This window comes from Perca flavescens, chromosome 10 (assembly GCF_004354835.1).
Source record: "Perca flavescens isolate YP-PL-M2 chromosome 10, PFLA_1.0, whole genome shotgun sequence".
Classification (NCBI taxonomy): domain Eukaryota; kingdom Metazoa; phylum Chordata; class Actinopteri; order Perciformes; family Percidae; genus Perca; species Perca flavescens.
This window is the reverse complement of record NC_041340.1, coordinates 29225227-29297315: the sequence shown is the minus strand read 5'-3', so window position 1 is coordinate 29297315 and position 72089 is coordinate 29225227.

Genomic DNA, 72089 nt, shown 5'->3' with positions numbered 1-72089 from the left:
TTCATACAAGCAAAACGTTTTATGTTTAACTTGTTTAGCACCTGGTTGATAAGGGGATAAGGTTGGTCATTGTTTCCTCTAATATTGTTTGTATTTTGAGTCACTTTATGATATAATGTTTAAGAGTTTTACGGACTTGGAGATGAGTAAGTAAAGCTAGCATGTCAACATATTAGCCTGCAGTTAATATTACCACGCTAATGAGCCTGTTTACATAAAAGGGTGTAACTTCAGAGATAGAAATGCAATTACTACAGTATATTGGATGTATATTTTATATTTAATTGAATATTTTATTATAATTAAGGTTGATTTCTGAAAAACAAGTGAATAAGAATGGGAAGTAACACTCAATTTAAGCACTGAAAGGGTCATTAACAATAATATATGTGTAAAAGGGGTTAAAATAAAAAAGATGGATATTTAAACTAAAAGTATTTAGTTTTCTTTGTTTTCTCAGCTCTTACAGTGGTTAGATGCCGTATGTTCAAGGCATGTTTGAAACTACAAAGGAAAAATTAAGTCTTGGTGAACCATTAGTTAAAGAGAGCCAGACCATCTTTCAGCCGTGGAGGCTACATTATGATAATGATTATTTATGGTTCATAATATACTGTGATTTATATAAACAAACATGCGAATGCTGAGATTGCTGGCTGTCAGATGCATCAATGCATTAATATTCTGGACACAATCTAGATAATGGATAATCATGATCGTCAAGGTAGCTCACCACTCACTAGGTAGAGTGTGTACCATTAAGGCTGCCCTATCAAGTTTTGTTGTCATTTGAGTGTACAATATATGTAAAGATTTGACGGTAATATAGTTAAAAATCAATCCTTGCATACGTAGCTTTTGCATGCATTTAAAATAAATTGATATATCCCATCTGGTTTGTTAGGTTTCAAGAGAGGAAAACTATCCAGAAGACATGACAGTGAAGATGACGAGCGGGAAAATATCCAGTGTAATCTCCATACAGGACTCAAACTGTTATAGCACTGAGTCTTCAGTGGAAAGAATCATGAGAACTGACTGAGTCAAACTCAGAATTAAATGAAAACCTTGTTTACACTTTGAATATGTGTGCATAACAGAAGGTTGTCACGAAGATTTAATTTCACATTGACAATGTTTCACTAATGTTTAAAAGCTGTGTTAATGTTTAAGTCAAAGAGTACTAATAAACTGTGAATCATTGTTTAGTAATGTTTATTCAGCACTGTTATGCAATTATCAAGTGTAAGTTAAGATGCATATGTTCTTAACTTTACAATAAGTCTATCAAAGAGCATTCATAACTGTTTAATTATGGTTTAGTAAGGCTCATTCAGTATTGTTATACATTGATTAAGTGTTAGTTAAGGTGCATATGTTCTCAACTCTACAATAAGTCTACCAAAGAGCATGAATAACTGTTTAGTAATGGTTATTCAATATTGTTACACATTAATTAAGTGTTAGTTAAGGTGCATATGTTCTATACTTTACAATAAGTCTACCAAAGAGCATTAATAACTGATAAGTGATGGTTTAGTAAAGCTTATTCAGTATTGTTACACATTAATTGTTAGTTATGGTGCATATGTTCTCTACTTTACAATGTCTACCAAAGAGCATTAATAACTGTTTAGTTATGGTTTAGTAAGGCTTATTCAGTATTGTTACACATTAATTAAGTGACCATTTAAGGTTAAGTAATGCTTCTATAGCATGCACAATATATTTATTTAGGTTGGGCTTTAAGTTAATGTCTACATGAAGACAAAGGAAGAAGCAAACCTCTGCATAAAGACTATGGAGTCTTTTCCCTGATCTCACCCTCTACCAAAAGTAAGTCATATGTTGGAGGATGGGCAACTATAGTGGACAAAGGTATGTGGACAACCATAACCCATAAATAAACAATAAAAAAAGTTTTGTCATAATGACATGGCTTGGCCGTGAACCTCAAGGCATACATGCTATCAAACATCTTTATCAACCACTTAGTAATATATTAGGAAATACCTTCAACATTTAATTAAATTCAATTTTATTTATAGTATCAAATCATAACACGAGTTATCTCGAAACACTTTACAGATAGAGTAGGTCTAGACAACACTATAATTTACAAAGCCCCACCAATTACAGTAATTCCCTCAAGAGCAAGCAGTGGCGAGGAAAAACTCCCTCTTGGGAAGAAACCTCGGACAGACCCAGGAAGCATATATAAGGAGAATAGAATAGGTCCAAGCATTGAGCCTTGTGGAACGCCATGGCTAACTTTAGAGTACTTGGAGGATTTATCATTAACATTAACAAATTGAGATTGATCAGAGAAATAGGACTTAAACCAGCTTAGAGCGATTCCTTTAAAGGGGTGATAGAATGATTATATAGAGTATTTCACACTGTTCTTTATGGTCTCCTAATGGGCTATTTAACATTGGCTGGGCTGAAAATGGCCTGGTAGATATTTTATTGGCCCTATTTGTAACAAGAGCTTTTCTTCCAAATATGGTATGCTCGTGAATATTTAGATGAGCTGCACGCTGATTGGTTGAGCGAATTGCCATACGCAGACATTAGAGATGTGCGCTGATTGGTTGAGCAAATCGCCAATACACACACATTAGAGAAGTGACAGAATCTCATATTCCCATGGATGTATTAAGAGAACTGGATACAGTGATCGGCGGGAAGTCCCGTACATTCCAATGAGAGTGCTCAAAAGCGCATTAAGACAACATGGAGCTCGGCTCTTCCGCATTCTAGGCCCATGACGTCACGATGGACATGCGCACTAGCAACAATTTGTTTGTGTTGTCTTAGCAACCGGTAGCAACATGCTTGTTCATGAGCGTCTCTCTCGTCTCTCTTACAAGTGGCGAACTCAGGAACTCGCCGTTATGATTGTATAAAATATTCACTAACGTTAAACACTCTGTGTTTGTTGTTCCCGGTCGTTTACATGCTTAGCTAAATAAACGATAGATGTATTTAGACAACCAAGGACATTTAATATTTATATCGTGCTACTAGCTAGCTTGCAGTTAGCCTGCAGTTTCGTGAAAAGAGCTCATCCATGGCTTCATATCTCATCCACGTTACAAGCTTTACAGCACACAGCCCTCGGATGTATCATAAGAGAGAACCAGGGCGATGTAATCACTATGTCTGTAGTAACGTTATGTAGGCATGATCTTAATACAGCTATGCTAGCTAAACCTGATGTTAGCAGCTAGCTAGCTAGCTGATAGCCCCGCCAGTTTGGGAAACGCTAATGACGTTACATCCACATAACAGGCTTTACAACATACATACATCCCTCGGATGTATCATAACTTTATAAGATAATACCATGGACGTATTAATAGAACACATGATGAATTACAACCACTAGCTATATCCATTATTACAGCTAGCAACATGAGCTCGGCAGAACAGTCATGTGAGCGGGCATGCGCAGTCCCGTGGGTCTGCTCGCGTTCATCATTTCTGCATGGAGACTATAGAGTCTTTTCCCTGATCTCAACCTCTTCCAAAAGTAAGTCATATGTTGGAGGATGGATAAATATAGTGGACAAAGGTACATGGACAACCATAACCCATAAATAATCAATAAAAAAAGTTTTCTCATAATGACATGGCTTGGCCTTGAACCTTAAGACATACATGCTATGAAACATCTTTATCAACCACCTAGTAATATTAGGAAATACCTTCATCAACATCAACTAAGTGTAGTGAACCACAGTGAGGTGTTGTGAATGCAACACCAGTAGTCCAGTAAAACTCCTCCCTTAGCTCCTCCCCCTGCCCAGGGGCAGTATAAAAGCCCTCAGCTGGCTCAGTTTAGTCTTTTGCTGGTCCCTGTTGCTGGTTGCCTGCTGAAGGTGGTGAGTAGGGTGACCCATTTTTATTCTTTGGTGATTTTAAAGTTGTCCCTCCAACTAACATGTGCCTTTTGTGTTTTAGGTTCACCTGTTGCTGTTCTGTCTTGCTTTGTTTTTGTTAGGTTTGCCATTTCCTTTCTTTAGCGTCTTTATTAAGTTTGTTTACTTTGATTATATTTGTTTTGTTTTATATTTATAAGTTATTTTGTTTAAGTATATGTTTAAAGATTGTTTAGTTGCTAATTGGGGTTGTTGGTTTTTGTTAATTTTTGATTCTTTGTTTCAGGAGTGTTTTTCTTTTGTTCCCTTGCTTTTTGGCATGGCCTGGGTGTCTTCAGGTGGGTGGCTAGGCACCAGGTTGGAACCTGGCTCCCATTGCATGCAAGTAGGCACTGGGACTCTTTTTGTGCATGTTTTGTTGTAGTGTTTGTAGGGTTTCCTCCCAGACTAGGGAGACAGGGTATCCTTACCCGTAGTCTGCCCCCACTGAAGCCCCAGCCCACTGTTTTGAGTTTATTATATGTATTTCATTGGAGTTTTTTTAGTATTGTCACAGTTGTTGTCTTTCAAATCATTTTTGTTAATAAAAACATTTGTTCTGTTTTATCTACTGTCTCTGCCTCATCAGTTTTGAACCTGTGTCCTTATTAGAATTTGGTTTTCATATCCTGGGGTGCAAGTCCCCAGGTGGCGTTGTCAGTCCCTAATTTTCCCCCGCTTAGTTGTCTTTAGTTTTCCCTCCCAGTATATATTATGTTAAAATATCCCACTCCCCGCCACGTAAGGCGGTAAAGTTAGCTTTTATTTCCAGTTTAGGCTTTTTAGTACATTACCTAATGTTAAAATATACCCCTTAGTTAACTGTGATTAACAGTCAAGGCATCAACTAATGGTAAATAATGCATCAATTAATACCTTAGTTAACATGAGCATTGTTAAATGTTTATAAGACAATTTATTCAACCCTTAATGGTTAGTTAATGCTTATTAATGCATCAACTAATTCTAAATAATGTACCCTTATTGTAAAGTGTTACCCTTTTGTCTTCCACTAATGTCTAATGCATTTCAGACCATTTGCTGATTACACTTTATATATTATGATCGATTTTACTTATTTGGTGAAGCACTTTGAGATTTTATTGTATTTTAACATGTGCTATATAAATTAAGTTTATTTTTAAATTATCCCTATTTGAAACAATAGAAATAACAGGACTTTATAATTCTTAGTATGTAATTACTTAATTCTATTATGTTTTTAAGTTATGCTTACTTATACACAAAATACTTTCATTTAATCATAAATTATTAGTTAACAATACTCAAAAAGGAAGAACATGTTACACCAACTTGACAAAATTAAGTTAGAACTTTTATAAAACTTTGAGTATACACTATTTAATCTATTTAATTACTTTGAACGTGTGGGTTTACAGTGCACTTTGAGTGGATTCATCTGTGATGTGGGGCAGAAATATGATTTTTTGCCAATTATAGCATTTGCATCAACATTGGCATGCACTATGCTGTACAAAAGTGTAATTGAATGCACTTTGTGCATATACTTTAAATGAGATGAGTTGATTCAAAATTCATTTTTGGCCTCAAAGCTAGAAAATGTAAAAGCAGTACATTTTTGATATCCACTCATGCTAGCCTCATCACGCAACCCACAGTTACCCAGCAAGCATGTGTAGCAGGTATGGAAAAGTGTTTGTATTCTACCAAATATCCCTCGTTTTACTGTGCATTCATTTTTGTTTATTTGCTCCTTATTCAAAGAAGGGGCTGTGTATGTATTTTGCATGGGTAATGCGCCCCCTGCTGGTCGTTTTGTGGATGTACTGTTTGTTTTCCCAGCTCTCGTCAGACGATGTTGGATCTGGCCGAGAGCGGTAGGTACTTTGTGTAGCGCGAGATGGATGTATAAAATACAATGTTTAATGTGTGATTAGACAGGCTGATTGTGGTTAGTATAGATTTTTAGCAGTTAGACTGCTTCATTCTCTTTTATGTATTTTTGTTTATTATTCAGTTCTGAGTGTTTTAGTGAGCTAGCTTACATGCTATGTTTTCACATGATGAATACAATATTAATTTGTAGCCTGAACCATACAAAACAAGATCACAGTCAATTTAATGACACTTGGCCGCACCGACTCCAGCAACAGCTTTGAGAGGTGCCGTAAAAGCCGGGTGAGTGTGGCCATTCAGAACGACTGCTATGATGTATGTAATTTGCAGGCATCATGGCCAGCAAGTCTGATTAGATCAGAGAATGCTCCAATTATAAAGGGTTTTATCTGTGCCAGCCTTGGTGGATTAGTTTAAAGCTGAAGCAATTTGTGCCTGGCACACTGCGTGATGAAGGTGCTGTTTGCTGTGCAGAGCTCTGTTCAGTGGCATATTTTTGCAACAACTGAAAAACAACTTTTGAATAAATTTCATAGGGAATAAAACAAAAACACCATGTTCTTTTATGCAATCAAGGAGCACAAAATGTACCCTTTTAATACCACGCCTGTCCGGTTAAGAATTCTGTGGCTGTAGATTTAATGAGACTTTGGTGCACGGTGTGAGCACAGACAGCATGGCAGCTGACCTGTGGTAAGCTTAAACTGCATGAAAAGTGGGATTTTCGTCAGTATTCGGCACTGTAGATTGTCGTGGAACTTCAGGTTTACGACTGCACACGGCAATTTACAGGCAACACCGAAAACTGCCGTAAATTGTCGGAAATTGACGTGGGCCTTGCTTGGCAGTTGTTCCCCCATGACCCCCCCTCCCTCTAATTCTAAGGGAGGCTTTCACATGTAAATGAAAATTCTATGAGCTATACAAATGCAAATCATGGTAGCAGCAGGGGGAGTTTTACCCCAGGTGACATTTTTCTAACAGGTTTTAACTTAATTTTAAGAAAATCTCTTAAAATAGATCAGACTCAGTATAGCCTAATTGTAGACTCTTCAATTTTAGCTTGAATTGATTTATTTAATGAAAGTATGCTAGATTAATTACTTTGTATGTCATTAGCAATGACCAATGTTATGTAAAAAAGATACACAAAATAATGTATTTCAACAATTAGTTTTACAGGCTTTGCCACAAAGGTAAAATGTGCATTCCATGATTCATTCACAGTCTCCTCGAGCTCAACCACTGTGCATAGTGACATGACTACAGTCTTTGGTCTTGCTCTTCCAACATTGTCTGGTGGAATGGAGACAGAGGCTCCACTGTACAGTTTTATAAGAGAAGTCTTTCTGCTGACACCAAAACACTGTGCTTCACATAAAGCATATCAGGTTTGTCATTGCATGACAAGGTCCCAAACATTTATCTTCTTAAAATACTGGCACATACAGCACCATATTCACATGTCCATGGCATATGAAGCTGTTGGCTCTGCTGAAATGGCCTCATAATCCAGACTTCAACTGTCCTATTATTAAGCTTTCCCAGTAATCCATTATAACTCACTGGTTGGTTTGGATATTAAAAGGAGGTTAAAAGAACCACTGGAAAGGCAGGACAGCGGGAAAAAGGTCAACTCCACAACAACTCCGGTGTCTCTCCCAGAAGATTATTTAAAAAAACAAAAAATATAAAAAATATAAAATAAATTTATAAAAAAAATAAAAAACACAGTCGTGTGATAAATAAAATTATAAAAATATAAAAAGCCTGGTGTCCCAATATAAAATATAACTATTATAATCTTAAAACCATGTTATTTAAATTAAAAAATAAATACTGTCTGCGTTACTTGCTCTTGAGGTTAAAAATATCCATACACATACCATTCAGGGTTAATAAGTGCTATGTTAAAAGTAGAAGAAGTAAAACATAAATAAATAAAGTGCCACACAATAAATAACAAATAATTTAAAATACATCATATAAATAAAAGCAAACTGTTAGTAAAAAATGCATAAAACCAATGGCATGTGTATAATTATGCTAAAATCTTGAGGCAAGTAATTCAATTCGTAATAATAAAACTAAAATAATAACAATAAATATAAATTATATATTAGTGACAGACAAAACAATCCAATCAAATTCTTAAAATGTAAATAAGACAGAATAAAAGTTATAAAAGGACAAACAAGGCATAAATAAAATCAAGGAATTGGGTAGGACCTCCTCTGTAGGAATAGATTAAAACCCCTAAAAGGAAAGAATAGTAAAAATGGAAAAAGAAAACCATGCCATAAAGGAATTAAATTAAATATTAAATATATATAACCATAAAACAATGAAAAGTCATTTAAAATAGAAAAAGATGGAAAAAGCAAGGTTGGGTATAATGCGCTACAGAGGAGGTCCAGATAAAACCTGGGGAGAGAGGAGACCAGAGCAGTGGGAGGAAATATTTCTAAAAATATCCTGTAAAACTTGGGTTAAAAAGAGAAGTGGATCCATTTTAATATTTTTCATTTAGACCCGTAGGGTCTATGGTTTTTAAAAGATGGATACACTTCCTCTCCGCTGCCCGACGCTGAGCCGTGGTCCAGGCCTTGTTACTCTCCAGGCCCATGCTTTGAACATTTTCAGAACCATGGAGTTTAAAATGTGCATATAAAACAGTTGTGCCATCGCCCTTATTTAAAACATACTGGTGTTGTTTAATTCTTAGTGCATTTCTTGTCTCCCCTACATACAATTTGTGGCAGGTCCTGCCCCTAATTGCATAAACCACATTAATGGTTGTGTGCTGCAGGGCCTGCCCCGGGTTAAAACCAACTCTGCTGTAAGGGTTAAAAATGTGGGAGAGACTCATAAAACCAACATCCGAGCCTCGAAGCGCTTCCCTAGGGTCATTGTTCTTGTTTAGGTTTGTGTGAATTAAAATATCTTTTAGATTTTTATTCCTCCTGTAGGCGGAGATCATAAGGCAGTTCCTCAGGACTTCACAACCAACCCCCGCCCCCTGGAAATTAGCTCTGATAGTAGGTAAAAAATTCCTAAGATTTTCCGAGTATGTAATGACCAGGGGTACGAGGGCGGAATTGGGCGCCTGGATGATAGTTTTGGTTTTGTTTGTAAACTTGCCGATGACCTCCGCCTTTATACCTCTAAGGAAGCGCCTCGAGTAACGCCTCAACCTCATCGCACTAAAAAGTGTACTAGTGGCCTCCTCCACATGCGCCGGGAAGGGGCAAATCCTGTGGAAGCGTATCAGCTGGGACTTAATGAGGACTCTGTACGTGTGTTTGGGGTGATAGCTGGTCTTATGGAGAAGTGCATGGCGGTCGGTGTCCTTGAAATAAACTTTGGTGGCTAGTGTTTTGGTCCGGTTGTCAGAGGCACGGAAGAAGACCCGTGTGTCCAGGAACTCCACTGTAATGGGTTGTAGGTTATGTTTGAGTTTTATTTTAGGGTGATGCGAGTTGAGGATGTCCAGAAAAGTCAAAAAAGTCTGTTCGGTGTTATCCCAGAGGCCGAAGAGGTCGTCCAAGTACCGGAAGTAAAGCAGAGGTTTGGTGGTGAGTTTGTGGAAAGCTGTTTCCTCCCAATGGGCCAGGTAGATGTCTGCGTATGACGGGGAATACTTCCGGCCCATTGCACAACCACAAAGCTGGAGATAGTGTTTATTGTTATAGGTGAAGTCATTTCCGGTAAGTGTGAGATGGAGTAACTGTAAAATTTCAAATCAGGTCTGGATGGGTCTGGGTGTTTACCAAAAATGTGTTTTATTGCAGCGAGGCCAAGTGGTGTTTCTATGTTTGTGTATAATGAGTCTGTCTATTGAAAAAAGGAATGTGTGACCGGGTACCTGGAGGTTTTTTATTTTATTAACAAATTCATATGTATCTTGGATATAGCTAGAGTGAAGTTTAGAAAGTGGGTTAATGAAATGGTCTATGTATTCTGTGATATTGTACGATTCTGATCCGCAGTCACTTACTATTGGTCTGCCGACCGGAACAACAAAGGGGACCGTCCAAGTCCCAGGAGGCTTGTGGATCTTAGGGAGGAGGTAAAAGAGGCGAGGCCTGGGCTCATCCGGACCCTCCAGGTATTTCTTCTGTTTAAAGTTAATGTATTTGTTTTGATAAAGGTTGTCTGTAATGTCCTTGATAAGTGTTTGTGTTTCCAACTGTAATGAGTGAGTGAGTGGTCTGTAATATATGTTGTTATTTAATTGTCTGTTGGCTTCTAAAATGTAGTTGTTTTTATCCTGTATGACTATTTGGCCCCCTTTGTCTGCTGGTTTTATGACTATGTATTTGTTATTACCTAATGTTTTAATAATGTCTTTATGTTCCTGACTAATGTTGGGTGTTTTGTGTGGTAAGGGGCGCCAATGTGTGAGTGCTTGGTTGTTTTTATTGATTAATTGTGCAATTTGTGGTGTTAATGTGTCTATGTGTGGTTCCCAGTAGGACGGTCCGGTAAAGAGCACAGGCTCCCGCTTCTGCGTTCCCTGAAAATGGTCCAGAAGTTTCAGCCTCCTGTGAAAGGTGTGTAGGTCCCCCCTGAACTCCGGCCGGGTGGGAGGTTTTGGTGTTGGAATTAAGGTGAATCCCTTTTCCAGTACCTCCAGCTGTGTGGGCGTAAGGGAGAAAACAGTAGAAAGATTTGTTATGTTAGAGTGAATGGGGGTTGTATTATGACAGTTTGTCCCCCTTAGTAGTTTAATTGTTGTTTCCAGTACTTGAACAACATCTCGGCCATGTCTGCAGTCCAATGTATGTTGTCTCTGGCTGTTTGAAAAAGAAGTGGATTAATTTCTGCAAGAAAGGTGTATTTTGAAGTTATTGTTTCATTCAGAGTGGTTAGTAGTGCCTGTTGGCGTCTGTTCAACCTGGTAGAGAAGTTTATTACAGGGATGTAAATGGTGGCATTAGGAAAAGTAGTATGAGCAGTTTTTACCATCTGCTGTAACTGTTTAAGTATGGTGTCTGTTCGGGTTCTGATAGGCAGTTGTTGAGTCCAAAAGAGAGTATGACATGTGTGTCTGGTTGTGGCTGTAGTTTCTTTAAAATGGCTGTTATGTGATGAAGAGTTGCTCCGGGGTAACTGTCAACCTGTATGTCTGGATCTGTGAAAGATGGAATACGTGAGAGGTTGGAGTCCCCAAGAAAGAGGGTCGGCTTCCGCACCTCCAACAACCAGTCCTGTATTTTTCTGAAGGTGCGTGGATGTGTGTGTGGTTCCGGGCGCCCTGGGGAGCCAGGTGCTGCCGCAGAAACCCTGTTTGGGATACAGGTGGATAACTCCGATGTTTGGGTTGTAATCAGCTTAATGCTTTTCATTTTTTCTTTCATCATCATTGTTGTTTTGGTATCCACCTCAGTGATTGGGTTTCCCCCACAGGGTTCTGCAGCCAACAGCTCTGGCTCCCTCTGTTGTTTGTGAGATGTAATGGACTCTGTGGGTGAAAGAGAAATGGTGTTACTGCATGGTAGAGCAACGTTAGTAGTTATAGTGCTGCGTGCAATCTGGGGTGTGTTGGATAGTGAGTGGGTGGAGGGGTTAGAGGGGGCAGAGGGGCAGGCAAGGGACCCAGAACGAACCAATCCATGCCGCCGTAGCTTGATGTCTGACAATGGGTTCAGCTCCACCCTAACCGTGCGTCTTGGGTTTCGCTTTGGCAGGTTTGGGCGCTGGATCTCCTCGCCGGGCTCCCCGGGCACCTCCAACCCCAGCGTACAGAGGCCTGAAGGACCAGGTTGTGCATCAGGAAGAGGTGGTGTAGGGCAAGAGTGGGAAGTAGGGGGAGGGGGAGGAGGGTGGGAGGGCAGAGGGAGGTGGAGAGGCATGGGGAGAGGGAAGGGGAAAGTGATGAGAGGAGGAGGAAAGTATAGTTGGAAGAAGGGGGGTGGAAAGAAGGGTGAGTTTAGGATGAGAGGAGTGAGAAGGTGGGGAGGATTTGGAAAGAGATAGTTATAGAAGAAGTAGGATGAGAGAGGGTAGTAGGAGGAGGGAGGAGTAAAGAAGAGGAAGGTGGGGAGGAGGAAGATAAGAGTGGAGGCCCCTGCTGGGTGTGGAAGTGGTGGGAAGTTGTCAGGGGAGAGCTGAGATGGCGGAGGGACCTCCTTCGTCTGGGGACCCCTGGTTACGAGGTCCCTCAGTGTAGAGACAGAGGAGGCTGTGAGTTTCCTCCTATATCTAGCCCTACCCCATTGAAGTGCCTTGTTAAAAGATGCCTGTGCGAAAGGTGGAAGGTCCTGCAGCTGTGTGGCAATGAATGTGTCATAGTGATCTCTGAGTATATTCATGTTATTGTTCATCCATGTGTCTGTGTTAAGTTTGACCAGTTATTGTTTGGTGAGGAGGGTTTGATGAAGGATGTTAGTCTGTTGATTTGTCTCATCATTCCTTGTGGAAAGATGCCTATGTGTAATGTGTTATTTATGATTTCTGAGTGGTGTATGGCCTGTAGGAGTTTGAAATATGCTTTGGTGTGGTGAAAATTATAGTTAATTGTAATGTTTTGAGGTTGGCTGTTAGACACAGGAGGAGGGGCAGAAGGGGAGCGATGGTTTGCCATTCCCTCCACCCCTCCTCCCGTGTCCAATGTTAGTGGTGTGTACCTATTGTTAAGGGTTATGGGCATACTTGCCACAAAGCTGCAGGACAGTCCCAGCCGACACAAAAACTGCCAAAGAACATGAGAGAATGGTCAACCAGACCCAAAGACAGTTGGAGAAGACCACCTGTAGAAATAAAACTGTTTTTGTTAAAATAAATAAATCAATTAAAAAGCCTTATCAATAGGCCCGATGAACCTTCAGTAAGGAATAAAGTTGGATATAAAGAAAAGGGGGGTTTAAGAAAGTTAAGAGAAAGGTAAAAGAAAGTTAGGCAACTTGACACTGTATAATAAAAGGTTACAGTCAGGGTAAGAAGACTTAAAACTCACAGGTTAGGAGGCATCGTTTGTGGCTTGGGCCTTTGCCCGAGAGCATGGGGCCCTCCTTTGGTGTCCACACAGTTTTCAACAGACTTAAAACAGGATAAAAAGCCACACTAAAAGTTGATAAAAAGCCATCCTATGTAGGTGGTGAGTGGTAGGTCTTCAGTGTGCACACACGGTGATGTTAGAAAGAGACTGACCCCTTAGGTGTCCTGGCTGGTGGGCTTGTTGTAAAAGAAAATCCTTGTTTAATATAGGCTGTTGCAGGTTAAAATCCTCCTGTGAGTTCAAAAAGCAATCACTGCTTTAAAAAAAGTTTAAAATCCAAGTAAAAATGTTGCCATAAAAGTAGGGATGGCTGAAGTGAAACTGACGTTCCGAAGCTTTGTCGAGATCCTGAAACACTGATTCAAAGCGTGATTCAAAACACCCATGTCACGTGACTACGGCTAAATGAAACATCGGAGTGTTTCACAAGTGTTTCAACAGGTGGCATGAATCAGCGTTTGATTGACAGGGTCGGGAACACACAATTGCACATCAGTATAAAAGTGAAGTCAACGCATCTTGACCTCGTGGGTTTTTGTGAGAGGAGTTTGCATTTGAGATAGCGGATTTTTGGTGATATAGTGACATTCATAGTGCGAGTTGTTTAGTTATATTTAGGCTTACATTTAAATTTACACATTGACTGATAGGCTAGAGACAGACAGAGTATACATAGTGACACATTAACATATTGATAGGTAGATACATATATAGATACACAGATAGATATATAGATATAGATATATAGATATAGATAGATAATTAGGATTGAAATATAATAAACTGTTGGGACATTCATATTTTTGAATAAAAATCTATAAAGAATTGAGACATTGTGGCTTGATTTCTTTTGTTAATATTCTTTTGTCATGACCAAAATAACATTATGCACAGTGAGGAGCCTACAGGTTACAAGCTTCACATATTAGAAAAATACAATAATAAAAAATGGCTCATTGTCAAGGTTGTTTTAGATCAACACCTGCAAGTGACCACTAGGTGTCATCGTTGAGACGGGTGTCGGATTGTTTCGAAGCCTCGACACAATATGGCACATTTGCTTCAACGGTTTCATTGTTTCACGAAGCCTTGATCTGCCCACCACTACATAAAAGGTTTTCAAAGAAGTTTAAAAGCTGAGCTCTCTACGTTTCGCCATCAAAATGGCTTCCTCAGGAGAGAATTACTGACACCAGAAATGGTCTGAGTTTAAAAGGAAAAGTTTGGGGAGGAGCCAAATCCAAGTCGGCTTTCATTGGTCAACCAATCTCCTGTTGGGGCAAACCATCTCCAGTGTCAGGGTTAAAAACAGGAAAAAGAGAAAGGAAAGGGGGTGTATTTTAAAGAAAAGATTTGAAGCGGATAGATAAGATTGAAAAAAGAAAAAAGAAAACTCCAGGGTCCATGGGCCATAGGTAATGAATAAAAGATAATAAACGATGGACTAGTCACAACCCTGTATAATAAGATAAAAAAATATATACAATAAAGGGTTAAGTTTAGGAAAGGTATTCCTAGATAGATAGGTTATATAAAATATAGAAAAAAATAATAATAAAATAATGGATAGTTAGGGTTAGGAAAAGTAAAAAACATTTTTTGAAAATAAAGTGGGTTAGGGGGGTTAGGGTTAGGAAAGTGAACCTAGATAGGTTTATATAAAACACATAAGTAAAAATAAGATATGGTTAAGGTTAGGAAAGTAAAATGAGATAGGTTAAATAAAAGATGAAAATAAAAAAATAAGATAAGGGATGGTTAAGTTTAGGAAGATACACCTGGATAGGTTATATAAAACAAAGAAATAAAATAAAGAAATAAAAAAATAAAAAATAAGATAAGGGATGGTTAGGGTTAGGAAGTAAAATGGGATAGGTTATATGAAGGATGGAAATAAAAAATAGGATAAGGTATGGTTAAGTTTAGGAAAATAAACCTGGATAGGTTATATAAAACAAAGAAAAATAAGAAAAAAGATAAGGAATGGTTAATGTTAGGAAAGTAAACCTGAATAGGTTATATAAAATAAAGAAATAACAGTAAAATAAGGGATGGTTAAGATTAGGAAAGTAAAATGGGATAGGTTGTATAAAATAAAGAAATACAATTTTTTTATTTAAAATTAGAAAAATATAGAAATAAAAAAATGGAAGGGGGATAAGGGATGGGGTTAGGGAAGTAAACTGGGAAGGATTTATATAAGAAAATTTGAAATTAGGGTTAGGTTTAGAAAAGTAAAAATTAGGAAGGTTGTACAAGCTAAACTTAAAATACTAAGAGGTCGTGAATAGCATCAAATATGCCTTGTCCAATGTTTATAAAAAAACAAAGAAATATTAAAACAAAATAAGAAAAATTAAAAAGGTGGATGGAGGAGGGGCTCGGTTGGGGTCAGGCACCTAAAACTGGAATGCAAAATTCAAAGCCAAGGGTATAAAAGGGATAATAAAAGCTAATCATAATTAAAATTGTTAAAATCTAGAAGTCAAAATAGTAAGTTGGTCCCCAAGGCACTGGCAAGGGTTAGGTTTGGGTTAAAACGCAACACCCAGAATGTGTAGTATAACCCAAAGTTATACTACTCGCTGTCTGTTAGTTCTAAAAATCATTACAAATTAAAGTTTTTTAGGCCTATAGAGCAAACCTAAGTACTTCTAATTTGACATCTATTTATCCAATTTGTTACCTGATGTGGGAAACATATCCAATTATCAATTGTCCCTAATAGCAAAAACAAACAAACAGTGTATTAGTGCAACGCATTTCTTCATTGCATGAAGCGAGTGTGTGGTATGTGAAACCGCTATGTGTATGCTCAAAACTTCTTGGACTCCTCCTCTCTCGGTGAGAGGGTGTGTGTCTATGCGTGAAATTTGAGCTAGTTGCTCGCTGGCTGTCGTCCTGTCTACACCTCTAGTGCTCCATCTTCACAGGGGTGTGTGTGTGTGTATGTAGGGTTCTGTCAATAAAGTTTTCCCTACTTCTCCTTAGTGAAAAAAACTGTGTGTGTGTGTTGCAGCCGCCCAAAGCGTAATTTGATCCAGTCCGCAGCTGTGCGACCCACTTCACACTCTCCCTGCGTTTGGATTTCACTGTCAGCTTTCCTGACTATTTTTCCCAATAACTATTTACCCCCTTTAATATACCGAGGATTTTATATTATTATCTTTTCTAGATCCACTACTTAGCGTTTTTATCCCACCAAGTATGTTGATTATTATATTATTTCTATATAATTTATTAAAACTCCTACGCCTCTGTCTCCTAGGAGTACTCTCTCTATTTTGACTCCTTTCTCCGTGAAACTGTCACAATCTAATCGTCGCCGTTTATTATAACAATCCAACTATTTAATCCACACGGTTGCCACAGTCTCAACTAGGCCTACAGTCTCACTATAAAACCAAGTCAAGCCTTGCCACCATTAAACCAACACGCTAACAGTCTACTAACCCAAACTAGACCAACATTTGCCACACAAATGAATACACTGCTCATATCATCACGCAAACACATTAGTACACTGCACACATTAAAATCATCACAACAAATACATTAGTACACTGCTTTTCACCTGGGTTTTCAAGACTGGATCGTTATGGGCAAATCGCCCTGTGAGATCACTTTTGCATTTTTGTTTTTTAACTTTACTGCGTGTCCCCAATTTACTTTATGCACTTCTTTTTTTTTTACAATATATTTTATTAATTTTAAACAAACAACAAACCAACAAGCCCAGCTATTACCACCATACAAAACAGGGGGAAATCATTCACACACACAAATTGCACACTGCATGTCACATCACATAACCTACATTGTTTACAACACAAAAAAAAAAATGGGGGGAATTTCAAAAGAGTTTATGACTTATTGGTGAAGACAAAATGTGGTCTCCCATCCTGCAGCAAACCAGCAAGATCACCAGGAAGGTAATCAAGAAAAGGTTGCCAGATATTATAAAACCAGTTGGTATTGCCCCTTAGTGTGGCACTGAGGCGTTCCAGAGGAAAAACCTTAAGTATTTCTCTGTACCACTGTGTGACCGAGGGAGGTTTTTCCTCAATCCACTGGAACAGAACACAACGCCTTGCTAGAAGTAAAAGTTTACCCATTAACAATAGTTGCCCTGCAGATAGAGAGAGCTGCTCTAGATGTAGATTCAGAAGGAACAAGACTGGTTCTGATTTAACTGTTTTGTGAAAAATTGAACTTAGCTCCTGAGAAATATTCCTCCAATACCTGAGTATTAAGGGACATTGCCAAATACAATGATAGTAGGTCCCTACTTCTGTCTTACACTTCCTACAGAGGGGAGACACTTGGGGGTTAATCTTGTTTAGAAAATGAGGAGTGCGCTGCAATCTATGCAATATCCTATACTGACTCTCTCTAAGTCTATTACACGTAAACAGTTTCTTAACAGATTCAAATGCATCTGACCAGATATCAGTATCAAGATCAACCTCCAAATCCTTTTCCAATGACTCCCTGTTTTTGTTAACATTGGCACAATTAAGAGAGTACAGTTTTTCATAAAAAAGTGAAATAAATTTTCTGTTATTGGAAGCGATTGAATTAAAAGTAAGGAGGAGGCCATCAATTGGATTCTCTATTGATCGGTCTGTTGGAAGTACAAGATGTCTAACCTGAAGAAAGCCAAAGAAGTGGCTGTGTGGTATTTGGTATTTATTCTGAAGTTGTGAAAATGACATAAAATTACCGTTTTCAAATAAATTGCCCACAAATCTTAGTCCCTTTGAGTACCAAACATTGAAAATACTTTTCCCCACACCAGGAGGGAAAGCTTTATTTTGGGTTATAGGTTGTAATGCTAATGAAAAGCCTCTGTGACCAACATATCTAGCGATATCACGCCAAGTTTTTAGAGTGTTAAGCATAATGGGGTTATTTTTAACCTCTGCCATGAATTCACCTTTGTCAATTGAAATAAGACTGATGGGGGAAAAAGGGGCACAGCACCAGGCATCCACCAGGGTTCCCTCCTGGTGGAGAAAATAATTGAGCCAGCCTGATATTATGCGTGCATGACAGGCCCAGTTATAATACAAAAAATTGGGAAGGGCTTGACCCCCTCTGTTAACGGGTAATTGTAAAGTCTTCATCTTTAATCTAGGTCTCTTTCCGTGCCATATGAAATTTGAGAGAGCTCTTTCTATACTTAAAAATGCCCTTCTAGTGATCCTAAGTGGTAGCATTTGCATTGGATATAATATTCTGGGTAGCACGTTCATCTTTATCAGGCTGATCCTGCCCATCCATGACAGAGGGAGATCGAACCATCTTTCAAGATCACATTTAACTGCTGTCAGAGTTGGCTTAAAGTTCAACTTATACAATTCTTCAACCTTAGCTGATACTCTGACGCCCAGGTAAACAAAGCCAGCACTCGACCATCTAAATGGAAAATTGACAAGGGTTGCACGGTCTCCAAAGTCACCCAGTGGCAAGGCCTCTGACTTGTCATAATTAATTTTGTACCCTGAAATTTGACCAAATTGACATATAATTGCTACCAAAATGGGTATAGAATACTGGTGTGGTAATAAACAGTAATATGTCATCAGCATAAAGCGATATTTTGTATTCAATGTCTCCTAAAGTTACACCGGACAGCCCATTGTGATTCCTAATAGTCTCAGCAAGTGGTTCGAGAGCAAGTACAAATAAAAGCGGTGAGAGGGGACAGCCCTGACGTGTACATCTACTCAAGGGAAAAATATCAGACACCGAACCATTTACCATGACCCGGGCAGCAGGAGACCTGTATAGAAGCTTAACCCACTGAATAAAATCCAAGCCCAACCCAAATTTATCAAGAACATCGAAAAGGTACTCCCACTCTACCCGGTCAAATGCTTTTTCAGCGTCTAATGAGACCGCCAGGACCCTCTTCTTTGTACTATGTGCAAATTGTATTATGTTTAGGAGCCTTCGAACATTCAAACAGAATATCTATTTTTGACAAATCCAGTCTGGTCTGGTCTAATTAGGACAGGTAGCATCTCCTCTAGTCTTCTAGCCAGGGGTTTTGATAATATTTTGCAGTCAACACCAAGCAAACTTATTGGTCTATAAGACCTGCAACAATCAGATGGCTTGTCTTTTTTTAAAATCAGAGAGATGTGGGCCAGATTTAAAGTTGGTGGAAGCGTGCCTCTTTCAAACGATTCAGTAAACATGTTAGTCAGGGGTCCAACTCTGATCATCTTTTTATAAAATTCAGGCCCAAATCCATCCGGACCCGGGGCTTTCCCACTCTGTAGTGATTTAATGGTCTCTGTAACTTCTTGTGCTGTAATTGGTCTACATAAGTCATTTCTACAATCTTCAGTTAAGGTGGGGAGATGTAGTCCATCAAAAAATCTTTTTCTCTGCTCTGAGGTGTTTTGACATTCGGAGGAATATAGTTCTTGATAAAAATCCTTCAAAATTTTGCAAATGGTTTTGGTTTCGAAATGCTCTGTGCCTTTACTATCCCTAAGCGATGGTATTACATGAGGCCCTGTTTGGCCCCTGGCTAGTCGAGCCAGGAGCCTCCCAGGTTTATTGCCAGATTCGAATAATCTATGCTTAGCAAAAAAGATGGCCGATTCTGCTTTTTGAGACAAAAGTTGGTCTAGGGCAGAGCGGGTTGCTTCTAATTTCTTAAGTATAGATAATGAGGCGGTAGTCTTGAGGTCCCTATCCAGAGCTATAATTTGTTGCTCAAGTTCTATTTGTTTTGCCAGTGTACTTTTTCTCTTTGCAGCCGTATAGGAAATTATGGCTCCCCTCAGGAAGGCCTTGCCAGTTTCCCATAGAGTAGACGCAGAGATCTCGGGTGAGTCATTTGTTGAAATGAAAAGGTCCCATTGTGATTCCAAGTATGTTAAAAATGCGGGGTCACTTAGAAGGGAAGGATTTAAACGCCAGTGTCTAGATAGGGGGTTATAGTAAGGTGGCAAGAGCTCTATAGAGACCGATGAATGGTCTGAGAGGGCACAAGGATTAATGGAGCAGGCTGTAGTCTTGTCTAGGGTTAACCTCGAGACAAAAAAATAATCAATTCTCGAAAAAGAATGATGAGGACGAGAGAAAAATGTGAAGTCTTTATCTTGTGGGTTGATTACCCTCCATGCATCAAATAGAACCAAATCTGAGCAGAGCCCCTTTGTAGCTTGGGCCATTTTGGTGGGGGGTAGGGTTTTAGGTGGGCTGTGGTCCATTTCTGGGGCCAAAACGCAGTTGAAATCCCCTCCAAGTATGACATATGGAGGACAACTTGAGGAGATGTCAGCCAATAACTTAGAATAAAACGAGCTGTCAAATGTATTGGGGGCATAGACGCATCCTATAAGAACACGTTCTCCATACAGACACCCAACAACAGCAACATACCTTCCTTCAGTATCTTGTATGACTTTATCAAGTGTAAATGTAAGATTTTTATGGATAAGTATTGCTACTCCCCTACTCTTTGAGTTAAATGAAGAATAGTAAATTTGGCCGACCCAGTCCCGCTTTGGTTTCAAGTGTTCCCGATCAGTGAGGTGGGTCTCTTGTAATAGTGCCACTTGTACCTTATCCTTTTTGAGCATGGAGACAATTTTCCGCCGCTTCACCACATGATTGATACCCTTGACATTCAGTGTAATAATTTTTGTGTTACTCATGACGTGAACTACTTATCAGGTAGCAAGTGAAAGTGATCTGTTTAGGGTAGATAAAACATAATATATATATATATATATATATATATATATATATATATATATATATATAAAAAAGAAAAGAAAAGGGGGACAGTGCAATTCACACTTGTTGGGCAGATAAACTGTGCTGGGATAAACATTCCCATCTCCAACAGACGGGAGAACGTCAGAACTCTGAGAAAACCAAGTAAACAAAAGCAAAAACAAAAAGCTACCCAATGGGTAGTGTTGTAAGAGCACATGCTGCTGAAAGGAGTAATCGCTTCTGGAAAACAAAACAGTTTCCATATCTCACTCCCACAACATAAAATTAACAAGCACATTATTATTCTGGTCAGCTAGATCAGCAAAAAGCTCCTGTAGCTATAATATTATCAGTAATAGCAAATCCCTCATATCTTAATAGAGGAAGAAACACAGTTGATCCAACTCGACTCTGAACCCATTTAAATTCTCCTGCAGACTGTTTTAGCTCGTTGTAATAATAGTTTTAGAATATACAGTCTTCTGCATATATACAATAAAACTTACTCAGTCTTTAGTGAACCAGCAGATGAGAGTCACAGACCGGAGTCATCTTCTAACTCTATTCCAGCGTATTGAGAAAGTTTTCTGCACCTCTCCGTGTTTCAAATGTTTGCACCGTACCATTGTGGTTCACGGTGAGTGTAGCCGGGAATCGCATGCTGAAACGGATACCTAATGGCTTGACATACGCCGTTGAAGGCGCGACCGTCTCTCTCGAACCGCAGTAGACAGGTCCTGGTGAATAAAAATCTTCTTGCCTTCGTACTCCAGGTTCGGCTTCGCCCTCATCGCTGCCATTATCCTAGGTTTGTCTCTGGAGTTGTGAAGCTTAATAATCACCGGACGAGGACGCGCTCCCCGTGGTCCCAAGCTGCGGTGTGCCCGGTCGATCTTGATACGGCTTTTGGTACCGGGGCTACCCTCTAAGCCGAGTACGGTCGGAAGCCAAGATTCAAAGAACTGTATAGGACGTTTCCCCTCCATGCCCTCTTCCAGGTTGAGGATACGGATATTGTCCCGCCTGCTCCGGTTCTCCATATCCTCCATGCTATCTGCCATTATCTTAATTTTCTTCTCTGCTACGGCGACTCTTAGCGCCAACCCTGCCATTGTGTCTTCTTTAACTTTGGGTTACCTCGCGGATCAGAGTCTTGGTGTCCACGACAGGCGGAGGCCCATCGTCTTGTAATGGAGAGTCGCTAGCTAAGCTAGCGTTAGCAGCTGAAACATTTGTCAACTTCCGTGACTGAATTTTCGTCTGTTTCGACATAGTTATTCACTAGCAAAGTTCACTTGTTTGTTGCCACTTATGTAGTTGCTATTTTAGGCTAAGAGGGGTGTGGTAAAATGCAGGAAATCTAGCTAATGTTGTGTGGGAGCGGGAGCTCAGCGAGAACACGTCCTCAGCCAGTCATGGTCACGTGCCCTCCCCCACTTTATGCACTTCTGATTTTTTATTTTTATAGTGACACCAATTCTCCACCAGGTGTCACTCTTAGACCATATCTCGAAACCCAGTTCTCCAGTCAGCTTTAGACAGCTCTTTCTACGCGAGATGTCTTTACTTTGTAATCACAGGCAATACATTATTTTTAGACAACACTCCTCACTCGAGGTGTCTTTTTACTGGACGACACTCCTTACTGGAGGCGTCTCAGTTAAACTGGACAACACTCCTTGACTCGAGGCGTCTCAGTTTTTGCCAGGCGACACTCCTTGACTCGAGGCGTCTGTCTCTGCGTGCAATATCACTTACAGTACTGGTTAGCCCAACTTTTAATTAAAACCCAAGATATCTTACCCTCACAGATCCAACAAGAAATTTAGTTTTGAGGTTCGAATGTGAGAATTTTGTTCTTTCTTAAAGACAAAACAGGAATTCTCTTACCTTTAATTTTGGTGCACCATTTGGATCCGGAGAGAAGAGTCTGAGTGTGTGAAGTCCAGCCAAAAAGTTCTGGTTGGCTTCTGTTGGTTTCCTGGTCTTTACCTCATGTCGGGGGTCACCATGTAGGAAAAAATGCGACTGATTCTACTCTGGCTCAAAAAGCCAAAGTCTTTTAAGAACCACCGGTCACTTCTCAAAGTTTCCCCTTTACTTATCGTGTTCGTTGAAAGGCAGACCAAGAAATGAATACTCAGGATTCGTTCAGTTAAACTATAACAATCTTTAGTAAAATGATATTGCAAACAGATCTTTCATATGCATATGGATCAGCCGCTCCTTCGAGACTTTCTCTCCCTAACCACCAACAAAGTCTTTCCGGGTCTGACGCCGGACCTTCCTTTTCCCTATTCTTTTATTCATCTTCAGGTTCCTCCTTCCGCCATTGCGTGTGGGCCGCCAATCGGTTGGATATCACTCAGACTTTCTGTCTCCGAGAAGATAGAGAAGTTGCACGCTAGAGATTGTCTGTTCCTTTAAGAGATTTTATTAGGTGCATTCTGTTCCAATTGTTTATTAAACAAATCAGGAGCACTTTTGCTCCACTAAATTTGAACCCGTCTTATCTAACACATGCCAGACAGGAGGAGACAGCGAGGCCATCCCAGGCTACAGGACATTCTTATTCTAAACCCAATATATTTCTACAATACGTTAATAGATACCGATCTTAACTATAGTTGTTTTTTTGTTTTTTTACAGACTAACCTCGCCTCATAACGAGGCTGTGACCTATATTTGCTCGGAGCTGAATGCAAGTCCAGATTTACATGACGCTGATAATGACGCCATTGTGTGTAAGTAATTTTTACTTTTTCATCTTTCCTTGTTTAATTTTACTGTGACTTGTGTTTTTTATTCATACCACTCTCATTTAATTGTTTTCCAGCTGCCTGTAAGACATATTACCAGACAGCACGCAGGAGCTTCAGCTAGAAACAACCAGATGTGGCATCGCGGGCAGAAGCTGTGAAAAGTTCAGCTCGGAGTCGCTCGAGAAGAAAAGAGGGTAAGATTAGATCCGTTTGGTTAATGTGAATATTTTTCAGGTGCATTCATAGGTGTGTTGTGGCCATAAATAAATATCACGCAGTACTGATTGTCTTTATTGATTGATTTTACAGCTGCTGGAAGCGAGACAGTGCTTGGGCATTTGGAAGTGCGCCACATAGACATACAGGACAACGCACCACAGACGTCTGCAAAATGGACCGTATTCAGACCGAATGCTGCCGGTTACCAACAGCTCCGAGCCAGCCATCGGTTAGGTGTGGACGGTGCTGCTTCTCGTGAGCGTGGGATATTTATTGTGTGTGCTGTATGTCTCCGATGCTTTGTAAGTAGTTTTTTTTTCTGATTGCGTTTGTGTTTTGTGTCAATAAAGCTCTATCTTTGAATAAACAGCACGTTCCTGGCAAATCATTTTAACTATGATAATCATGACATGAATATAGAACATAGCATATATGAAATAAATATATATATTAGAGCCGGGACTTTAACGCTTTAATTAAGATTAATTAATTACAGACTTTAATGCGTTAATTAATTACACAAAAAATAACACGTTAAACATTTTTTACGCATTTTAATCACACTTATTTTTGCACCGCGGGACGTTTCTCACTGGATGAGTTTCGGCGGACCGATTATACTGGAGCACCAACTAGCGTTCAGACAACAACAAACCACAGTGAACATGAACAAAGAAGCTGACAAGACCGCTTTGGTTGGCTCCGTGGATGGGAAATTTTGTTACAAAAAACGAACGGATGGAAGCGTCGATTAGAGCATGGTTGTGTGCAAGCTATGCAACAAGGAATTTGCATGTCGCCGCAGCACATCGAGCCTCAAGTATCACCTTGACGCAAAACATTTAGCAGCTAGCGTGGACGTTAGCCCGACTCCGAGTACAAGGACCCACACCCAACCTACACTCCACCAGATGACTGGTTTAAGGACCAGGGTAACTAAGTCTGAATGTACTTGAAAGTATTGGGTTTACTTAAAAAAACATAGTTTACAGAAGGTCTACCTACCTATAGGCTACCTGAATTTCTGAAATGTACTATATTTCTAAATATGCTATTGCTACACTTAATGGCAAAAATTGCACTGGTCTGCTGGACTTGGTTGAACAAAAATAAACAATATTGTGTTGCTTAAGCTTATGTATTCAGTCATTATTCAATGGTATACTAAAAATCCATGTGAAAAAAATTACTTCTCACTGTTCTCAGGTCAAATATTTATGGAATTAAAATGCGATTCATTTCGATTAATGAATTACAAAGCCTGTAATTAATTAGATTAATTTTTTTAATCGAGTCCCGGCCCTAATATATATATATATAATTTTATTATTATAATAATGGCCCAGGTTGACCAATAGCCTAACCCGTGACAGACCTGTCAACCAATCACGAGAGATTTTTCTTGTTTAAAAGTAGTGGTTTCATCCAATAGTGAGTGAGGAACGTTCTCTGGCCAGGCGCTTATTCATATTCTAATTAGATCCATTAACACCTCCGCGGGGGCTCTCCACATTCGTCATGGTTCGTTTCTGACAACATGTGGCACAGACGAACGTGACGTTCGCAGCCTGTAAATTGTCGATAACTGCCGAAAATTAGGGGGATTTCTGGGCGTTTACAGGCATTTACGGGGACGGAAATCCCACTTTTCATGCAGTGTTATGGCCGCAAGCGTGTACCTGCAGAGCAGGTAGACAGGGTCAGGAGGAATACGTCATCAGTAGGTGGAGTAGGCCTTTAGTAATGACACATGGTTTCCCCTTTAAGCAGTGTGATCTGTGCTACTGAGCTCTGACACCTGGGTGGAAGAAGAGAACAATGTGGAGTGTATGTGACACGAACCTGTCCAAAGAAAAAACTGAATTGTGTGGAATCCATCAGGTAACTTAAACCAGCAAAGGCACATGCTACCATGATATGATGATTAAATCAGTCTTGAAGGAATCAAATCATCAATTAAATCATGTTGTTTTTTTCCAAGGAGAATACTATGTGCATATTGTGGGAAATATTTAACCCTTTGCTTAGGTTAATGGCATATTTAGTACATTGTCAATGAACAACACTGTCTCACGGCAGTTAATCAAATTGTCATGTTATTTTTAATCTATTGATTCGTGTTCACAGGGACGTTTTTCTCGCCTCTGGGGTAAAAGTCCTGAATTGTTTGACCCATCCACCACCCCAACCAACCTCCTTATGCGAATTTTCGGCATTTCATACCACTTGCTACCGTAGTTGTGCTGTGACAATGACATATGCTTCCCATTTAAATACATTAGTTTACATTTTCATGCTGGCTACCACGAAAAAAACAACAAAAACGTCCCTGTGAACACAAATCAATAGATTAAATAATGTGACCATTTCACGAACTGCCGTGAGCAGGGCATGAAATTAACACCCACCCACCCGCCGTCCTGCCCACCTTTATACATTGTAACATCTTCACTTAAAGTAGAGCATTTAAGACAGACAAGGGACAGGACAGACAACAGACAACAAAAGACAGGGCATAAGTAGACTTGTAACAGAGCACTGATTGTTATAAGTTAGGTTCACCGTGAGGTGAAGGTAGAATATAAGAACTTTCTTGTTATATTTTCTTCATATATGTGTAACGGAGTAGAATATACTTGGTTTAATTATGGCAAAAGCGGGGCAACAGTGCCACCTATTGTTATGGTAGTTATGACATTGTGGGTTGGTGTTTACAGAACTACACAGAGTGATGCGGGAAGCGCAGTGGTAGGTCACGTTCTCCTGCATGGTCTGGGATAATTAATAATTTTGTGAGATTTCAAATGTTCATACTTTGTATTTTACCATGTAATGTACATATTTTGACGTTAGCTAACTGTCTTGAGCCCATACTATAAGCTATCTAGTCTTTAAAATTATATTTTAGAGCCTTACTGAAAAATACATTGTCAGTGTTAGCCTAGCATAATTATTTGCATCTTTTCCTTGTTTTGTTCAGACTGTTATCCTGAGATCAATGCTGATTGACATACCACTGTACTGTGTTACAGGTAATATTCTATGCATTTCTGTGTTAGTTTTCATGATGTTCTATTGCATATTATTGTTTGTCTGTGTGAGCAGCTCTTTTAACTGTTCACTTAAGTAGCTCACGCTAGTTTGGCTAGCTCATAGTTTAGTGAAGCAGCCTGTTGATTAGGTGTGTATGACGCATACAGGTGCTGTGTTTATGCTCACCTCATACTAAATGGTGAATGGGGTTTTTCTACCTTTTCCTATATTATAAAATGGATTACTGGGTGGTGTTTTCACCAATATAATGTCAGTACATGTGGAGATATATTTGATTGTGCAAATGTGAATACAATGTAGCCTAAGGCATTGTAATGTATTAGAATATATTAGGTAATATCCACTATACGATCACATCCAGTTATGATAATTTCTTTTGTTATTATTATTATTTTTGTTATGAAACTACACAGTGATGCGGGAAGCGCAGTGACTGTTATCCTGAGACCAATGCTGATTGACATACCACTGCTGTACTGTGTTACAGAGCGATAAGGAAAATACGGTGCAATAAAGACCCCCTGTAATCCACCTGGCCGCCTGTGATGTGTAGAAGCGACAGTAGTGTGGAGCTGCATTTCATCACATACAGTTGTGACCTGTCACATATGCACAGCCCACCGCCACGAGTCTTACCTGACAGAGCAGCATCTCTATCTGCTCGGAAGGCTAGCAGGCCTGGAAGCTGGATAGCGGAGTCCGGTACACTGTTGTTCAGCCATGTTTCCACAAAAACAAAAACACAGCAGTCTCACATTGGGAGTTTTGTTGAAGTTGGATGTAGTCCAGTTTGTTGTCTAATGAGCGGACATTTGCAAGCAGGATGGATGGGACAGGTGGCTGGCTAGCGTTAGCTTTCCACCTAGCTCGAACTCTTGCCCTTGTTCCACGTTTCCGCTTTCTCGCACACCACATTTGATGTCCACAACTTCAGGCTGAGGTGCTGGTCTCCGTAGCAGGCGAAACTTGCATAGTGTGTTGAGTATTCCGTCTGTAATAAAGTTTCCTGCACACATGTGGTACACATGTGCAGTTGTTTTGAATGCCCATAATTGCAAGGTTGCTGCTGAAAAGAGAGAGCCTGTTAGCTTAGCTTCAAGATGGCTGATACTCGACTCGCATCGGGTGGTGACAGTCCACCCCCTATGGGTGGGTAGAAAACACGTGGAACGAGCTGGCTGTAGTCTATAGCATCTGGCAGAGAAAGCCTCCAATGACGCAAAATGACGATTTTTGCATCATCAGTTATTTTTTTCAGAGACAGAATACAGAGATCTTTCGTCTCAGGGGGACATGAGGGAGGGAAGCACGGCCATTCAAAAATACTACCGGGTTTCTACTGATACAAAGCTTAATGTTAATCAGTGAAGGATCCCTTTAATGGTGTAAAACAAAGAACACATTTTCATGGATTTTTTTACAGTTTTAACAGTAGCGTCTGGTAGCGCGGCAAGCCTTGCTACTTTTGGTGGCCACGTCTGTAGCTAACCATGGTCCAGTCCTCCTCATGTCCCTGTGTGGAGCTATGCTAACTAGCCTCAACTCAGCCTTAGTTGAACAGCTTGTAAAAACACACAGAGATTTACATTACCTTACATGTCATTTAGCTGACATTTTTATCCAAAGCGACTTACAATTGCTATATATCTTAGAGGCCTCTGGAGCAACTATGGGTTAAGTGTCTTGCACAGGGACACATTGGTTGATGTATCACAGTGGGAATTGAACCTAGATCTCCCACACCAAAGGCACGTGTCATATCCACTGCGCCTCCAATCACATAGAGGTATACCTGTCACTAGGCTAAATGTCTATGGGAACAAACCTTAATCACAATGTTTCAATCCTGAAAAGGACCTTATTCAGACAGCCATGCTAAAATCCTGGTAATTCCAATCTACAAAATTGTCCACCGCCTTCTGCTCCCTCTATTCATTACAGCAGAGCTCATTGTTAAGCCTAAATACTAAAATGAAGCAATTAGAGTTCATTAGTGAATAATAACTTTTTCTGGTTGTAAAAGATCCATCCAACCAGCAGAGTGGTGATGATGACATGACTGTTGTACTGATGGAATTAGTTCTGTGGAAATGACATTATTCTGAATTGGAGTATGTTTTAAGTTAGCAGTAACAGTAATCAGAAAATTTAAATGGAAGCCAATCAAAAAACTAAGAGGTATCTTACTCAAAGATATCCTAAAAACATGGAAGGTATAATTGAGGGTCTGATTTACTCTGAGGTAAATGATAACGTGCAGCTGTTTTGATGATATTTTGAATATATGTAGAAATGTCTGCCTCAAACACAGCTGACTGTTTAACCACAGCATAATAAATCAAGTGAATAAAACCATGCCTATCCAAACTGTCCTTAGATATACATTCACCTCTTTCTTTTCCCTCTTCTTCTCTCCAATACCCAATCTTACTGTCTCTCATCCTTTCAAAGTGATATCAATCACTGCCCTCTCTCTTTTCAATCAGTTTTTTTGTCATGCATCTCCTGGCTTTTAGCTTGTCTCTTACCAAATGTCAATCAATCATCAGCTCACATTCTCTTTCTCACTCTAACTTTTTCAATCTTCTTCACTCTCCTTTTTACTTTGGCTTATGTATTATCAATCACTCATCCCCCATCATTTCCGCCCCTCCTCCACAGTCTCCTGTTATTGATCAATCAATCAGCCTATAGTTCGGCCTCATTGACACCCAAAAGATGGAAAAGCACTTTATATACCTACCTCTCCTACTTCTTACACACATACACACAATACATACAGTATATTAAAGCTTCTTACATCATGTCAGGTCAGCATATTTTCAATGATGTGTTCTGGAGCAAAGAAGTTCAGTACAAAAAGGAGTATCTCCATTGGAAAACTGCATTCAGCACAGCGCAAACAAAGACATCCCATGTATAATAACATCACTAATAGCTCCACTAAATGCTCACCTTTCTTTCATTTAACTGCTCACAAGTCTGGAGGAGGATTATGAAGGATTTGTAGTACAATCTATACGGTTTTATGAAACAAGTGAACCAATATCCATTTAAAATGTAACAAAACTGAAAAGAGCTGTCTTCTGCAAAAAAAAAAAAAAAAAAAAAAGAGCAGACAGACACAGTTAGAGACCAAGTAGAAAACATATTGGAACATTTAGCAGGAGTTGGTGGAGATCAAAAGCTGAGCTAGAATAATTATTGGACTTAATAGGGTGACCGTAACATGTCTCCATATTAATGATAATGTTGCTTTGCTGGCTATTTAAATAGGCAGTGTTGGGAAGGATACTATTAAAAGGTATTCCGTTACAGAATACGTGCCCAAAATTTTTATTTGTAACGTATTACTCAATCTGAGTAACGTATTCTGAATACTTGGATTACTTCCACATTGAATTGCATTTTATAAGTGTAGGAATGCAGCCATCAAATCCTGCTTACTAAACAGGCCTATTCTGTTATGTTCTTCTGTTCCAACTGGCTGAATGTATACCTAAACAAGCAGATAGATTGTTGTATTTGTAGTTCCGAACTGCATACTACAAAAATCTAACCGCAGTCTAAGCTACCACAAGCTAATTTTAGCTAACGTTAGCTAGCATGTCAAACGGGGCTAGTCAGTCTTTCAACGGCTCTGGGGCTAGTAAATCAGCACATAGAAGAATGTAAAGTCGCACGTCGACTAAGCAGGTAGCTAGCTACCTGATACAACTATAAAAAAGCAAGGTGACCAGTAAAACTACAGCAGACCCCTGGCTAATTAAAAAAAATAAAATAAAAAAATAAAATTACTTTAAGATGCTTCTTCAGGTTAGAGGTGGAGTAATACCGACGCTGAAAGGAGGTTGGTTGCTGGCAAGCAGAGGTTGCACTGCACAGTTATATTTATAGTTACTCATTATTTGTATTCTGAATACGTAACGCCGGTACATGTATTCCGTTACTCCCCAACACTGTAAAAGGCAACTGTTTACTAACATGTTCACCATAACAACTTAACCCTCGTGTTATGTTAAGGGTCAATTTGACCCATTTGCGTTTTTGTGTTGACCAAAATACTGGTTAACCTATCTTTTTCTTCATGAAATTGTATGACATTTCCTCATTTAGGGTCATGAACTTGTTCATAAAGTCTGGACACACTGATGTGTAATGGAATGTCTGTTCAGAGTTTGTATACAAAGATGATGTTGCGGGTCATTTTGACCCAGAGACTTTTAACACCCATTTAGAACCAGGTTTGTGTTTGTGTGTGTGTGTGTGTGTTTGTGTAAAGGAGGAGGAGCTTTCTCGCGCTTGTCCTCTTCTCTGTTGTAATGTCATCTCTTTGACACGCACACTACAAAATGAGCTCCAAAAGGTTTGCAACTGAAGAAGTTTCAGCACAGATTTTTGATGGTAATAGTGATGTAGAGGAAGAGATTTCATAGTCAGAGGATCTTTCAGAGACCGAGAACATGTTATTGACAATCCGGATTGTGAATTTTCCTATGATGAAGAGGATTCAGGTGACTAGTCTGGTGTAGTATACATTAGCTGAAAACAATGGGCAGCAATCATCCTCAACATGGAAAGCTAAAGATGGTAACATAAAATGGTCAACATCACCACAGAGACTGACTGTCATCAAAATGACTCCAAGCCCCACAAGATTTTCTGCCACACTAGTTGATGATATTCAATCACCATTTCATCTCTTCATATCCCAACCAACAGATAGGATCATAGTGGACATGACCAACTTGTAGGGGAGGTGTGTATTTCAAGAGAAATGGAAGCCACTGGATCAGATTGACTTGCATGCATACATTGAAATCGTAGTCCTGCTGCGTCCGCAGCATCCACCCATGCTCCGCAGTGCCACATTACATCCCGCAACACCCTGCTGTGATGTTCATACGCACAGAGTAGTCAGGATCCGGTATTGGAGAATGCACTACTCAGTACGACACAATGTGCCCTGCTATGACATGAACTTCCATGACTACCTTGAAGTCACTGTTCCATTATCTCTAATGTGACTATTGTTTGCCACTGTTCATCACATCAGCAACCAGCCCCGTCAGACACCGCCTACCAAGAGTCTGGGTCTGCCAAGGTTTCTTCCTAAAAGGGAGTTTTTCCTCGCCACTGTCGCAACAGCCACTGATAATGCTTGCTCTTGGGGGAATTACTGTAATTGTTGGGGTTTTGGAATTTATAGAGTGTGGTCTAGACCTACTATATCTGTAAAGTGTCTCGAGATAACTCTTGTTATGATTTGATACTATAAATGAAATTGAATTGAATTAAATTGAATAGTATTAGCTGGAGTGTACAAGTCAAAGGGAGAAGCACCTGCCAGTCTGTGGAATGACTAGAGTGGAAGGCCAATATTTCTAACAACAATGTCTTTGGAGTCAATTCATACGAAAGCTTGGGTGTTCCACAACACTAGAGCTGGTCGACGTGAAAGAGACAAACTAGCTGAGATCAGAGATGTATGGGATAAATGGGTCAAAATTGTACCTGTCTTGTACAACCCTGGTCCCCATGTCACTGTAGATGAACACCTTGTTCCATTCAGGGGGCCCTGTCCCTTCTGACAGTACATGCCCAACAAGCCTGCCAAGTATGGCATCAAAATATGGGCATCCTAGGATGCCAAATCTAGCTATGCATGGAATATGCAAGTGTATACCGGAAAGTGTATACCGGAAATATTTTCACTAAACACAGTTTTGGGGGAAAAAATGTTTGTGATGAGGAAAAAAAGTTTGTTTTGAGTGTATTTACACTGTACGGGTCATTTTGACCCGTAACATCATCAATGTAATTTTTTTTCAACATAATACGAGGGTTAACACATTTATCAGATAACAGGTCAATGGTGAGTAGTTTACTAAGATTAGGCTTAGTTAATGACACATTAACTTTTCTGTTTTGTCTGTTTCTTAACTGCTGCTGTATAGTTATATCTAATCTTCAATAAATGATATTGATGACAATATTTACTTGAGTCATCAGTGTTCTATAAAGGGAATTAGAGAATGATATATCTATATCAATCTGTTCTTCAACTGCTACATATTTCATGCTAGAAGATCTGTGAGGCTGTACTTATGCACAGTGGTGCTTTGAGCTGATGCTAATTTTAGCATGCTAACATGCTTATAGTGATAATGTTAGCATGCTGATGTTTAGTAGGTATAGAGTTTACCATGTTCACCATCTTAAAGCAGTGTGTTAGTCATTGCAACTTTTCATCAACCATGAATGTTAGTGCCAATTTGTGTGTTAAACCTTTTGATAGTTGTCAAACCATTTTACTGGAAAACCAAATATATATATATATATATATATATATATATATATATATATATATATATATATATATATATTTATTAGGGCTGGGCAAGTTAACACGTTATTATCGCGTTAACTCATTAATTAATTAACGCAGATGATTATTTTATTGCGCATTAACACAGTTTTTATTATTTCTTTTATTATTGTAAAAGTCTGTTGCTGACTGCTGCTGCGCTTACAGGAACCGGAAAAGAAAAGAATTGGCGGATAAACAAAGGCAAGAGAAGCTAACAAATGCCATAGCGAAGTGGATAGCTACAGACTGCAGGCCGATTAGTGTTGTGTAGATTCTCACTGAAGGCATCAAAACTATGAATGAACACATGTGGAATTATGTACTTAACAAAAAAGTGTGAAATAACTGAAAACATGTCTTATATTCTAGTTTCTTCAAAGTAGCCACCCTTTGCTCTGATTACTGCTTTGCACACTCTTGGCATTCTCTTGATGAGCTTCAAGAGGTAGTCACCTAAAATGGTTTTCCAACAGTCTTGAAGGAGTTCCCAGAGATGCTTAGCACTTGTTAGCCCTTTTGCCTTCACTTTGTGGTCCAGCTCACCCCAAACCATCTTGATTGGGTTCAGGTCCGGTGACTGTGGAGGCTAGGTCTTCTGGCGCAGCACTCCATCACTCTCCTTCTTGGTCAAATAGCCCTTACACAGCCTGGAAGTGTGTTTGGGGTCATTGTCCTGTTGAAAAATAAATGATGGTCCAACTAAACGCAAACCGGATGGGATGGCATGTCGCTGCAGGATGCTGTGGTAGCCATGCTGGTTCAGTATGCTTTCAATTTTGAATAAATCCCCAACAGTGTCACCAGCAAAGCACCCCCACACCATCACACCTCCTCCTCCATGCTTCACGGTGGGAACCAGGCATGTAAAATCCATCTGTTCACCTTTTCTGTGTCGCACAAAGACACGGTGATTGGAACCAAAGATCTCAAATTTGGACTTATCAGACCAAAGCACAGATTTCCACTGGTCTAATGTCCATTCCTTGTGTTTCTTGGCCCAAACAAATCTCTTCTTCTTGTTGCCTCTCCTTAGCAGTGGTTTCCTAGCAGCTACTTGACCATGAAGGCCTGATTTGCGCAGTTTCCTCTTAACAGTTGTTCTAGAGATGTGTCTGCTGCTAGTACTCTGTGTGGCATTCATCTGGTCTCTAATCTGAGCTGCTGTTAACTTGCAATTTCTGAGGCTGGTGACTTGGATGAACTTATACTCAGCAGCAGAGGTGACTCTTGGTCTTCCTTTCCTGGGGCGGTCCTCATGTGAGCCAGTTTCATTGTAGCGCTTGATGGTTTTTGCGACTGCAATTGGGTACACATTCAAAGTTTTCGCAATTTTCTGGACTGACTGACCTTCATTTGTTAAAGTAATGATGGCCACTCGTTTCTCTTTACTTAGCTGATTGGTTCTTGCCATAATATGAATTCTAACAGTTGACCAATAGGGCTGTCTGCTGTCTATCAACCTGACTTCTGCACAACACAACTGATGGTCCCAACCCCATTAATAAGGGAAAAAATTCCACTAATTAACTAATTAAATATATATACCAGAGAGAGAGGCGATGAGCAAATGTGTTTTTGAGGGATGAGATATCCTTTCCTCTGAAGCGCCACATGAATTCGTCAGCTGTATGGGCGGAGTTAGCAACAGCTTTCAGCTACACAGCTTCCGGGAAGGCTGCTCTTGTGTATCCTCTACATACATACATACATACATACATACATACATATGTCATTGTTTGACATCCAGAAGACGTCCTCACAGGAGCCAGAATGAAAGTTTTTATACGTCTTTTCTGGACGTTGTATAGACATCAATTAAAGATGTGTTAAAGACGTAATTGTTAGACATCTAGAAGACGTCCTCACAGGAGCCAGAGTGAAAGTTTTTTATACGTCTTTTCTGGACGTTGTATAGACGTTATTAAAAGATGTGTTAAAGACGTAATTGTTAGACATCTAGAAGACGTTTTCACAGGAACCAGAATGAAAGGCTTGTTATACGCCTTGTCCAGACGGTGTATAGACGTCAATTCAAAAATTTTTAAAGACCTAATTGTTGGACCAGTGTGCATTTTTTTCTGGACGTTGTATAGACGTCACCCAAAAGACGTCCCAATGGCATACAGAACGAAAGTTGTTTTGAATGGCTTTTTTGGACGTAGTATAAATGTCAATTAAAGACGTGTTAAAGACGCCCAGACATTAAAATCCCAACTGTCCATATTTGCAAGGATTCATCTTTTAAAAAACTTTAACTTTAAAAGAATGGCAGTGAGTTAAAAACACAATTTAAGAGCACTGAGAAAAAGCCAGTAATTGTAAATGAGACCAGAGTTCCATGTCTTTACTTACTATTAGCTTTGTTGAATACCATGTGTTGGTCATCAAACCTGCATGTAGGTTATTGTTCCAATGTTGGAACACCACATGATATTTAATAAAACTGATTTTAGTAGGCAGTGTGCAGAAATACTTCTTTAAAACTGTCCTGTAAATGATATCCCTCAGATGCACCTGTCCAATACATTTTAGTAGCCATATTTACAATTGGAAATACCTGAAATCTTATCTATTAAAAATTAAATTGTTTGAAAACTTTAATCTTTAATGAGGTTCTCAGCAAAATATTAACAGCTAATAAATTAAACATGCAATTATTCTAACATTCTTATAGTCAAGGTTGAAGGGACAGTTTACCCCAAAATCAAAATAAATATTTTTCCTGTAGTGCTATTTATCATAAATTGTTTTGGTGTGAGTAGCCGAGTTTTGGAGATATCGGCCATAGAGATGCCTTTTTTGATTAATTACAGATTTGTTGTGAGCAGTTTCATGTACAGTATACTAATTTTTTTGTACTTCCAACATGAAACTGCAAAGAAGTCTGCATGTAATCCTGAGTAATTGAGTTATGATTTCTGGAAAAAAAACATGAAAAAAACATTGCGGTTACGTTTTTCCACAACGTTTTTTTTTTTTGTGTGCTTTCAACACAGCAAGCTGAGTTCCATATAGTGGCATTATATTAAAAAAAGTCAGGCAACTCTATTGCCGATATCTCTGACACCGGGCAACTCACACCAAAACAATGGACAGAAAACGGTTGTATTTTTGATTTGGGGGTGAAATGTAAAGTAGAGTTATAAATTTGAAGCTTTGTAAAAGTATAATTCATGGCAGAGCTGTTGCATTTGATTGCATTACATTGTCCATGTGTACCTAATGAAGTGGGTGGTTAGAGAGAGGTGTAAACAGTTTGTAAAACAGTAAGTAAAAAAAAAGGTCCCATGGCATGAAAATTTCACTTATGCAGTCCCCCAGCCTGCCTCTGGTCCCCTAGTGGCTAGAGATGGCGATAGGTGTAAACCGAGCCCTGGTTATCCTGCTCTGCCTTTGAGAAAATGAAAGCTCATATGGGCCGATCTGGAATCTTCTCCTTATGAGGTCATAAGGAGCAAGGTTACCTCCCCTTTCTCTGCTTTGCCCACCCAGAGAATTCGACCCATGAGAGAGAGACATCATGGCTTTCAAACAAGCAAAGTGGTAGTTGGTCAAGGCCACAGCCCCACCCTCCACCTTGCCCCCCCTCTCTCCTCCTCAATAGCTACAGACACAGAAACGGCACATACTAAGGAAAGCTCATTGTGGGACTGGCTCTACTGGCTGTAATTCTGCACCAAGGCTGAATTTTGGGAAAGAGACTTCAGATACAGTATTAGGGGACTACTAAGGCCTATATAAAAGAGACTTCAGATACAGTATTAGGAGACCATTAAGGTTCATCCAAAGAAAGCATCCAAAGAGCACCATGTCATGGGACCTTTAAAATATAAAGTGACATCATTATGGTAAAGTCTCCTGTGATGAGCTCAAGAGTTCAACATTCTTGCTTGGTCTTGGTCTGTGGGATGAAACAAGCTGAGACTGGCGGTGCAGGTCCAGATTCTGCGGTAGGCTACTGTCCCCCCCGGACGGCAGCAGGCAGAACAGTTTTTGACTGGGGTGATTTGGGTCTCTGATTATCCTGTTGGTTTTCTTCCTACACCACTGGATTTTGAGGTCCCCCATAGATGACAGCTCCATCCTGGTAATGTGCAGTTTTAACGAACTTCTGTAGAGCCTTCTAGGTGAGGGTGAAGCAACTGCCATACCAGGCAGTGAGGCAGCCGGTCAGGATATTCTCGATAATTGCCTGTAGAAGTTGCAGAGTATCCTGGAGTCGATGTTGAACCTCCTCAGCCTGTGGAGTAGGGCTGCACGATATTTTGTTTCATTGTCTACATCATGATGTGTGCATGCGCGATAGTCACATTGCAGGACATTGCGATTTTGACGCCAAAACTTTTTTGCTGCTTGATATAAAAGTAAAGTTTCAACGTTCTCCTTTTACATGTTACTGGCGACCCTTCCCCTTTAAAACAGGTAGCCATTTTGGCAACGTACGTATGTGACATATGAGCCTAAACAAGGCGTCTGTCCCAACTAACGTTACGGTTCGAAACGGCGACACTGGAGACGTAACACTTAACTACAACAGCAGTCTGTGTCTGATAATGTAATTTACACTGATTTAAGTGTTCTTGGATATACAGTTTGTTGCTAGTGTGTGACATGCAGGCTCTGCATGCACAACCAACCACCAATCACAATTAATGTTGAACAATTTATCAAACAACCAAAGCAGGCCCCGCTAGTCAACCATAACCTGAAATTTAGAGGAAGCAACATGCATGCATTGTTATTAATATCATTGACTTTAGCCTGGATTAATAGTAGTATATGAATACAATGGTGTCAAATCAGTAAACTAGTGTATTCTACCTGATTTCCCTCTCCATAATCTCTTCAAAAGAATAGTCACAGCGCATACTTGCTTTGGTTGTTTGTAAAGCATTAAAGTTCAACAAAGAATGGTTCACATTAGAAACTTTCCTTTTTTTATTTTCTACGTAGAATGCACTCCCGTATAAAATCAGTAATCAAGAATTATTTATTATTTCCAAATAGAGCTATTTCTGTATGTCATCTTGTAAATATGTGTCTTTTTTTTCTTATCGCAGAAAAAATATATATTGCAATGTCAGTTTTTTTCCAATATCATGCAGGCCTACTGTGGAGGGAGAAGAGGTGCTGTCTTGCAGTACAGGTGCATGTAAGGTGGTCTGCCTTGGCATGGGAAATATGTTCTGTGCCCTTGCTTTCCCACTTTAAGACAGCAGCTGCAATAACAAAGAAAAATGTTTTAATCAGCATTTGTTTAATCCTGATTATTATTACATACACACTTACATCATGGATGGAAACACATGGTGTATAAAAGTTATATACATTATTTTTTCAGTTTCTCAACAGTAATAAGTATCAAGGTTGTCACAGATAGACCAGGAGTCAGATTGAAGGTGAGTGAAGTTTGACTTTTATTGCAAAATCCAACAGGAGGAACACAGGCAGGAACAAACTGGCAGATCTTCAACAGGGAAGTACTTCGTAGGATAACAGGTAGTTTGGCAAGAGCAAGTCTGTGAGTCAGGCTACAAACGAAACCAGACAAGGAGTGAGTGTGTGTGTGCTGCTTATAAAGGTGGTGGACTAATGAGGTGCAGGCGGTGAACTGATAATGTGGTGTAATGAAGTGCAGGTGTGTGCAATCAGTACGGAGGAGATTGTGAGCGGATGAGGGGAGTGAGTGCTGGTGACGGTGGGACCCTGACAAAGGTCTGATTTAACCCAACCACTGCCTATTCTTAATGGTTTGTTAAATCCCTTTGATATATAAAACACATGAAGTTATATCAGTAATATTATGGTGTAACATTTCAGTGCCTGAGTACACCCTGGTACTGTTAACGTTAGCTACAATTACCCACACTAGAGAGAGTTTAGAACAAATTTTAATGTTGGATAAAAATCTTTGCTCACAGTAAAAGTGACAACTTAGCTACGTCATGGTTATAGGCCTATTGGTACACAGTAGTACACTATTGACGACTTTGACTTCTCAATTCAAAACATTTGATAAAATGTATTAACAAACTTCTTTAAAAGTCCTTTAAAAACGAGGCCACAAACACACCACCTGCCTATGGAGGAAATATTTGTTCATAATTCAAATTGAAAGTCCAAAGAGAAATTAAAAATATTATTATTTTTTTAATTTTCCATTTGGCTTTGGCTTTTGAATTTAATATTTGGCTTTTGAATTTCAATTTATCATTGGCTTTTAATTTTCATTTAATATTTGGCTTTTGAATTTCAATTTAACATTGGATTTTAATTTTCATTTGGCTTTTGAATTTCAATTTAACATTGGATTTTAATTTTCATTTAATATTTGGCTTTTGAATTTCAATTTAACATTGGATTTTAATTTTCATTTGGCTTTTGAATTTCAATTTAACATTGGATTTTAATTTTCATTTTCATTTGGCTTTTGAATTTCAATTTAACATTGGATTTTCATTTTCATTTTCATTTGGCTTTTGAATTTCAATTTAACATTGGATTTTAATTTTCATTCAATATTTGGCTTTTGAATTTCCATTTAACATTGCCTTTTCATTTGGACTTGACACATGTCAATGTAAATGAGGAGGCATGGCCCAAAGGCTGGTGGGAGGGTCTGAAACGAAAGGAGTGCAGAGGCACCTTATGAGCAGCAAATATTAAATGAAAATTAAAATCCAATGTTAAATTGAAATTCAAAAGCCAAATGAAAATTAAAATCCAATGTTAAATTGAAATTCAAAAGCCAAATATTAAATGAAAATTAAAATCCAATGTTAAATTGAAATTCAAAAGCCAAATGAAAATTAAAATCCAATGTTAAATTGAAATTCAAAAGCCAAATATTAAATGAAAATTAAAAGCCAATGATAAATTGAAATTCAAAAGCCAAATATTAAATTCAAAAGCCAAATGGAAAATTTTAAAAATAATATTTTTAATTTCATCTCACTTTGTTTTCCCTTTGGACTTTCAATTTCTCTTTGGACTTTCAATTAGAATTATGAATAAATGTTTCCTCCATACCTGCCAGGCTGTCTGCCTGTGCTTCATTCAAATGGACCAACTTCAAACTACAAACCCAGCTGAAGATTCCAGTTTAACTAGCTAGCTAGCTAGCTATAACAATAACGTTTAACTCAATGCTAACGTTACTTAAGATAACACTGACAAGCTAACGTTGGCTCTAGCATGAGCTGGTAACAAAGTCCAACTAAAGTAAACGTACTTTAGCTTATCTAGCACATACTATATGGTTAGCTACTGATTAGCTTGACTAAACTTTAGTCAAACCAGTACCCGTCTATTTATTATCTAGCTAAATAAATTATAAATACAAAACTTACCCAGTGTATCTGCTTCTCTGTCAACTGCTCCTCTGTCCCTCTGCAGTGCGCCTTTTTTCAATTTTGTTAACCCCTGCCCTTTTCCTTCTCCGCGCCCAATTTTGAATTTAAAATTTTTGAGTGACAAGCAACCAAACAAATGCTAAAAATGCATTGTGTGTGCGTGTGTGTAGTGTGTCATGATCATATACTGTATAATATTAACAGTCTATGGTTATTATGAAGCAGCTTGTATATTTTATCGAACATTTTACATTGAAGAGCAACATTACAAGTTATGTTAGTGGCATGTTTTAAACATATTTTAACTTGTTTTTAAACAGCAGTGAATATGTTTAAACATGTTAAGAAAGACTAGGTAAATAGCTGTGCTACACAACATCCATCCATACATACAATAAATAATAAATAAAATACAAGAAAACTCTATATTTGGGGTCTGCAAAATTTTTTAAGCCAAGGACCCCTTAAGTAAAAGAGACCGATCAGGGACCCAGTACTACTTATATTGTATAAAATTAAGTTGAATATTAAACTGGGCCTACAATAACGTGTAGGTCAGCCTAAAGCCTTTTTCATACCTATTTAGTGCATAGAATACTAAGCTATTAAAAAAATAATTTTTGGCATGATTTTATAAATCATATTTTAATGTAAAACACACATGGCACAGTGAATCCTTAGGATTAACTGTATCAGTGGAGCTATATTGACTACCTTACCTATGAGCCAGTTATCCTGTCTACAGAGGAGTTGATTCACAAATTGTGAAGCGGATTTATAGTTGCTAATAATATTGCAAATTATATGTTGGATTCATATTACGGTATTTTAATTTTTTTGGGAACTTTAAAACGACAATTTGGTGGCCCCCCTGTAGTAATTCTGAGGACCCTTGTTGAAGATCTCTGCTCTACATAAAAAAATATACGCAGGAAATGATGTACGTATATACAAATACAAATTTAACCTACTTAAATAGTGTAATATAAACATGTTTGTGCAAGTTGCGCTATAGTGTAGTATTGAGAGTGTTATCTCAGCGGTTGAACAGTTTTTTAACCCTAAACCTAGTAATGACACTTTTCAGATTCCGGTTACATTTATATAGCCATGGAAAGATGCGTACACAGACACACTGTCTCTTAGCCATGCTGTCTCTCCACCACAACTGGCATCTTTTTTCTTTGCTATTTTTCTCAGTGTTATTCATCAACTAATTCTGGTTGTCAGTGGACATCCAGATTATAGTAGGCGTCAATGTCTATTCTCAAGTAGTTCTGGCTGTTAGTGGACGTTTAGATTGTGGCCTGATTGGACATCTTTTCTCAAGTCATTTATCGACTAATTCTGGATGTTAACCAGTGTTGCCACAGTTACTTTGAAAAAGTAAATTAGTTACTTTACATTACTTGATTTTAAAAGTAACAAAGTTAGATTACAAGTTACTTTATTAGTTACATGCAGCAACTCCCGACAACACCCCTACAGCCTCAACATAAAAATGACAACCGGTTTACTGTGAGGCAGCTCAGCGTTGCCAGTAGTAGGGATCTGGTTTATTACGGCACAAAAGAGTGCGAGTCAGCCGTGTTTAAGGGCAGCATTTCCGCTACAACATAGGCCTACTGCCCGTCCAACATCTTCAACTCTCCCCCACTTACTGGTTTTGCACCGAAGTCCAGCTTTTGTTGTTTGGGTGGTGGGGGACCTCCTGCTCTCTGCTTTGCTCCACCTGCTGGGACTTGCTCTGTAAGTTTGACTGCAGTGCTGCGACTCCAAATGTTTCTTCAAATTTGACGTAGTCGCCACCAGCACAGAGTGTACAACGAACCTTAATATTGCTGTCTTTAGCTGACACAAACTCTAAATATTGACTGTATTTCCAGCTAGAAATCGCACATCTCTCTCCTCCCTCCATTGTTGTTTACGTTTGTGTCGCTGCTGGTACACGTGAACTGTCTACATGCTGAAAACGTGACTTGTCGCATATGTGACTTCACTCCCCGAGACGCAAGAAGAAAGCAAAAATATAAATTTTTACTAAGGAAAATGACAAATAGTAACACACAGTGACTTGGATAAGTAACTTTAATCTGATTACTGGTTTGGATATAGTAACTCGTTAGATTACTCGTTACTGAAAAAAGTGCTCAGATTAGAGTAATGCGTTACGTGGTATCACTGATCTGCCCTACAAAGCAAAAAGGCAGTAACTGCATTTTTGGTAAAAAATGAGTTATTATCATTTTCATGACATTCAAGGCATCCTTTGTTATGTGACAAAACATGTTATCTCAAATGTGTGTCGTTTTGGAGAAAAATGGTAGTCGTTTGTACAGTAACTGCAAAAAGCCCTAGTGAAACAAAGCGTACAGTAACATCCATTACTGTATTCTTGTTATGTTTTACCTAACAAAAAATAACCGTGTTGCTGCGCAGTGAAGTTACGGTTTCCATGGTGAACACACAGCTGATTTTCGCGGCATCCTCACGAGACGGTTTTAACATTTGCGCTTTCACCATTCTAACTTAACACAAATTTTGTTTGAGATGGCACAAAGCCGGGGAAAGAAGATGGTCGAACTGGCGTTGAAAAGAAAATACCCAGAGAATGGTAAGTAACAGTGACAGATTAAACATTTACAGGCTAGGCTATTACAATATAACAGCCTGTCAGCCGCTAGGGCGGGACTTCCTCTCAGAGGTCCATTCAGATAGCATTATGCTTTAAATAGCTTTGCTTACCTGCCCCTGATCCTCCCTGCTCCTAGCTGTAACTTTATCCTCTGTAACTTCACATCATCGTCGATGCCATGTCATCATTTTGTTGTTGATGTCACAAAGTTATAATCCAACCAGCGGTGGAAAAATATTCACTAGAAAAGCACTTTGAGAGCACTAACCTCTGTCAAGGTAGCCTAATAGGTCACTGAGGCAATACAAATTCCAAATGTCCCGTGTTCCTGATCACCACCAAAATGTAGTCATCTGTTCCTTGTCCTAATACCCATGTTGTCCGAAAATGTCATCCAAATCCGTACTTTTCGAGTAATCTTACTAACGAACAGACAGACAGAAACCGCACCAAAAGATAACTTTTGGGTGGAGGTAAAACTTCTAAAGGCATCAGGCTATCCCATAACATCCAAGCAGCCAGCGTGATCTTCTTCGCTCTTATTAGCCTACATGAACGGCGTCTTCTTTTTTCATAGGGTAATCATTCATGGCGTTGTTGTCCAGCAGGAGAATATAACTGTCCATAAAAACAGCTATCGGTGTAACAGTTATTCTTTAACGTGACAGGTGTCTGTTCAACTTAAAACACACTCTCTTCGCGGCCGCTGTTTGAAGACTATGTCCGCTGTTTAGAGAAGTTAGCGAGTTGTGAGCAAAACTGACATCTTCTCTTTACTGTAAGCATCCATGCTTTCAACAAAAACAAACTTCTGCAGAGCGAGTCGGCAGGTATTTACGCCCCCCTTAGCTCTCAGGCTCAAACACATTGGTTCCTGTTCCTAAGCATTTATTTATTGCACGGTTTCTTCTTCTGAATATAAAATTATATATTTAATTTGGATTCCCCTTAATTATATTAACCTATGAAAATGTTGTCCCTCTGCATGACTGCAAGCTTCTATGTTTTATCCTATTATTGTAGGCCTAATGTAACTTATAAAGCCAGGCTGCGTTTTTGTGTGTTGGCTTTTCTTTCTTCATTTTCATTAAGGGTGCAAAATTATTAATTTATTGTTAGCCTAATTCATGCATTATTTTGTCATGGACCTAATTGAAGTTATTCCCTGTACAATGAAATATTATGATATACAGACATCAATTTACATATTGATCCGAGTGAAGATGTTGTCCTGTAGGTCCATATTATAATAATAATAATAATAATAATACTTTGTTGCAGTACACAGACAGACAGACAGACAGATGTTGATTTACATTCATGCCACTAATTCTCTCTCTTAAGATACACATGTAGGTATTCCATCAAAGAGGCAGCAAGTCCTGCCCCCCGCTGAAGAAATTGATTGGACCATCCTGGACACTTTACTGGATACCGCCAGCGTGGACAGCTTATACAATGACATTACAGACCTAGATTATGTCCCAACCCCTACGATGACACAGACTGAAGTGGAACTTGGAGACCCAGGGGAACAAGTTCAAGAGCCAGAGCCCCAGCCAGAGCCACAGCCAGAGCCACAGCCAGGGCCCCGGCCAGAGCCCCAGCCAGAGCCCCAGCCAGAGCCACAGTCAGGGCCACAGTCAGGGCCCCAGCCAGAGCCACAGCCAGGGCCACAGCCAGAGCCACAGCCAGGGCCCCGGCCAGAGCCCCAGCCAGAGCCCCAGCCAGAGCCACAGTCAGGGCCACAGTCAGGGCCCCAGCCAGAGCCACAGCCAGGGCCACAGTCAGGGCCCCAGCCAGGGCCCCAGCCCCAGCCAGAGCCACAGCCAGAGCCCCAGCCAGAGCCACAGTCAGGGCCCCAACCAGAGCCCCAGCCAGAGCCACGGCCAGAGCCCCGGCCAGGGCCCCGGCCAGGGCCCCGGCCAGAGCCCCAGCCAGAGCCCCAGTCAGGGCCACAGTCAGGGCCACTGTCAGGGCCCCAGCCAGAGCCACAGCCTGATGTGGAATCATGTCGACAACCAATGAGAGAGCCATGTGGTGCCAAATGTCGAAGAAGGTGTACAGACCATATTTCAGAGGAAAGACGGAGGGAGATATGGAGTCAATACTGGGAGATGACCTACACAGAAAGACGATCATGGATGTTTTACTTAGTTACTCCAATGCCAGCCAAAAGAACAACAACCGGCCCAGAAAGTCGCTGTGGCCGCTCATTCATCTACCGGCTGCAAAACCAGAAAGGAGAGCCAAGAGTGGTCTGCAAAATGTTTTTCCTGTTGTCATTGGGCTACCACCGTAAAAATGACAGTCTAGTCATTTCCATGATGGGGAAGTCGAACACCAGGCCAGGGAGACTGAAAGCTCAGATTGCCCGGAGTGCCTAAGGTGGAACAAACATAAGCAGTCTGCCCTAGAGAGCCGCCAAAACTACCAGGCAGATGCAGAGAGGGTCTGGCCGGACATGACATCAGTTCGGAGCGTGGACCTCCAGAAGGTGATAATGCTGCCACGCATGCCAGGAGTTAAGTCAGCAGTATTTTCTCGTTGCATCGTGGCATACCACGAAACATTTGCCTCAGTGGGGAAAAAAACAAACAAAAAAAACACCATCTCTGTATTGTGGCACGAGGGAATGGCTTGGCGAAGTGCAGCGGAAATTACATCAGCATACGCAACTGCATTGGAGAAGGAGCGGGATGTACGCCACACCATATTCTGGGTGAACAACTGCAGTGCACAGAATAAGAGCTGGTGCCTTCTGTCCTCACTTGTCACTCTTGTGAACAGTGACACCATTTCACAGGAGGACATCACACTAAAGTTTTTTGAGAGGGGACACACGTTCATGAGCGCAGACAGTTTCCACCATGGTGTCGAGCAGCAAATGATGAGCCGTCCAGGTTGTGTGGTCTACGACTTCGAGGACTTTGTGAGTGTTGTGGCAAGTTCCAACTCCAGGAATGTGGATGTTGTCAAATTGGAGAATGCCAATGTGCTAGATCGGAGGAATGGCCACTCCACCATCAAGGTCAAGAAAGCGCAAGCACCAAAGCTTGGGGAGATGGCGGAGATACAGGAACTTGCCACAACACTCACAAAGTCCTCGAAGTCGTAGACCACACAACCTGGACGGCTCATCATTTGCTGCTCGACACCATGGTGGAAACTGTCCAAGAGCCTCTTTTACAAACTATCCCATACGGAGAATCAATTTGTGGAATTGGACTTCCTCATGAAGAAATTCTCACTGAAGGTGCCCACTCTTTTCCGACCACAGAATAGAGGGGTTGAGGAGGTCAAGAAGAGAGACATCATCTGCAATCTTTGTCCTCTCATGCCACCAATCAGGAGGGTGTTCTGGTTTTCCCTGCCTGTGAGCAATGTTGTGGAGGATGAGGAGTAATAACCATATGAAATGTGAAATTCCAAGTCGTCCATTTTATGCACCGGGGATGTGGCACTGGAGAGATACAGGCTCAGTAGAGATTGCTTGTGGGCTATGCTAGCCTTAGCTTAACATCATCAATTATTTTTATTTTTATTATTATTATTATTATTATTGTTATTATCATTATTTTATTTATATATATATATATATATATATATATATATATATATATATATATATATATATATATATGTATGTCTATAATCTATATACAATCTATTATTAAATGTATGTTTACTAATTTGAAATATCTGTCCCATATATTCATTTCTTTCAATACTTTGTGTATAAACCTACTGAAACAGATACTGCTGTTATGGTTTTGGTGTTGTCTTATTTTGGTAGTCCATTTTCTGGGTTGTATTTTGCTCAGTTTCCTGTTTTATTTAAGTCTCTGGTTTTCTGTCTTGTCTTGTCTATTTTACTTTCTGTCTTGTGTTTTCCCACTTTGTTTGATTGCTCTGCCCAGCCCTAATGTGCTTCACCTGTTTCCCAGCCCCTGTCTCACCTGTCTTGTGTTATCTCATTACCCTCTGTATTTAGTGTTGGTGTTCCCCTTGTCCAGTGTCAGATCATTGTATGTGTTTGGAGTGTCTGGGTGTTCCTGAAGTTTTGTCTGTTCCTGATTTGGATTCTGCATTCTGGATCCTGTATGTGTTGTATTCAGCCTGCTTTTCCTTAGTTATCATCATAAGACTTTGAAAAGCATTAGGAAACACTTAGGCAAAATGATTTTGGTTTGCTCTGTTGAACTGGAGTTTAACTTGCCTATTGCTCCAAAGAAAAGTTGTTTTGCAGTGCTTTAACATTAATGTGATTTGTAGGTATAGCAGATACTACATTACAGACACAGAACCACCCCCAGACACACATTAATCTAATACTCACACATAATAATGTGGTCCTATTCAAAATAAATTGTCCCCATTTGGGCCTTGATACAGCTTAGCAATGTGAGACTTTAAGCAGTCGTTTCAGCACCAGAAAAGCTTCCGGGTGGAAAATATTGACCTAAAATGGTCATATTAGTTTTGGTTTTGGTATATCCATGTTCAGGAAAAAAATTGTTCCAATTATTTCAAATATAGTGTATCTAACACACCCAGAGCCCAAGTTGTGGCAAAATAGTTTTTGGAGAATCTGTAGTTACTGCCTTTTTCGTTGGTATGGTGCCACGTTTTTTGGTAAGTAATACAAAGCAAGAATACAGTAACTGCAAAATAGGGGTAAAATATCAAATTAAATATGAGGATTGATATGTACAAAGAATAAGCTAATATAAAGTAACATAAACAGCCACTTGCCCAATAATCTACCTACAACTACTTAGCTGGATGACAGGATAACTTTAAAGTAATTTTTCTCAGTTCTGCACTCTGCATAGTTACTGCCTTTTTGCTTTGTAGGGCAGTGATGTTAACAGACGTTCAGAGTATAGCCAGTATGAACGTCTGTTTTCAACTATTTCTGGCTGTCAGTGGACGTTTAGATTGTGACCTGATTTGACATCTTTTCAAAAGTCATTTATCGACTAATTCTGGACGTCAACCGACATTCAGATTATAGCCAGTATGGACGTCTGTTTTCAACAAGTTCTGGCTGTCATTGGACGTTCAGATTGTGGCCTGGACGGACATCTTTTTTTCACGTCATTTATCGACCTTTTCTGGATGTCAACGGACGTCCACATTATAGCCAGTATGAATGTCTGTTCTCAACTAGTTCTGGCTGTCTATGGACGTTCAGATTGTGGCCTGGACGGACGTGATATCAACCTTTTTGTACGTCCACAGACGTTGCTTGCTCAGTGGGTTCAATGCCTGCAGCTGCCGCTTTTGAAAAGTCTTTCTGGCATTGAAAGCTGCTGCCACTATTGAGTCTTTGGCTGCCTTCTTTCTGGCTGGATTGGGAGCACAAAGTTCTGCCCTCCATTTGTTCTCTTCCCTGTACCTCCGGCATGAGAGTTTGACATTCCGTACAAGCGATGGGTTGATGGGGCTGTCCTTTGACGGTCTGGAGTAGTGGTGAATTGCTGAGACCTGCATGACCTTCAGCTGGTACTTTACAACTTCATAGGCCTCATAGGTCTCCACATTCAGGCTTGTTGTTTTGGCCTGCATGATGTTGGCCATCATACTAAACGAAGACTCTACTTGAGGGCCATGAAAAGGGCATAAAGCAAAGAGTGCTGTCTTGAAAAGTATTGGGTACCCCAATGTTTGTCATATTGCATTCCACCACAGGTCAACTCTTGTGTCATCTGTCATTGGTGGCAACATCATGTCACTTGCACATCTAAGATAAGAAAGAACATGGTCAATTTTCCTTTTGCACAGAGAAAGTAAACATTTTCTAGCCCTCCATGTTCAGTAATCTTTACTGTGATACTGTGATTAATTTTCAAAAAACACCATATTTTTGTTGTACTGCACAGCTCTCTCTCACTGCTGCAGATCCTCTTTTCACCTGGTTTCTGTTTTAGCAACAGAGTGAGACCGCTTTTCTTCTTCTTCTGTACTATCTTTGATTGCACTCGCACATGCACAGTAGCTCAGATGTAGATCATGTCAGCTAGCTAACTCTATCCATCCATCTTCGTCCGCTTATCTGGTGTCGGGTCGCGGGGGGAGCAGCTCCAGCAGGGGACCCCAAACTTCCCTTTCCCGAGCAACATTAACCAGTTCTGACTGGGGGATCCCGAGGCGTTCCCAGGCCAGGTTGGAGATATAATCCCTCCACCTAGTCCTGGGTCTTCCCCGAGGCCTCCTCCCAACTGGACGTGCCTGGAACACCTCCCTAGGGAGGCGCCCAGGGGGCATCCTTACCAGATGACCGAACCACCTCAACTGGCTCCTTTCGACGCGAATGAGCAGCGGCTCTACTCCGAGCTCCTCACGGATGACTGAGCTTCTCACCCTATCTCTAAGGGAGACGCCAGCCACCCTCCTGAGGAAACCCATTTCGGCCGCTTGTACCCTGGATCTCGTTCTTTCGGTCATGACCCAGCCTTCATGACCATAGGTGAGGGTAGGAACGAAAACTGACCGGTAGATCGAGAGCTTTGCCTTCTGGCTCAGCTCTCTTTTCGTCACAACGGTGCGATAAATTGAATGTAATACCGCACCCGCTCCATTGTTCCCTCACTCGCGAACAAAACCCCAAGGTACTTGAACTCCTTCACTTGGGGTAAGGACTCATTCCCTACCTGGAGTAGGCACTCCATCGGTTTCCTGCTGAGAACCATGGCCTCAGATTAGAGGTGCTGATCCCAACTGCTTCACACTTGGCTGCAAACCGATCTAGTAAGTGCTGAAGGTCACAGGACGATGATGCCATCAGGACCACATCATCTGCAAAGAGCAGCGATGAGATCCCCAGCCCACCGAACTGCAACCGCTCTCCAACCCAACTATGCCTTGATATCCTGTCCATAAATGTTACAAACAGGATTGGTGACAAAGCGCAGCCCTGGCGGAGGCAAAGCCTCACCTGAAACGAGTCCGACTTACTGCCGAGAACCCGGACACAGCTCTCGCTTTGGTTGTACAGAGATTGGATGGCCCTGAGAAGAGACCCCCTCACCCTATACTCCCGCAGCACCTCCCACAGTATCTCCCGGGGGACCCGGTCATACGCCTTTTCCAGATCCACAAAACACATGTAGACCGGTTGGGCATACTCCCAGGCTCCCTCCAGGATCCTTGCAAGAGTAAAGATCTGGTCCATTGTTCCACGACCAGGACGGAATCCGCATTGTTCCTCCTCAACCCGAGGTTCGACTATCGGCCGAACCCTCCTTTCCAACACCTTGGAGTAGACTTTACCAGGGAGGCTGAGAAGTGTGATACCCCTGTAATTGGCACACCACCCCGGTCTGCCACTCCTTTGGCACCGTCCCAGACTTCCACGCAATATTGAAGAGGCGTGTCAACCAGGACAGCCCCTCCACACCCAGAGCCTTGAGCATTTCTGGACGGATCTCATCAATCCCTGGGGCTTTGCCACTGTGGAGTTGTTTGACTACATCAGTGACCTCCGCCTGGGAAATTGACAATGATCCCCCATCATCCTCCAGCTCTGCCTCTAACATAGAAGGCGTATTAGTCGGATTCAGGAGTTCCTCAAAGTGCTCCTTCCACCGCCCTATTACCTCCTCAGTTGAGTTCAACAGTGTCCCATCCTTACTGTACACAGCTTGGATGGTTCCCCGCTTCCCCCTCCTGAGGTGGCGAACAGTTTTCCAGAAGCACCTTGGTGCCGACCGAAAGTCCTTCTCCATGTCTTCTCCAAACTTCTCCCACACCTGCTGCTTTGCCTCTTTCACGGCAGAGGCTGCAGCCCTTCGGGCCCTTCGGTACTCTGCAACCGCCTCCGGAGTCCTCTGGGATAACATATCCCGGAAAGACTCCTTCTTCAGTCGGACGGCTTCCCTGACCACCTTTGTCCACCACGGTGTTTGTGGGTTACCGCCCCTTGAGGCACCTAAGACCCTAAGACCACAGCTCCTCGCTGCAGCTTCAGCAAGGGAAACTTTGAACATTGTCCACTCGGGTTCAATGCCCCCAGCCTCCACAGGGATGCACGAAAAGCTCCACCGGAGGTGTGAGTTGAAAGTCTGTCGGACAGGGGCCTCCTCCAGACGTTCCCAATTTACCCGCACTACCCGTTTGGGCTTACCAGGTCTGTCCAGAGTCTTCCCCCTACCCCCTGACCCAACTCACCACCAGATGGTGATCAGTTGACAGCTCCGCCCCTCTCTTCACCCGAGTGTCCAAAACACACGGCCTCAGATCAGATGAAACGATTATAAAATCGATCGTTGACCTTTGGCCTAGGGTGCTCTGGTACCAAGTACACTTATGAGCATCCCTATGTTCGAACATGGTGTTTGTTATAGACAATCCATGACTAGCACAGAAGTCCAACAACAAACAACCGCTCTGGTTTAGATCAGGGAGGCCGTTCCTCCCAATCACGCCTCTCCATGTGCCCACGTGCGCGTTGAAGTCCCCCAGCAGAACAATGGAGTCCCCCACTGGAGCCCCATGCAGGACTCCAGTCAAGGTCTCCAAGAAGGCCGAATACTCCGAACTCCTGTTTGGTGCATATGCACAAACAACAGTCAGAGTTTTCCCCCCCACAACCCGCAGGCGTAGGGAGGCGACCCTCTCGTCCACTGGGGTAAACGCCAACGTAGTGGCGCTCAGCCGGGGGCTTGTGAGTATCCCCACACCCGCCCGGCGCCTCACACCCTGGGCAACTCCGGAGAAGAAAAGAGTCCAACCCCTATCCAGGAGTATGGTTCCAGAACCGAGACTATGCGTAGAGGTAAGCCCCACCAGATCTAACCGGTAGCGCTCCACCTCCCGCACCAGTTCCGGCTCCTTCCCCACAGAGAAGTGACGTTCCACGTCCCCAGAGCCAGCGTCTGCTGCCCGGGTCTGGTCCGTTGAGGCCCCTGACCTTCACTGCCACCCGTGTGACAACGCACCCGACCCCAGCGGTTCCTCCCACAGGTGGTGGGCCCATGGGCTGGAGAGATGGGAGCCACGTTTTTTTTCGGCTGTGCCCGGCCGGGCTCCGTGGCAAACCCGGCCACCAGGCGCTCGCCGACTAGCCCGCCATCTGGGCCTGGCTCCAGACGGGGGCCCCGGGCTTCCTCCGGGCAGGGTCACTCCATCTCTACCTCGTTTATTCATTGGGGTTTTCAAACCATTCTTTGTCTGGACCCTCACCTGAGACCACTTTGCCTTGGGAGACCCTACCAGGAGCACACAGCTCCAGACAACACAGCCCTCAGGTTCACAGAGACACACAAACCTCTCCACCACGATAAGGTCATGGTTCACGGAGAAGCTAACTCTAGAGACAGTAAAAGAAAGCCTGTTTCTCCAACATCGGTCAGTTACAAGGCAGGATAAGCTTGGAGACTTCTAAATGAGGGCGCACATGTAAGTAGTTCTTTTTTAGATTATGGTGAACTTGTGTGTGTTGCAGAGCTGCCAACTTTTCCCAAAACCTTGGAGTGAGATTTGGTGGGGCGAACGCAAATTTTGCTGCGTACAAAGCAAATTTTGCTGCGTACAAAGCAAATTTCTTTGGCTCATTCAGCATCATTACTGTCAGGGTTTAAATTGTGATTTGTCATGTGGGGGGGGTCTCCCTAGGGGGGTCCGGGGGTATCCCCCCCCCCCCCTGGATTAAAACAAAAATAATGGCACTTTCTGGAGAGTTTTTTGTGCAAAGAAATGGAGAAATCGAGTCTTACATGATATGTGCAAAACTGCAAACTTTGCATTGTTGTAATATCAACAGGTATTAGGGCATTTAGCATTTACATTAATGTTAATCAGTCATCACTTTTTTTTTTTTATTGGTTTATTTAAAAGGGGACAGTGCAATTTCATAAAACATATGAACAAACATGGTTAAAAAAGCCAGAATTAGCCAAAAAGCAATTTTTCATCTGTAGTCCCCTGGCCAAGATGTAAAAGAAGCATTAAAATACCAACATGAAGAAATATTTACAAATCTATGGCAAACTGATAACTACAATATAAATGACAGTGTAAAATACTTAAGGTACACTATACCTGTTAAAATATTAAAACACACAAAAAACAAGTTAAAAAAACTACAGTATATAAAATATATAATACAGCGTGATAAGCTTGGCTTTTAATGTTGGCAGACATAATTGTTAATGAGCCAAAGTTTCAATTTTTTTTTGTAAAGCCCTTGTAAGTGGTGAGCTGTTTAACCTCCTCAGGTATTGAATTCCATTCAGCAGCGCCCCTCACTGACCAGGCCGAGCGACTGAAAGCGCTCGTGCGCAGAGAGATGACACAGTCCCCTCTAGCAGAGCCTCGAGTAATGTGCTCAGAGCTGTTTCTTTGGCTGATGAACTCTGCCAGAGGAGCTGGAGCCAAATCATGTGTTAATTTGTATATGAGACTCAGATCTACAAACTTATGAATACTGTCCCAGTTTAAAAGGCCGTGTTTTTTTTTTTTTTTAAATTGCACAGTGATGATAGTGCCTTTTTTTTGTCCATTACTTTAATGGCTTTTTTATATAATATTTCCAAAGGTCTTTTTGCGCTCTGACTTGCTTGAGACCAACTTGTTAGGCAGTAGTTAAAGTGGCTGAAAATCGTGGAATGTAGAAAAAATGTTGCAGCTTCTGTTGACATCTCATTTCGAATTGAGCGGAAATTTGCAAGATTAATCTTGATTATTTTACATAATTTTTCAATATCAGCTTTAAAAGAGGAATGTGAATCTATTACTAACCCAAGATATTTGTATTGATTTGCAATTTGTAATTTTTCTCCAGTAACTATTACGTCAGGATTAGATAAAGCTCTATTGGTTTTACTGAAGAACATATCTACAGTTTTCAAAATATTTAGCTGCAGGCAATTCTCCTGCAACCAGGATGTAACACAAGTCATTGCTTTAGTGAGTTTATCTGCAACAATGTCTTTATATCGACCATGAACATATAAGACGGTGTCATCCGCATACATCAAACATTCTACTTCAGAACAAACATTAAGTCATTGATATAAAGGCTAAATAAACGGGGCCCTAGTATTGAGCCCTGAGGAACCCCGGTGGTTAGCCTAAGAGACTCAGAATTGCTGTTGTTAATTAGTACAGATTGTGTACGATCATGCAGGTATGATTCGAACCAGCTAACAGTGCCACGAGAGAAATTAAAATGTGAAAGCTTATTGAGTAGAACTGAATGGTTCACTGTATCCAAAGCTTTCCTGAGATCCAAGAATACCGCCCCTACTACTCCCTGCCCCCCTTGTCAAAAGAAGATTTTATTTTCTCGATAAAAAGGCACGTAGCCGTTTCAGTGGAGTGTTTGGATCTAAAACCAAACTGCATGGCGTGAAAAGAGGGGGAGCTACTGCTTAAGTACTGTACAGTCTGTTCAGCCACCCATTTTTCTGCAATTTTGGAAAAGGCCGGAAGAATGCTTATTGGTCAGTAGTTATTCATGGAGGTGGATAGACCAGATTTAAAAACTGGCATAACAATAGCAGATTTCCAGGCCTTTGGAAAGTGACTACTGGAAATTGATAGATTAATAATAGAGGCAATGGGAGTAGCCAGAACGGATCCTGAATCTTTAAGCATGTTCGTGTCCATATCAAATAACTCCCTGGCCTTAGATGGTTTTAATTATGTCAATGACTTTGGTCTCAGTGATGTTTGTTATGAAGAAAGACTGTGTTGCAGACACTAAGTATTCTTTTTTTGTTTTATTGTAAAGTTCTTCGAGATCTCTGCTAACGATTCAATAAAATAGTTGTTCAAGGCATCAGCTATTACCTTTGATTCTGTTAAAATGTATCCATTTAATTGAACTTGCATTTGTTTTGTTTTATTTTTGTGGGACTCACCTGTCAATTTTTTTATATAATGCCAGGTTATTTTAGAATTTCCACGTGCTCTATTCAAAGCAGTAATGAAAAAATCAGCTTTAGATCTCTTTATTTCTCTCACTACTATATTTCTTAAAAAGATAAATTGAGGCCTGTTATATCCTGATTTTATAGCCAACTTTAAGGAATGATCTCTTTCTTTCATCAATTTCAAAATCGATTCATTTAACCAGGGAAGACCATTTTTTTTAACTCTTAATATAATTTTCTGTGTAAATTGAGTAATAATTTGCTGTATTTTATTAGACAATTGAAAACAATCCTTGTCCAGGTTTATGCCAGAGAGTAATCCATCCCAATTTACATCATGGATTGAATTTATGAAGTTTTGTTGTTCCTGCTTTGGTATCCTACAGGATTCTGTGGCTGGCAATGGTCACTTTGTTATGTTATGATATAAGAAGTGACCCATACAATGTGCCAAACATAATGTGCCACATGAAGAGACAGTACAGCATATGGCAGTAGCAACAGCTGAGAAGATTTGGGTCTATGGTGACCAGTTCCACCTCACACAAACTTCCTTCTCCCATTTTCTCTCTCTTTACTACTACTAGTGGTAGTAGTAAAGTGGAACTGGTGGCCAAAGACCAAACCTCATTAGATTACGCAGTGAGGGAAATTCATTCTTCAATCAAGGTCTTTCCCCACCACAAGGTACAGCAGAAAATAGACCAACAGCAAGACAAAAGACACAGCATGGCACATTTTGTGCATGTGTTATAGCACAGCCTTTCTCAAACTTTTTTTGTGCCAAGGCCCAGTAATGTTTGGCCCTCGTCCTCTGTGCTACACTTACTGTATGTAATTTCTTTGGGAAAAGAAAGACTATTTGTTCATTTTATTTAACATTTAATGAATTATTTACAGTTACATTTAGAGATGCACAGAGGTTAGAGAAGCACAATAGTGACCCAAAGTTTCCCAGTATCTGCCCCCTGGTGAGCTGGCACAAACATTTGGACCAGTCACAGCTGCATGGCCTGGCAAACCAATGTGGTTTTTTTTCCAGATTTTGTGAGGAGACATATAATTTTGAGCATTAAACACTGGATTTTTATGTACCTATTTCCACCCTTTTTTTTCTACCTGTTTCTTATGCTGGACAAAATTGAAAATATAGAAAAATAAGGCCCTCAGGCATTCTGTATTACTTTCAACTATTCTCTAGTCTAGTAGATCAACTTTTTCTAATTTAACGTCATCTCTGCTAAGTCAACAATTTACTCTTCCCTCCTCTTTTGCGTCTTTTGTTGGGGAAGTAAATCTCTTTAAATGTGCATGTGGCACTTTTTCATGTGAATCATACATTAATTCATTTTAATTCATTTATAAACCCCTGAACGTCAATAGCTCAGATGTGTTACATCAGATTTCTGCTCATGTTTACAACTTTGTGCAAATTCAAAATATAACTCCTCCCATCTGTGTTCTCCGAAATTTGGAGATTTGTAATATAGTCTGCTGTGCATATTATTGCTCTGCTGATATGGTAGTATCTCATTCAGACAGTCTTACAGACACAGAGGTCCATTTGGGTCTCTGGTCTCTGACAAAGTTTAGACTTGGCTGTACGCTGCTCTTCATAGGAGGCAGAGCACCGATGCAACACGTCACTGCCCACAGCAGAGCGAGTCCACTAAAATTAACTGAAGTTGCTACACTTACCAGCCGCGCCGCTCACCTCTATTTTTACAGAGAGTTTGGACACAAAGCGATGGATGGGTCTGTAATACTCAAAACATACCTGAAGGGAAGTGCGCCTTGGATGGCTCGTGAAGAAATGTTCAAAAATTCCACAGACAGGGAGCGCTCTTGAACCCCCTCACCGTCTCTGAAAGCATAACTAGTCGATCACGAGCGGCTCGACAGGTAGATCTATAGATAAACTCATCTTTCAGTCATTTGACCGACCGGGTTGCAATATGTTTTTCCCACTGTGGCCACGCCAAGACCCGCCCTTCAATAGCATTCACACACTATTGGCTAGGCGTCCATGCTTACATGTACAGGTCCTATCCCCTGACCAATCCCATAACCCTAACCTTAACCACTCGAGGTGAAATGCCTAACCCCAACCAATCGAGCTGCTTTGTAGGGCGGGTCTTGGCGTGGCCATAGTGGGATTCGTAATTTTGCGACCGGGTTGAAATTTGACACTTCAGCGTGAGAAATCGGGGGTGTGGTGTGTGAGCTTGTAAAACCAATCAATGTGTCTCACGGCCAATGCGTGAGAGTTGGCAGCTCCGCCTTTTATGTAAACAGGCTCATTAGCCAGGTAATATTAACGGCAGACTAATATGTTGACATGCTAGCTTTACTTACTCATCTCCAAGTCCGTTAAACTCTTAAACAGCATATCATAAAGTGACTAAAAATACAAACAATATTAGAGGAAACAATGACCAACCTTATCCCTATCAACCAGGTTCTAAACAAGTTAAACATAAAACCGTTTTATAACGTTTTGCTTGTATGAGCTGCACACTTTGCCCACTTGTGGGAACAAATATATACTTCCGGTTTCGATCTTTTCAAAATAAAAACGCTAACGCTGGAAACTGCTATAGATTATTAAATGAGTGAAACGAACAATATGTGGGTCACTTAGAGCTAGCTTGGCTGTTATGTTAGCTCTAATATAAGTTAATTGCAGAAAAATCTGCCAGAGAACAGGGTCATTTTGGTTACCTAAAACTAGCTAACTTGCTAGCTAGCGCTTTTATTTTGAAAAGATCGAAACCGGAAGTAATATAAGCGGGCTGAGGCCACGGGCAACATGTGCTGCTGATACTCTGCAAAAGAAAGCATGGTGTATTCCAGGGCTATTCAATTAATTTGGAATTGGGGCCAGTCCATGAAACTGAGGCAAAATAAGGGGTCGGAGAATATGAGTAATTATAGTAACAAATTAAAGCTGCGAGCAGCGATTGGACGGGCCCTCGCGCCTCTGTGCGTGTCGGGGTTTACTGGCGGCCGATGCTCCTTGCGACCGTGCATTTTTGCTTCACTCAGACACTGCAAATCCTCAACAATGAAAAGGGAACTCCCTGCTGAGTTCAACGATACGATGTAAAAAGGGGCGTGGCTAAAGCATAGGGGGCGGGCCAAACCATCACCAATGAAGAAGGAAGTCTCTGCTGCGTTCAATGATACCTCACACAAACCATCACCAATAAAAAAAGAGTCTCTGCTGAGTTCAATGATACCTCACACAAGACTACCTCAGATGGGTCAGCATGTATGAAAGGGGGCGTGGCTTGAATATAGGGGGAGGGCCAAACCATCTCCAATGAAGAAGGAAGTCTCTGCTGAGTTCAATGATACCTTACACAAGGGTAAACTTTAAATGGTTGAAATGTTATGAAAGGGGGCGTGGCTTACGCATAGGGGGCGGGCCAAACCATCACCAATGAATAAGGAAGTCTCTGTTGAGTTCAATGACACCTCAAACAAGGGTCTACATAAAACGGGTCATTAGTTATAAAAGGGAGCGTGGCTTAAACAAAGGGGCGGGCCAAACCATCACCAATGAAGAAGGAACTCTCTGCTGAGTTCAGTAATACCTCACACAATACTCTACCTTAGATGGGTCAGCATTTATGAAAGAGGGCGTGGCTTGAACATAGAGGGCGGGCCAATCCATCACCAATGAAGAAGGAAGTCTCTGCTGAGTTCAATGATACCTCACACAAGAGTCTACATCAAATGGGTCATTAGTTATAAAAGGGGGCGTGGCTAAAGCATAGGGGGTGGGCCAAACCATCACCAACGAAGAAGGAACTGTCTGCTGAGTTTATTGATACCTCACACAAGGGTCAACCTTAAATGGTTCAAATGTTATGAAATGGGGCGTGGCTAAAGCTTAGGGGGCGGATCAGTATCACATGTAGACCACACATTCTGAGTTTCATGTAAATCGGATGATGTTTGCCAATAAAGCAGATTTCCTGATGCCACCGGGGGGGGCTATGACCAAAAGTCAATTTTGGCCTGTAGGTGTCCTCAGGCCTGGACCCTTGTCATTTGTGAGAAATTTCGGGCAGATACGACAACGTACACTCAAGTTACAACAACTTCTTTGTTCATCGCTAAACGCTCAAAACGGCCGCCACGCCCACACCGTCGGACGAAAAGGTTTTCTTTTAATAACTTTTCATCGTTAAGGTGTTGAGATGGTACAGACCAAGTTTGAAGTCCATCGGATGAAATCTCTAGGAGGAGTTCGTTAAAGTATAGCACCTTGACTTTTAGGCCTAATTCCTGTTGCCAGTAGGGGGCGCTATGACTTTAAGTAAATATCGGCCTTTATTTGTCCTCAGGGTTGGAATCTTATGAATCCTGAAAAGTTTCGAGGTAATCGGAGAATGTACACTCGAGTTACACCCACTTCCTGTTTCGGCGGCGAAACGCACAAAATGGCCGCCCTGCCACGGCCACGCCCTATGACAAAAAGTTTTTCTTTTAACAACTTTTCATCTTTAACGTCTTAAGATGGCACAGACCGAGTTTGAAGTTGATCGGATGAAATCTCTAGGAGGAGTTCGTTAAAGTACGACATGTGGAAATGGCCAAAATCGCACTAATTTCGAACTTTGAAATCAAAATGTCGGATTTAGGGTATGGCTCTAATGACGTTTTTTGTACATCTTGACATGCTACGTATGTGTACCAAGTTTCGTGAGTCTACGTTAAACGCACTTCAGGGGCTCAATTTTTTTATTTTCTAGGGGGTGCTAGTGAGCCATTTTCGTGCGCCTATTCCCGAAACCCATAAAATACGTAAATTTTCACCAGACTTGATGCGACCGCCAAATTTGGTGAGTTTTCAAATATGTTAAGCCCCTCAAAAAGGCAATTCATTTGACGGGAAAAAGAAAAGAAAGAAAGAAAGAAAGAAAGAAAGAGAATAATTCCTTCAGTTTCAATAGGGCCTTTGCCGCTGTCGGCGCTCGGGCCCTAATTAGAGAAATGCAATTAACTAACAGAAAACAACATTAATTGCACATAACTGTACCAACTTACAGCTCATTATCCTCAATTGACAATGAGGAGATACATTTCAGTGTTACAAGTAAAGAGGGAAATAATCCTCAGAAATATCAAACTGTCCCCCTTCTCCACTGGTTGAAAATAGAAATGCAGCTAAATGGTAACTGAATACAACACACACTTTTTCCTTCTAAAAAAATAAAATAGACTGCCCCATAAATCCTCACATGGACTACTACTGTACTCACTTTTGTCCAGTTTGAACATAAATCAGACACCTTAACAATCAGTCTAGGTCAGCCATATCACAGATATTTAAGATTGCAGTCATTTGAGTGACAGGCAACCACCAACAAAAATAAAACCAAAGTGCATAGTGTGGTATAGAATTAAAACAACATAACAGTGCATGGCACTTTATCAAGGCAAAACATTTCAAACTGCATTCAGCAATAATACTACATCAAGAAAAACATGAAGTGCATAACATGGAGTGACAAACATGTTAATTGCATCATAGTGTTAAAAAATCCTCATTTCTTGCGTGACTAGTTATGCCTGTTACCTTGCATGTAGTTTGCCAACATTTGTCATCTAATGAGAGAAATGGCATGTTTTTGACTTGGCAAGAGCAGTGAAGTCAGGTGTATATGTTGTCAGGGCAATGCGCAAGCAGTGTTGCAGATGCTGGTCAGTGAGGGATATGCGATTGTGAGTTTTAATGGCATTCATGTGTGAGAATGATGACTCACAAGTGTATGTTGAGCCAAACATTGTCAAAAGAAAAAGTGCAAGACCCCTTGAATGTGGAAATTTCTCTAGACTGACTTCATGGGTCCAGAATTTTTCAAAACCTGCCTGCTGCAATGACTGTCGTAAGTCATCTGATGACTGAATGTCCATGATTTCCAGTTGAAAAGACCCCTCATCCAATGACGATACCAGCTCCTTCCCTTTCAATGCAAAGTCTGCCTCAACATTCACACAGAAAGGGTCCTTCACAAATCTCATCACTTCACTGGAGATACTGAAATCCTCAAACCTAGTGGCAAAGTTGTTTTTCAATGAGTCAATAAACCCTGACATCACCTCAGTAATTTGCAAGCCAGATTTCCTCAATGTGGGGAAGTGGAGCATCTTGGCTGGACGAAGATCAGCAGAAGAGTGAGCGCTTTCTTTGAAAAGCATGAAGTTTCTCCACAAGTTCTGTGACTGTTTTATCTCTGCCCTGCAACTCCATGTTAAGTTGGTTCAAATGATGGAAAATGTCACTCAAAAAGCAAACAGCGGCTTTAAACTCATCATTTTCCATCAGAGACAAACTTGCCAGCTTTTTTCAATTTTGAAGACCGGAGAAACACCAGAATCTCCTCTTTTAGTTCACAAAAACGTTTCAAAGCGTTTCCTTTGCTAAGCCATCTAATGTCATTGTGAATGAGCAAATCTTTATATTCAACAGACATGTCAGTCAACAGCTTGCGGAAAAGTCGGTGCTGTAAACTGGAGGTACAAGGGATGAAGTTTATAATTGCCATAACAGAGTCCATGGTCTCTTTTAACTCACCACTGAGCTTGGCACACAGGAGGCTTTGGTGGATGAGGCAATGCAGAGATCTCACCTGCGGAGCCGCAGCTGCCATCCTGCCGTCGAGCCCCTGATCCCTGCCCGCCATTGAGGGCGCACCATCCGTCACCAACATGTTGACGCGTGCCAAATCCAAGTTGTTCTCCTCAAAGAATGAAGCAATTTTGATGAAGATAATCTCACTGGTAGTGTGCCCCTCCATGGGAATTAGGCACAGCTGTGCAACATCACTGTTATCAGTCGACTCATCCACGGCCAAAGACATCACCTCGGCCTTCCTCAGCTTGTCCAAAAGCGTCTCGAAAACGTCTGATGCAAGGGACTCGACTCTCCTCATATTTGATGTGTCAGAAATTGGAATTTGCTTGATCAAATCGATAATGTTTTTTTGGGTTTTCTCATCTGTTACCACCTCCTCAATGGATGCCAGCATACACTCCTTGACTGTCTCTGAGTCTGTAAACGGCTTTTTCTTTTTGCCCAATATCCATGCCACTCGTAACGATGCCGCAGTTGCTCTCTCTTGATCTGTACAGGCCCGAAACAAAATGCGATGTCTTTGCTCATAACAAGATGTAAGCCCCGTTATCTTCTGCCTCCGAGCAGCAGAGCCCGGAGGGAAAGTAGCATCAAAGTTAGCATGCGTTGTCTTGAAATGCCTTCTCAAATTATACTCTTTGCACATGGCGAGGCACTCGTTGCAGATTAAACATACAGGATTCGCATCAACGGCAATAAACGCGTATTTCTCTGTCCATTCACTGTTGAACTGCCTGTTCTCTGAGTCAACTTTTCTTTTTTTTAAGGTAGAGAGAGACATTTTTCTTGTTAGCCAAACTTCGTGCTTGGCTTGAAAGAAAGTCAGAGCGCGGCACTAGAGCGCAAATGGGCGACTTTGATTGGTTATGTGTGGTCCCCCAAAATATATGTCCGGCCGAAACAGGTAGATATTCTACCTGTTTTGCCACCATGGCTGAAAGGGGTGCATACCGCTACCACCTCCTACCGTACGAAAGAATGTACAATTAACCATAGTCATGCGATGTATGAGACTACCCATGTGTAATAACTACACTTCACTCCACGGGCCGGTACAAAATCCCTCAGGTGCTGGACCCGGCCCTGGGGCCGCCAATTGAATAGCCCGGGTGTATGCTTATCTTGTTTGTCATCTGGCTGATAAAGTAACAAGGTTTGTCAGTGTTTACTCTAATATCGTTTGTATTGTCAGTCACTTTATGATATGTCGTTTAAGAGTTTTACGGACTTGGAGATGAGATGTGCAAGTAAAGCTAGCATGTCAACATATTTTAGCCTGCAGTTAATTACCAGGCTAATGAGCCTGTTTAGCTACATGAAACGGTATAACTTGAGATAGAAATGCAATTACTAAGGTATATTGGATGTGACAGAAGGTTCAAAGGAGAATCATTTTAATATTTTATTAGGCTTTTAGGTTGATTTCTGCATAGAAAGTGAATAAACTATCCAACCATGAAGACCATCTTTCAGCCGGGGAGGCTACACTATGATAATGATTATTTATGGTCCATAGTATACTGTGATCTATACAAAAAATTTGAATGCTGTGATTGCTGGCTATCAGATGCATCAATGCATTAATATTCTGGACACGATCTAGATAATGGATAATCATGATCGTCAAGGTAGCTCACAACTCACTAGGTAGAGTGTGTACCATTAAGGCTGCCCTATCATGTTTTGTTGTCATTTGTACAATATGTGTAAAGATTTGATGTTGATATAGTGAACGATCAATTCTTGCATCCGTAACTTTTGCATGCATTTAAAAGAAATTGATATATCCCAGTTGGTTTGTTAGGTTTCAAGAGAGGAAAACTATCCAGAAGACATGACAGTAAAGATGACGAGAGCGGGACAATTTCCAGTGTAATCTCCATACAGGATTTAAACTGTTATAGCTCCCAGCTGTCTCTATAGTCTCAGTGGAAAGAAAGATGACAACTAACTCAGAATCAAATGAAAACCTTGTTTACATTTTTAATATGTGTGCATAAAAGAAAGTTGTCATAAAGATTTGATGAATGTTTGTGAATGTTTAAGTCAAAGAGTATTAATAAACTATGAATCATTGTTTAATAATGCTTATTCAGTACTCTTGTGCATTTATCAAGTGTAAGTTAAGGTGCATATGTTCTTAACTTTACAATAAGTCTATCAAACAGCATTCATAACTGTTTAGTTATGGTTTAGTAAGGCTTGTTCAGTATTGTTATACATTAATTGTTATTTAAGATGCATATGTTCTCTACTTTACAATAAGTCTACCAAAGAGCATTACTAACTGTTTAGTTATGGTTTAGTCAGGCTTGTTTAGTATTGTTAAATACTAAATTAAGTGTTAGTAATGGTGCATATGTTCTCAACTTTACAATAAGTCTACCAAAGAGATTTAATAACTGTTTAAGTATGGTTTAGTAAGGCTTATTCAGTATTGTTATACATTAATTACGTGTTATTTAAGGTGCATATGTTCTCTACTTTACAATAAGTCTACCAAAGAGCATTAATAACTGTTTAGTGATGGTTTAGTAAGGTTTATTCAGTATTGTTACACATTAATTAAGTGTTAGTTAAGGTGCATATGTTCTCTACAATAAGTCTACCAAAGAGCATTAATAACTGTTTATTGATGATTAGGTAAGGCTTATTCAGTATTGTTACACATGAATTAAGTGACCATTTAAGGTTAAATAATGCTTATATAGCATGCACAATAATTTATATAGTTTGGCTTTAAGTTAATGTCTATATGAAGACAAAGGAAGAAGCAAACCTATGCATGGAGACTATGGAGTCTTTTCCCTGATCTCACCCTCTACCAAAAGTAAGTCTTATGTTGGAGGATGGACAAATAGTGGACAAAGGTATGTGGACAACCATAACCCGTAAATAAACAATAAAAAAGTGTTCTCATAATGACATGGCTTGGCCGTGAACCTTAAGACATACATGCTATCAAACTTCTTTATCAGCCACCAAGTAATATTAGGAAAAACCTTCATCAACATCAACTAAGGGTGTAGCTTTTATTTCCACTTTAGGCTATTTAGTACATTAACTAATCTTAAAATATACACCTTAGTTAACTGTTATTAACAGTTAGTCAAGGCTTGTTACTGCATTGACTAATGGTAAAATAGACACCTTAGTTAACTGTGATTAAAAGTCAGTCAAGGCTTATTATTGCATTTACTAATGATATAATAGACACCTTAATTAACTGTTTTTAATAGTCAGGGCTTATTACTGCATTATGTAATGGTAAAATAGAGACCTTAGTTAACTGTGATTAACAGTTAGTTAAAGCTTCAACTAATGGTAAATAATGCATCAATTAATACCTTAGTTAACATGAGCATTGTTAATAAATGTTTATTACACAATTTATTCAACCCTTAATAACTGTTAGCTAATGCTAATTAATGTACACTTATTGTAAAGTGTTACCCGTATAAACTTATGTTGTCAGTTAATTGTAGCATTGACTGGCATGAAATCAGCATGTCAGACTGAGCATGTGGCCGGTCTATGGGTGCATCTCTACTCAGTAGACTTGATGGAATTCAGATCAGATAACAAAACAACACCACCTCTGACATGCTGCATATTGCAGCACAGTTTATGGATTGTGTTTGAGATGGGTATCTATTCACTTTCTACTAGAGACACTGCTGTCTCCATCTTTGTACTGCAGACATTGTTGGGAACAATTATCATGTTGGATTGTTGTTGTAACAACAATCAATAACCATGTCTGAATGGCCAGTCCTCCCTAACACAGGGTTTTACCTCCAAACTAGCGGTGGGCGGATCGATCCAAATATTGATAATATTAATACCAACGTTGGTATTGATATTGATCAATACCAGTGTAATGAGATTGATACTTAAGTTTCAGTTTCTCTCCAGTATGCACTGCTGCAGTGTCATCAAAAAAGCGACCTGGCTATCTGTTTCTGTATAAGTGCCGCTGCTTTCAATTGCCGCTCCTGTCACAATGCAGAGTGGGCACACTTTGCTCCTCTTCCCCCTTCTTGTGATTTGATGTTGTACCGTCACGTGACTCAGCGGCACCAGGCAATCAAGCAAGCAAGCAGCCAGGCTTGGCAGTGGCCAGCAGCACACACACACAAGCAGAAAAGAGACGGCAGAAGAATGGCCGAGAGGAAAAGGAGAGCTGTGTGGCTATATTTTCAGGCCAAAAATGAAACAACGGTAAGCTATAATTTGTAAACGGCTGTTATATACAGTGGTAACACAACAAATGTATACAAGCATATGAACATTTTGTCCTGGATTTGAATTTATTAATAATCCAAGGGAAAAATCATAAAACCCCTTAAAGATCATGAAAATTCATTCAGATTTAGCAATTTGATGATGCATCCACCTTAATTATTAAAAAGTATCTATCATTATCGGTATCGGCAATACTGGCCCTGTTTTTACTTGGTATTGGATCGATACCAAATTTTGCAGTATCGCACACCACTACTCCAAACAAAGTGGTTTCGATAATCTGGTTGGGGGTTTCTTTTACATTCTGCCTGATCATCTGACTGTACACGTTTTTGTCATCTTCCCAGATATCCAATCCAACTTTAGTTGTTAAGCGCTTTAAAACAACCAAAGTTGACCAAACTGCAGTACAGAATAATAAATAAGACATCATAATAAAAGACATAACATTATGACATGAGTAAAAATAATAGCTGCGCAATGAAAAGCAATCAGAAGAAGTAATTAAATTAAGTAAGTAAAGTCGACATTTTACTAGGTGTCAAAGGCTTCAGAGAAGAGATGGGTTTTAAGATAGGATTTAAAAACAGACAAAGAAGAGGCCTGTTTAATGTGCAGAGGCAGATCATTCCATAATTAAGGAGCCGACACAGCAAAGGCACGGTCCCCTTTGAGCTTCCGCTTAGTTTTAGCAGTCCCTTAACATTTGAAAAGACACCTTAAGTTTGTCCTCCTTCCACTTGCGCTCAGCTCTACGGCACTCACGTATGCCAGCATGAGTCGTGTCGTTTAGCCAGGGCTCAGATTTAGTTTTAGGCTGCCTGGATTTTAATGGAGCCACAGTGTCTAAAACGGTTTGGCAGGTGGAGTGAAACCATGAGCTAAGCTCCTCTGTATTGCACACAGACTCAGGAATTATGGAGTTCTGACTGAAAGCATCCAAGAACTGAACAGCAGTGGAAGGGTTAATAATGCGACAGCGCTGAGTAGCAGACATTGTTATAACCAGTATTAAAAATAGAAATGATAGCCAAAACATTTAACTTTTAATATAGTTAGAATCTTGCATGGCTACATTGATTCCATGGTCTTCATCTTTAATACCTGATCAAATTCCAATTCCAAAGTAATCCTAATCTTACTTTTTAATTTGGGGAGATGTTGGGCAGGGAGAAATTCATAATCTTAGTGATTAGAGTATTAGCCAGCCAGCAGTGAGGAAATGGTGATGAGAAATACTGTTTTAAGCTAGTACATTACATGTTTACATTCCCGGTCATTCAGTAACATGTCAACGCCCTATTGTCAAGCGCTACTATTAAGTGCACGTGTATGAGATAACATGATGTGTAAGAATGTTGTATGTATGGGTGTGTGTTATGTTACGGTTAAATTTGTGTTAGCAGGACAGCATTTGGTTATATGTGAAAGGCTGTAGGTGTCCAAATCCAGTGAATGTGAAGTGAAGTTATATTAAAAAAACACATAAGGAATAATTTACTGGAACAAAAGAACGCTGGGAAGATTTCAAAAAACCAGGGTGCAAAACAGACAGGGTGGAAACACAAACTGACCAGACGAAGACACAAACTGACGGGCAAAACACAAGGACGCAAAACAATCTGACAACAGACAAAGGAAATACAGGGGCTAAATAAACTAGGTTGTTACCTAGTTTATTTAGCCCCTGTGTTTCCCCCTGTGACACAAGACAGGTGACAGCAGGGAAAACAGGCTGGGGAACAGATGGAGCACATCAGACAATCACACAGGCGGGAAAACAAAGGAAGTAAAACTAGGCATGACAAGACAGAAAACAGACTATCAAAATAAAACAGGAAAGGGAACATAAACAGGGAAATGCACAACAGGGAACAGAAAAATACACAACAAAATATACACAGACCACAATACACAGCACAGGATAAATGTACAAGACAGGGAACAGAAAAATACAGAATAAATATACAAAAGCAGGAAACATACAGAAATCTACACACAAGCAACAGAAATAGGACAAAAGGCAAAGCAAAATACCGAAACCATAACACTTTTAGTATTTTAAATTAAGCCAAGTCTTGTATGTGTAATATGTGTTAAATCATTTGAATTGATGTGCATTTATTTTCCATCAGACTGTTTTATATTATTTATCATCAGTTTGGTTACACCATTTATTTAATTTTTAAACATTTAATTATCATTTTAACATGCACTTTTATCAGTGAGCTAATAGAGACAATGTGAATGTATGGGAACTGTAGGCAATTGTTTCAGAAATAAACGAGCCGTGAGCAACGTCTGTGCTCTCTATTGATTGACAGAGTCACAATTTCCAGTTTTATTAGGCTACGCAGTGCTTCCTAGCCTGTGTAACCATTGCTGCCGGTCCAGATTCCCCCTAGGTCTGGTGTTGGTAACATATGTCACTGCATTTTGCAATGCCCAGTTTCTTAAAATGCCTTCACAATGCACTTGTCTGAACTTTAAAATAATCTTTCACCTCACAAAAATGTCTGCACTTGACATGAATGTGCTCCCTTCAAAAACATTGTCCTTTTCTTCTAAAAAAAATGCCAACACTAAAATATCTTGCCTTTGCAAAAAATGGCCACATGTATTATGTAATTTCCTCTCTTCTTCCTTTTGTGAAAAATGCCAAAAGTCCTCATAATATAAGAATGCTTTCATTTCACAGAAATACTCACACAGAAGGCTTAAGTGGCAGCCTCACACACGCACACGCACTAATTACTGTCTGATACCGGAAAAAAAAATAGCTTCTCCTCACAGTAAGACATTCAGTCTCTTCATGTCTTCCCCTCTATTCACTTTGTTTATTACAGTACAAATCTCTGGTTGTCTCTTTCTGTCGATCTGTGGCTTGTTCCATGTTGCTCAAAGATGTTTGACCGTCAAACATCATTATCATTATCCAAGCTGCTTTCACTTCCAGTGTTAAAAGTGGAGAAACCGCATACAGGATCTTCTCCTCACTTCTCTCCAGTGGTGGCCGGCCCATAGAGGGCGCTACGGCGCCATCCCTCCTGCTCTACCTCAAAATTAATTCATTTTTATTCGTTCATTTTATTTTAAAAAATGTCATTCCTCTCATGAATTTACAGGGATGGGACAGGATTTAGGGCACTCCGGCTGAGCGTCCAGCACTTCCACATACACGCTCATTAACAGGTTGCGCGCACAGCTTGCTTAGTCTATGGGATAAATAGATAGGAGTCAGGGGGCAGATCCTCTCCACGCTGAATCTCGCCCATAGTGTTTTGATTAGTGATGGCCAAATTAAGCCTCATTATGCTTCATGAACCATTTACTTTTTATTTAACCTTTTATTGAACAGAGAGCCCCATCTAGAGGGCTCACTAGTTTTAATGGGTTATTGAGAGCCTACGCGTTAACTAAAACGAGACTTGAGGCACCCAAAAGCCAACACTGTTTCCTAACTGTCAAATCTCTCAAAACAAAAGGTCACTATCGGATAAAGTTGTTGTCAAACAGACCAGCGTGACGTTAAAATTCACCAATAACCAGTGACAGAGGTAAAGAATACTACTGATCGACCAAGTGGTTTGTAGAAATGTCATGGCTAACTGCCTGTTTTGCTGCTCAGGAACTATTCTGTTTCCTTGCCTCCTTTCCCAAATCAAAGGAACAGACCAAGCCTGGATAAATGGCCAAAATCACACTAATTTCAAACTTTCAATTCAAAATGGCAGACTTAGGGTATGGCTCTAATGACGTTTTCTCTGCGTCTTGACATATTTAATGTTTAACGTAATGTTTAACATAGACTCACGAAACTTGGTACACATATACTATGTGTACCAAGTTTCGTGAGTCTACGTTAAACGCACTGCAGGGGCTCAATTCTTTTAACTTTGTAGGGGGCACTAGTGAGCCATTTTTGTGCGCCTATTCCCGAAACCCTTAAAATACGTAAATTTTCACCAGACTTGATGCGACCGCCAATTTTGGTGAGATTTTGATTATGTTAAGCCCCTCAAAAAGGCAATTCATTTGACGGGAAAAACAATAATTCCTTCAGTTTCAATAGGGCCTTCACCGCTGTCGTATAATAAAAACATGAAAAAAAACCACATCGAAAAAATGTTATAAAATTGGCCATGTTTAGGAAATTAAGTTTCACAAATTAATATATGAAAGAAAAACAAGTATGTGTAGTTATGTTCAGCAACAAAAATGTGTCAATTATCTTAAAAAAAAGTTTTTGTGTTTAAAGTTAGGAACCAAATAGGGACAATGTGAGCTGTTCTGTGTACATTATATTAACACACAATGTTCTCAGTGTTACAGGTTATATTTTTGTATCAGAAGAAAGTCTGCATAATTTTTGCCATAGCCCCACCCTGACATACGTACCATCCGCCACTGCTTCTCCCAACCCCCGCCTTGCAACTCTCGCGCCCCCCTGAGAAAGCACGTCTCACAGTTTGCAGTTCTTTGCAAACTGATAAGAAGTAAGTTACTTAGTTAGTTAGCTAGTTAGTTACTTAGTTAGTTAGTTTTTGTGTCATGCACATACAAGCCCTAGCCCTTAGAAGACACCAAAAATACCATTGCAGTGGTGAAAGCATGTTGTCAGAAAGAGTAGAAAGTTTTACATTACATTGGAAAGATATAACTTTGTCTTCTGTCCTAGGCTCTCCAAAAACAATCTGCCACAGGTTTCCTTCCTAAAACACAGCTCAAGGGTTTTATATTCATCCAACCAAAGAAAAAAACTCAACAGAAACGAGGGGCATAACAATAAATAACAATAAAAATAAAAAATAATCTAAAAATAAATCTTTTCTGTTAAAGGAGACCATTAAACCTGTTTGTTTCTATAGATACTGGTACATACCTGGCACAGAGATCTTTGACTTAAATTTTGCTTCACATACTCTATAGTGTCGTTGTTTTCCATGATATATTATGTTAGTAGTTAAGATTTGTACCAGATATCAACCATATATACTTATACATTAATGAATATTAATCTGTAATCTGAGACAAATGTTAAACTGGTTTAGTTAAATCACAAAGTGGCTATAATGTATAAATACAGGTGGATGTTAACTTGGCTGTCTGTGAAGAAGTGATACCAAGACAGCAGTGTACCAATACCTGTTGTACTGGGTTTGTTTTAGTTACTCACTATTAATGTATTTTATTTTTCAGGAAAAAACTTTGTGCTCTCACGCAGTTATTTTGATTGCTTTTCCACTTGAATCTGGGGATAATCTTTTATTTTATAAATCAGTTAAACTTTATTAAGTTAACTTCAGTATCACAATAATCTCTTGATAGTTGTCTGGACATCCATGGGTACATTGCAAACTGCTAATTGCTTCAGCATATTTGTAATGGTGCCAGTTTGCCACAATGTTGAAGTTGTATTCTGTTTCCCTCCTTTAGTCTTCCCTTATAACAACAAGCCATTTTCCTTTTCTCTGCATCATCCCATCTCTCTCGTCCTTTATTGTCTACCCAGCCCTGTGTCTCTCTTTCGCCATTTATTTCCATCGTTTGTTCCTCTCGTGTTTCTTTCTTGTTGTAGCTCTGCACACACACACACACACACACACACACACACACACCAGTTGGAGAGCTCATTTGGAGGATGGAGGTGTCGTGTTGCTCTGTCATGATCAGGATAATGCCTTTGGTATCACTTACCATTAATCACATTCTAGGGGGAATGGATGGGTTACAAACACACACTCTCTTTATCTCCCTCTCTCTCTCACTCTCACACACACACACACACACACACACACACACACACACACACACACACACACACACACACACACAGACTCAAATATGGATAGATGAGACCAACTGGCTGGAGTTCTTCCAAAACCACTAGAGAGGGGGAAATATAGGGAAGCTGAGTACCCTGCAGAAAGGGCAACAATGACAAATATACACGCACACAGACACACACACACACACTTGTACAGCCCCCTTTCTTTGTAGCTATTAAGACTAACTTTCTTATGTCTAAATTATACCGGTTTTAACCCTTTTTTTTACATACATTCAGTTCAAACTTGGATCCAGTATCACACTAGTAGAACTGTGGGACCACAGTGAGCCATCTCTCTAAAAGGTTTGACTTGCCTTTTTAAGGAGGCAGAGGCTGTAAGATACAGCAGAATTAAGTAGACCCCCGTAGAATATTATTCATTACATTTGCAAGCAGTTTAATTTCACATTAAACCTACAGAGGGACAGTATTTCTATCACAATACTCACTTTTATTTGTCATCAAACTATAAATGAACTGTGCATTTTGCTAACATAGGGTGACCAGACGTCCCGGTTTGAGTCCTGATTTTAAGATGCTTGTCCCGAGTCCCGAA